The following is a 60,919-nucleotide window of genomic DNA, read 5'->3' as shown; positions in this document are numbered from 1 at the left end:
AGTTATTTTGTGTCAAATGTCTGGACATCTTTATTCTTTACTACCACATATTTGCTTGAATTGACTCAAGGAAAAGGGTAATATGATGAATGTGATTAATTGCTGCCTCAAAAATAAATAGTTATTGAAGAGGAAATTGTTGCACTTTTATCATAGAGGTCTGTGAAAGTGTAAGCATGAGCATGTATAAGGAAATGTCTAATTTAAAAAACCTAGTATTGGAACAAAATGTCTTACAAATAATCCATGGTCTGTCCTAAAGATTTCCTGTTTAGTAAATCATTCACAGGCATGGCACTCTCTCTGTGCTTTATGGACAGATTTTCAGATGAGTAACTATAATATATGAGAAGTGAGTGCAAAATTAGGCTACACACTCTGAGAATGTTCAAAGACATAATTTACATATAATCTTAAACAACTGCTGGAAAATATTGCTTCTGATCCAGCTTTAATCACAATGAGGAAGGTATTTCTTTTATTTTCCTGGTTCCTGGTAATGTCGGGTGTGGTTTCAGCTCAAACAGGTAAGTGTGCTTTCCTGTAATAAAGTCTTTATCATTTCATTGTCTGTTGACACTCAAAATATGACAATATGTTCCCTTAGATAGGAATTTTCATCAGGTTAAATTAAAATATAGTGTTCCAATTATGTGTTTTTCATGAGCGTATGAAATACTGCCTAACTTGTTTTATTAATATAGTGTTCTGATGTGATATAGTGTTCTGAGGTATATGGGGAATACCTCCTGGAATCTTTGATTAGCTACATGAATTTCCAAAAAAAAGTAACACACATTTCCCAACACAAAGATAACATGATTAAACATTTTCATATTATTCTCCATATTGGCTTGAAATTGGTGATGCATTTACATCACCAACATTTTGGAAAAAGCATGGATGCATACAATTCTCTTAGAACGTGTATGTGTCATCTCATTTTCAGAGACGACGCAGAGAGCGCTGCCTAACTGGCTGACTGGGATTGTTGCTGTTGTGGTTTTCCTCTTTCTGGTCTTTGTTGCTTTTCTTGTTAACAAAGCCTGGTGCAGTGAGAGCAGGTATGATGATTCTTCAACAGTTTGCTTATAGAACTAGTATTCAATCAAGCTGTCATTGGTCGGAAAAAAGCAATCTCCTCAGAGCACAGAACCAAACATTACTGTTTAAGGTTTCCTCAACGATGGCGCTGTGAACAAGGCAGCAGAAAAGGGGGAGCTCGGGTACAACTGGTTAATCAGCAGGGACTGAAAACAGCATGATTTTCATTTCCGTTAGTTATTAATTCTTTTCAAAATATCGACATTTCTGTATTATAATACTGATTTTTGGTTTTCATGAGCTGCCGTAATCATCAAGATTAAAACAAAAAATGTCTTTTCCACAATATTCAAATTTTTTGAGACACACCTGTATGTGCATATGTGCAAATGTGCAATTTGAGTTGTAATGTTTTGAATTCTGATATGCCATGTCAAGCATTGTTCAGTCTTTGTTTTGGATCATTTTCTAGGCTGGAAAGTAAGGTGGATGCTGGAACATCAAATGAGTATGGAATAACTAATGGATCCACTTGGTAAGATCACGATCTATGATCTAAAATATTCATGTCCACCATTGAAATAGCAATAACACAGAAGCTTGTAATGCTTAATTGTCTAGTTATAATCAAAGCAGTATGTTAATGAAGAACGCTTTTTCTTAATGAAGAGAGGTTTTCAGCTAGGCCTACACAATCAGTTAAAGTAAATACTGTCACTACCGAGGAGGGCATTGGCTTCCTAACTTGAATTTGATTTAAAAAAAAAAAAAAAAAAACATTGGTAACACTGTTCAGGGATTAGAAACGGTAACTCAAAATATTAGAATAAAAAGGTTATATTTTGGATGAATGTAACCGAAAACGGGAACAAAACCAATTTAACTTATTCCAGAGTGAAAACACTATTTTAAATTTTAGATAACCAGTTAATAAGTAGCCTAAGGGATAATAAAGGGTCTGCTTTCACTTTTGTAGCCTAAGGGATAATAAAGGCACAAAACCCGTTGCCATTGACAGCGGTAATTATATGTTTGCAGCGGTAATTTTTTTTAATTTTACCGTAGAACGTTGGGAAATCCCATTCAAGTCAATGGAGCGTTCTACTAGCATTGTGAAGAGCCGTATAATAAGTAAGGGATAATGTATAGAACGCCGGTCATTACTGGGAAAATAAGTCCCGACAGGGCGAACCGGACCCTGACGCGCAGCGGAGGGGTCTTGTTCCACCCTGAAGGGACTTATTTTCACAGTAATGACCGGCGTTCTATACATTATCCCGCTTATTACACGGCTACTTGCCAAAACAAAATAATAAACCCACGATATGACTTTAGCCTACATAGCCTAGCCTATTTGTTACCATTCATTGTGGCATTTGCTGAGAAACAAATAGTTCAACACACGCTAAATTTGAATCAAACATTCTTTAGAACACAGCTGATCAACCGTCTGCTTTCACTTTTGAATGAAGTTCCAGTCCTTGCGTAGTGATATGAAAGACATATCAGAAGCACAAAACCCGTTGCCATTGACGGCGGTAATTATATGTTTGCAGCGGTAATTACATGAATATGTTTTACCGTAGAACTTTGGGAAATCCCATTCAAGCCAATGGAGCGTTCTACTTGTCTTGTGAAGAGCCGTGTAATAAACATATTTATCGTTCCGATTAACTTTCTTTGAATATTATTCAAAAGTCCATAGGCTTGGAAAGTCACTTGCCCACACAGTGTTCCCCAGACCCCTTATAGGATGAATTTAGTCAGATTTTATGAATCTGTGTCTCTCCTGTAAAATAGACTACGCCTACTGTAACCAACACTGTCTAACTGCCTTTTCCAAGTATTTAGCCTAAATTATTGAAACATTGTGTGAAATAACATGGGGTACCAGAGACACTAGGAAAATATCTAGGCCTAGAGGCAGGCAGTTGGTAGCACCACATGTTAGGCTACAGGGCTTAAAGCAAGGACATTTTCCTGAGGTTTTGAACATTTTTGAAGATCTAATATTAGCTAAATGCCTACTATCAAATCTCGCTGAAAAAAAATTGGAAAAATTAGCTAAAAAGATTAGCTAAAACTTTCAACTGTTCTACACAACAAATGGCTAACTAACAACAAATTCTATCAACAGCATTAACTAGCCCACCAGAAGCATCCCGTTAGGCTAAACTGACATTTACCCCTGTGACATCAGGTTCTTGCAGACCAGTTGCCAGACACCAAAGAAGAGTCAGAGGGGAAAGCTTACTCAGTTACAGTTTTATTGAAGCAACCGTTATTAGAAACACAGGAGTTGAGGGTAGCTGCTCACTTTCAGGTAGGGCTGCAGCTATCGATTCTTTTTGGAATCGAGTATTCTAGCAATTATTTCAACGATTAATTGAGAAATCGGATCAAAATTATTTTGCGTTATTAAGTGCAATTTATTAATATGCACAACAAATGGCCTATCATGCTGTAAACTATCCCTAGTCACTTCAAAGTAAATTAATTTATGTTTTATGAGATTTGTGCATCTGCAGCAATTACCATTACTACCACATTACCTCGCCCTTACAAAAAATACTGTAACTGCAGTTATACTGTGCAGTTATACTACAGTACAGTGCAGTAGTATTTTCACGTCCAAAATACTTAATTTCTGCAGTAAAGTACAGTAGGCTACTATGCAGTACAATGCAGTTTTTTGTGACCATAATACTGCATTTCCTGCATAAGAACTGCAAATATTTCCTCCAATACGGCAGTTTTTTCATAAGGGCTACAATAATTATGTCTGTGGTAAAGTCTGTGAGTCTTGACTTTGGGATTGGGCCAGTGAATACACCACAATGACACTAGGCCTACCAGCATTCAAAGACTCAGGGGCCGGTTGCACCAACAGGGCTAAGCCTGGTCTTAAGCTACGCTGGTCTTAACTCAGCGTTCTAAGTCCGACCTGATAGTAATGGCCCTTTCCATTAGACTCATAAATCATCGTACACCCACCTGACGAATGAGTTGCTAGAGGAACGCTGGGGTTTGCAGTCTTTTTGGGAAGAACATGGGTGCCACCAGGGCAGCAGCTGTCTCGTTGGTGTTGGACATTGGTCTAGAACATGAGAACACATCCCTCATTCTCCCTTACTTTTTTTAGTAACTCAATTCCGCCTATTTCAATTTCAACAGTGTTGTCGCGTTTCTCTCGAGCCACGAGGGGCATTAGCAGGAGGCTAGTCATTGTTATTGTTTTGTGCTACATGTAGCCTCTAGCTAAACGGCTGGAAAACAAATTGTTACATTGTATTGCACGCACAGCAAGACCGTGCAATGCATGAATTGGTGACCGGATTGAAGCAGCAATGTAATCTAGTGTGTAAGAGCATTGCATCGACATTAAAATGACCAACACAGTACAAATGCAAAGAAAATACAGTACATGTCATCTCATCTCAACTATGGGCGCAACCATGTTTGTCGTAAGGTCGTACCTCCACCTCGGGGTACCCTATAGGGGTACCCTCAAGTACTCCGAGGTAAAGGGGATGTGCCTCGTGAAATGCTGCGAGAAAGCTGGGTAATTTACAGTTTCCAACTCAGGCGACGGAAGTCTAATGGAAAGGGCCATTATGCAGTTGCACCATCTAGGCCTTCCTCTTGCTAAGATCAGGCCTATTCAGAAACAGGTGTAAGGTCAAAATTTAAGCACTTCTCACAGACTTTTCTAGAGTGCAAACTACACTGCTAACATTCTCATGCTTGTTTATTAACTCGTTTTAGTTATACACTTGACTATCCCAGCCAGGCAATAATTTATAGTGGCTTTGTCGGTATCATTCTGCCATAGCCTAACTTAGGTAGCCTACATGTTTCCATTGTGGTCTTATCTGTGGTCATATTGCGTTTCCTTTGTTTATTGTAAATCGTAAATCAGGTTTCTAGGCTAAGTATACTTGCATATACAAGGAATTTGGTCTCTGCATTTATCCCATCCGTGAATTAGTGAACACACAGAGCACACAGTGAGGTGAAGCACACACTAAAGGGGCTATCACATTGTACACGGTATATGCGCTGCGCTCGCCGCTAGGTTGCTCTTGGTTGAGGTAACGTCCCAAAGATTTTTGTTGTGCTTGCCGCTGGGCTCAGTGCAATATACCAACGACTTATAGTGCACCGCGGTCAAAGTTCAATCAGGTTGCGCGCAAAAGCGGCAAAATGCTGTGCTGAGCGCAGTGGCAGACCAGTTCTTGCACACAAGCCATTGACTATAATGCATTTCATAGCGCATGCTGCGTGTAATGTGACAGGCCCTTAGCCCAGAGCTGTGAGCTGCCTAGCTACAGCGGCGCTCGGGGAACATTGAGGGGTTAGGTGCCTTGCTCAAGGGCACTTCAGCCGTTCCCACTGGTCTGGAATCAAACCGGCAACCCTTCGGTTCCAAGCCCGAAGCCCTAACCAGTAGGCCACGACTGCCCCAATTATTCCATAACAAGTTGATTCCAAGAAGGCACGAATATATGTTAACTTTATTTATTATCGAGTGTGCAACTTCTAAGCATTAACAGCATCTCACATTCGCCTCCAGTCACTTTTACCGCTGTTTCCTGCGAAGAGGGGCGTGGTCGCCTTAACAGATGGCAAAGAATCTTTGCAACAGGCATTGTTATAGGCATTCACATGAACGCGCATCGCTAAGACAGGGCATATTTAAGCCTAGGCATACGTTCAGTTGGTGCAACCAACGTAAGTTCAATTCTTAAAGGAGAAGTTCGGTGTGATATTGACCTAAAGTGTGTTGAAACATGATACCGAGTGTGAACTTTTGTCTCATAGATTTTGTCTCATCTCGGCTTGTCCCCTGCACTCCGAAATCTGGCGCTAGTTAGCCGATGCTACCAACAGGTTTTCAAAGGGGGTGCCTCGGGCATCGGCCTAGCCATGCAAATAAATCACTGTTTTACATAATTTACGAGGCTCAAAGTAGCTCCACACTTCATTGGTAGACTTCCGAGGGCCCTGACATTTAAAACGAGACATTGAGAAAGCACTGGTAGTTTATTTACAAGATGATTTACACAGACAGTCATAGGTGCCAACTCTCACGCATTGGCCGTGAGACACACGCATTTGATTAGTTTCACACACTCACACGCCACAACCCCGATTTCTCACGCTGAAGTGTCAACCCGGTCGGTCAGATGCCTGAAAAATTTGTTTAGCCTATCTATAGATCTACCTGTTGAGCCACGGTTATGCTTTCAGAGACGGTGAGAGGGTTCAAGAGCACCCCCTGTCTGTGGAATTTTCAAAATTTTCTCTAATTTGCGATGCTACTTCAGAAGCCGTCCCAGGCGCATTCCCCCCGCATTTCCCCGGCTTCAGGTATGCTTTGAGTATTACTGAGTATTTTTCACGCTGAAGTGTCAACCTGGTAGGTCAAATACCTGGCAGATGAGGTTCAACTAAACTAAACCTATACATATGATCAGGTGAACGTGCGGAATCTATTAGCGCCAAGTTGCTGTGATAAATGGTTCGCGAGAAAATTAACATTGAACCGACGTGCAATTTAGGCTAATCATATTTGCATTTTGCACACAGTGCACACCCATTACTCTCACACACAACACGTGGCAAATCCAATATCACAATAAACAGCAAACCGTACCGAATACGAGGATATAAAGCATGCCTCTGTGCAATAAGTGGTTCTTAATCTGGTTTTGAAATTGCAACACATTTCTACATAGCCTCATTGGGGCGAAATAATAATGTATTCTAACTATTTGTCAGTAGGCCTACATACATTTTTGTAAATTGCTCAGCCATAGATTATCCCACTATCATGGTTCTTATATTGTCAGGTTCCAGCCAATCCCATTACAGATAAATGAATATATTTATATTGGCATGCTTCCTAGTGACATTAATGCAAAAATATAAAGAAAATCAAATAACGAGATACAAATATTGATATAAAGCCTGACATAAGCCATATGCAAACATTCACATCATGCAGATATGGGTACATCCTGAAAAAGGAATAGCATGTAGGCTATAGGCTATGGCCATTACAATGACCAATATATTATCTTAAATAAACTAGCTGAATAACACAGGTGACCACTTCTGCATAATTTCATGGAGTGCTGAAATGTACACACATTTTTGAACATTTCTGAACTGTGAAATGTAGCATATGTTTTTGTGGTTGTGAACTTATTGCAATATCACCATAACTATTCCACCTGGGTGTGCATGGTTATAATTCTGAAGTGCAAAATAGCTTAGGCTACAGCACAAATATTTCCATAAAAATAAGCAAGTCTGACCTCTGAATTTATTTTGAAAGTGCACCTGATTGATGCATTTAAAAGTTAAAATAAACATTTCTTAAATTCTTACAAAACACCCACCCACTTTTTAAAATTGTTAGTTTGGACCCCCCCACTTTTGCCGTGCGAAATACCAGTGCTGTTTTCAGCATCTGTTTAGTGCTTCATTGTCATTTTCATTGGATTCTCCCATTTGCGCGTAAATCGCTCATAAACTTTTTTTTTTTTGTTACACGCATTCTCCCATTCCTCTTCTGTCACACACACAGTGACAAGCGCCAAATCCCCCGCAGTGTTGAAGAGATCAGTCATCCCCCTCACTTTTGATAAGGTAAAAAGCCTTATAGGTACGCCAAATAAATAATAACCTATAGGTTTACGCTAGGCTATGTAAAACTCCCCATTAACAGCATCACGTCACTAACCACAGCTAAGACTGCACAATCTCTATTCACTCTGTTGGATATCTGAAGCCAGTTTGTCTACTTAGATACTGTAAATCCTCAAATTATGGCCGGGGTCTTAAGACAAAGTACAGGCCTTTAGGGGCAGGATTGTATTTGAGACAGCCCTTTATTTCTTATGCGAGTTTTATTTTGAGACATGCGTTTTTTGGAGCGGCATACTGGTAGGCCTTCAAAAGCATGACATTTTCGGTTTAGTTTGATATTTAATTTACTTTTGGACTGTTTGATTATATTGGTAAATGTTGGGACTGATGGGCACTGAACTCTGGGGAGGTATTTGATGATCACTATTACGTTCCATGTAGTTGAAAGAGTGTCGGGATTTCAAACAAACCATCCGCTTTCATGCGTTCATTGAATGTTTGCGGTGCTGTAATGGAAACCTTATTGTGTAGCCAAGTAGCCTATTGAGTTATTTTTAAATTATGCATGATTTACTTTTTATTTTCGTAGGCTGGCTTTATTTTGTTATATAGAAGTATCTAAATAACCTGTTCAAATGTACCAGAATTCAGGAAATTGCATCTAGTCCAAAAAAAATTTTCTGGGGGAGGACACCCATACCCCCCCTCTGAAATGTCCCACACACTTTCACAATGCCTCCGACGCCCATGGTCCTAGTAGTAGGCTAGATCCCTTTGATACCAATGTTCATTTAACTTTGGGACCCTGGTCCCAGGGATGGATTACTGCACGGGCCTTCCGGGCCCAGACCCAGGGGCCCAAGGTGTCAGGGGGCCCTGAAGCCCAAGCCTTTGCATGGAATCATTGCCTCAATATCAACACATCAGGATGTAGGCTATGAATCTGATTGAATTTAGTATTGGCCTTCCCCAAAATGCTAGCCTGACGAGCCAGACCCACATTAAAATGTAGGGTCTGGGCACTCACCGTTTGCAGTGCTCAATCCGAGGGGCGGGATAATCGGTTGTCTTTCAAATTCCCTCTGCACGCAATAGGACAGCACTGAGTCCCATCTGAGCGGAGCTAGTTGGCTAGTTCAAACTTTTGCCATCTCAAAACAAGCTTAACTCGTGTCATACTGTTGGCCAACAGCAATATCCATCTTCTTTGTTTTCAAGTAGCAGGGAATTCAAGCCAAACCGTTGCAACTCTGCCATCAATCATTATGTTATGCCCCCCTAACGACTCTATAGACGATTTGATTGGCCTGATAGAAGTTTAATTTTTCGAGCTCACAAGCCAACGGAAAGTTGCTAGACTAGCCCTGGAAGCAAATGTAATTTGCTGCCGCTAGGGTGTGTCTAGATTTCTAAGCTACCAAAATGCACCAGAATACAGGAAATCACATCAAACAAATGAAAAAAATTCTGGGGGAGGACCCCCAAACCCCGCTTCCACATATGCGACAATTAGTGGGGAGCCCTTAATACATGTGGGCCCAGGGGCCCCAAAGTTCATAATCCGTCCATGCCTGGTCCCTACACCTGAGAACCACTGATGTACGTTTTTTTTTACTGTACGGTATAATGCTGAATGAGCCAAACAAAAAATTCTGCAGCAAAATTTTGGTTGGCCCCACCAAATCTCAGCTTCTTGCAGCCCTGAGACAGTACCTTCAGGAAGTTTACCATTCGCCGCCATCTTGAATTTACCGTTCGCCGCCATCTTGAATTTAGTCGCGATAAGTCGAGCGACGAGTACAAATGAACAGGTATGATAAGGGATCAGATTCCAAAAATAATTCCATGGAAATCCATGGATTCCAGTTGCTTTCAGTAGCAGCAACTGGAATCCATGCATTTCCACTGAATTATTATCTTTAAAATGTTTGTTAATAACCCAGTAATAACCGCTTGTTGTATTATCATACCTTTTACTTACACTATACTTATTATTTAATTTAAAGAGATATGGATGCATACAGAAAATACTCAATATTGTTAATACACAGTATGCTCATTTATGATGGTTGAGACATTTTCAAACATATTTTTAGTTTTTACTTTAAAATGTTACTTTTAATGCTATAATGTTTATTCAGTGTTGTTCTTTGGATAAAAGCATCTGCCAAGCATCTTTGACCATAACATAATAAGAATATAATTTGCACAAATTTAATAAATCAACCAACATAAATGAAAAGAGTATTACAGTCAAAATCAGATCAGGCAAAAAGTCCACCAGAAAACATGCAGAAATGAAACTCAGCAACACAAGGTTACAAGAGTTCAGGTGGCAGGCTGTAGACATTATAGGCAAAGGCAAAACACACCTTTCAATATGCCCAACCAAACACTTTAGGAAAATACCTAAAGACATACCCAGAACATAAACACAATGAGCACAACTAGTATAGGCCTACTAGTGAAAAATAGTCATTGCAAAGGAATCAAAAATAGTGTGCAATTATGTAAGCTATTTTACTGAACACTGAAAGAGTGAAAAACAAGATGATTGTAGATAATTGAGAAAAAGATAAATGGGTAAAATCAGGGCCGTCGGAAGGCAATCCTATATAAATACTAAATAGAAATATGTCGCTACTGTGTGCCACTTTCAACTGTGCTACCTTCGCATGAAGCCCCTGGCTGCGGCGTTAGGGTTACCACACATTCTGGTTTTCCCGGGATTGTTCTCTTTTTTTAATGTCTGTCCCGGATAATCTTTCCCGGGACACCAAATGTCCCGTTTTTTGGTGCAAAGGCACTTCTATTTTTTTAAGTATTCCCTAGTTTCACTTTCAATAAAACCTACGTTCCGCTCCTGCAATCCTACTGTTTTTCTTAAGTTATCTTGATTGTATCCTGCTGTCGGAGGCAGGCATGCGCTTATTTGATTGGCTGTAATGCAGCTGTCGGAGGCAGGCATGCGCTTATTTGATTGGCTGTAATGCAGCTGTCGGAGGCAGGGATGCGCTTATTTGATTGGTTGTAATGCAAACCTGCGAAACGAAAGTTTACCTTATCAGCATCACAGCAAGCATGTCCAAGAGAGTGAGTGCGGGTAGGCAACAGATTGGAGAGGGTATAGCCTAGTAAAAAAAAAAGAAATTTCGATTCGATTTGGTTGGATAAAATGGGGCGCGAGACGGAGGAGGATATAGGCCTACAATCAAAGTCATGGCCAGCAGCGAAAAAAAAGAGATACACAGTAGGCCTACACAACGCCGACAGGGTGAAAATGGGTAGGCTAGGAGTGGGTAGGCTAACACCTTAATATTATGCATAGTATTGTTAATGTTTTATAGCCTGATATCTTAAAGGGATATCGGTCTGAAGCTCTTTTCTTTTTCTTTGTGTCTTCCGTCAAGGGTTTTCGCTGCTTTTTCGCCGTACACACGTTTGCAACAATCTCTAGCATTTCGTTAGCCTGCCTCTGTGCTGTAAACTGATCCTGCTTCGGTCAGCGGGTAGGATACACCGAACTTGCAAGTGGGATATTCTTCCTACAGGCAGTAGGGGCGGGCGAGAGAGCCATCATTCGCCCCGTAATGAGTCATTTAACCATATACCGACTTACGAAGATGATTAATTAACAGGAAAACGTTGCCTGGTGTCCCTTTAAAAGAGCTGGTGAAAGGGCATTATAAGAACCGTTAGTAAATTATTATTTAAAACCAGTAATAGGCCTAGTATAATTAAGGCATTTAACATTAATCAAATTTTTTTTGGGGGAGGGGGGGTGTCGCCGGATTTTCACAAATTAAATGTGGCAACCCTATGCGGCGTGCAGATCGGGGCTGGTCTCAATGTATGGGTGAGCTCAACGTTGCTACTTTCCAGCGCTACTGGACCGCATGGAAAAATAAAGAAATTTTGCGGGACAATTGCGACCGGGACTCACGGAAAAACGGTAGCCTACAATTAAGCAATTAGGCTTTCTAGTAACATAAACATATTATTATACAGAAATCGGACTACCTGAATATGATGCCACCTGTTAGGTGTGCATTTAAACGTGACATTAGGAACACACTTTGCGTGTAGGCCCATGATAGGACCATCTTATTGCGGGGAAACAAGCTCATTGCTCCCCTGATTCGGTGACATGGTGAGATTCAGATTTTAGGCTACCTTATTACATTGTCCACCTCTGCTACGTTACACTGCTAGCAACCTGGCGATTCAGGCTGAAGATCAGCACCCTCATCATATGCGGGAGAAAAGTTTTTCAATCTGTGCACTTTTCTGTATTCTGCAGGACTAGGCTTAACGTCTCATTCATCACTGTTATTTAAAGAAGCCCTATGCAGGTCTGGTTATTCCTTTGCTGTTTTTGGGTTTTCGCTGGATTTGGGCTCGCATTTTTCACAACATAGCTCCCCCTGCAGCTTCGGTACCAAGTGACTGCTATGCTAAACCCCCACTAGCTGGCAAGCTAGCCATCAAGAAACCAAACTTAACACATACAGGGCTCACAATAAAACGGTCGAGCAAACACATTGTTCAAGAGACTATCAAACCACATTACAAAAACGAAGTTCACCCAAAGGTAGGCTACTTACAATTTCAACAGCAACAAAGCCAAGTCAGCGTCCGTTTTGCAGTCTTCTTAGAAACTACAATCTGACTACATTTTCGAGGCGCGATTGGATACTTCCGCTGAGTCACATCCGGATTTACCCGGTCCGGGATCAGAAAGTTGCATATTCGGTTTTTCCGCGTTGAAGCGATAGAGGGAGACGAAGCACCCACCAAACAACCCAGAAATGTTGTAAAACCATCAGAACGACTCTCAACCTGCATAATTAAGGTCATTTTTGCATAGGGCTTCTTTAATATCACTGAAAGTTTGGCTGGTAGTTTGGCGCCCTGGGCAATTGCCCAGATTGCCCATGCCTTCCGCCGGCCCTGGGTAAAATGTTGAAAAGACATGAATGAAGAAAGAAGGGTCAAGGGGGAAGTTTATTTCTTTATCTAATTCAATGAACATAACATCAACCCAATTTTCAGTTTCTCCTTTTGAAGAATTGAAAGTCATTCTTCATTAGATTTAAACAGTAGCCTAACTATAGCTGACATATGGGCAGAAGTGATTCTCTATGGATAAACAAATATGTTTCATGTATTTGTGTCTGGATATCTATTAAATATCTTCTGTTGTCTTACAGGAGTGCTGAGAATGCATGTATGAACAATGCAAGTGATGGCACTGAAGACAAAGTCACAGTCATGTGACATGATCCATCTCTGAGTACCTCCATCTGTGTCATTTCTTTAATCTCACTGAAGCATAATAACTTAGGCTGTAGGCTAACTGTTACTTTATGTTTTTAAACTATTATTTAAAAAGAAATGTTGCTAATGTCATGCTGTTTAACATGATGATGTATAAAATGGTGCATATCACTTGTAATTGACCTTTTACCAAGATAATACATTTGGCTGTGGAGACAGTGGAAGTGATGTGAGCCGGCTACTACAAAAGAATGTCCTTTTAATAATGTAATAAATGACATGGAGGTGTTTCTTAAGTTTAAGAGTGCTATACTTTGATAATGCTATGCTTTGAGAAATGGGGGGGTTGGGGGAATCAGGACATCTGCGAGTTTATACACCAAATGTGAAACGAATCTGATTAAACTTAGGAGTGGTAGAGGTAAGACCAGTGAAATAGCCATTCTATCGGTTGCCAGATAGTGGCGCTATGCCAGACATGGATTTTGGGCATGTGAATAATAATAATAATTATAATAATAATCTTTATTTATAGAGCACTTTTCTAAACAAAGTTACAAAGTGCTTTACATATAAGAATAAACAGAACAAAAATGAAATATCTACAAACAATACAAATAAGAGCATATCAACAGATTAAGGATTTTTTTTTGGTTTTGTTTTTAACAAAAAACTACAGGAGTTAGACAGTATACAAGGCAAAAATAAAACAAGACAGTTTTAAGGAGAGATTTAAAAGATGTCACAAAATCAACTAACCTAGGCAGTGCATTCCAGAGCTTAACACAGAAAAAAATCTGTCCCCTTTAGGAGCAAGTCGGGACTCAGGAATAGTTAATAAACCTTTGCCTGCAGACCTTAATGTGTGTGTAGAACTATAGGGCACTAGAATATCAGAAATGTAACCAGGGGAAAGGCCATGAGGAGCTTTAAATGTGATGAGTAACATTCTAAAATCAACTTTCCAGCATATTGCTTATGTATATAATACAGAAGCTACAATGTCGGCACAGGATATATGTTATATGAAATTATGGTATTTAAAAAAAATCCTAAAATGAATGGGCTTCTATGCGTAGATGGGCCCTCCCGCCTCCATTGATGTTTCTACTTCCAGGAATTCGCCTGCCCCCTTGGGTTCAGGCCAGATCTTATGATTCTTCCAGGCACGATCCTGACACTAATACAACTTTAAAAGGTCAACATCACAATTTGTGTTTTCTGATAGGGAGTGTAAAACCAGGTCAGTTTTGTATTCCAAAGTCCATGTCATTTTGAAACTGGTCATATGTCTTGGAAATCGGTATTTCGATTGTGTTTGCACAGTTATACTGACTTGAAGCGAGACGTCCAATGAAACACCAGTTTGGGTCGTGGCTGAATTCCAGAGGGAGGCAGTGTGGTTAATCCTGTGGCAAACATCAGGAGGTCCTGGAGGGAGACTCCTATTTGGTTATCTGAAAGAAGTATAGATTTTGGTTTTAAAATCATACACTGTCTGGCCAACAAAAAAGGTCACCACCTGGATTTAACTAAGCAAATAGGTAAGAGCCTCCCTGTTGGGGCAGTGCTATGATCTAGGGTTGCTGTAGTTGGTCAGGTCTAGGTTCAGCAACGTTATGTGCCTAAAGAATGAGGTCAGCTGACAACTGTGCCGGTTATTCCATCAATGGATTTTTTCTTCCCTGATGGCACAGGCCAAGATGACAATGGATTCATCGGGCTCAAATTGTGAACGATTGGTTCAGGAAGCATGAGACATCATTTTCACACATGGATTGGCCAAAACTGTCCAGACCTTAACCCCATTGAGAATCTTTGGGATGTGCTGGAGAAGACTTTGCGCAATGGTCCGAATCTCCCGTCCCGTCATCAATACAAGATCTTGGCAAAAAATGAATGCAACGCTGGACAGAAATAAATGTCATATAGAATGTGTGACCTTTTTTTTTTTTGGTCATTTCAATGCAACTGCAAACAATATTTCACCTGGTTGTCGTTGAAAAATCGAAGATTTGATTGTGGTTTCTGCAAGCTCAATATGGATTATAGGTCAAAAGTTGAATGAACGAGTACTTACGTCCTTTCTTACAGGTTGGGTCGTTGTTGCCCACAACACACTAGCTTTCTGCTAATGAATGACGTCATTGACGCATTTGAAAGGCTTTTTAAATCAAATAAGTGACTCAAAAAATATAATACTCAGCGGTCTGTATTTTCTCTGCCCCCTCTTTCGCATGCAACATTCAAATTTCTGGGCAAAAAATGATATCCGGAGAAAAGTGGATTTGAGAGGGAACAGCTCCATAGACCTCCATTCATTCTGCACTTATTCGTGAGCGCCCTCATGTGGAACCAGAAAAGGAACTGCAACCAGTTCAGAAACCGGAAGTTTCCCGAGAGTGGCGGTTCTCCCCTATGGTTCTCCCCTTATTAGACATTCTCTGGTCAGGCCTCTGTGATTCAAGTTAGTATGGCCTGGTACCTACAAAGGTGGATTTGGTATAAATATCTATATATATATATTCTTAAAGTAGCCTACATGTTATAAGGTTTCCATTTCACCCCCCTTTTAAATATGCACAACTTGTTTTTATCAACCACATAATTTCAATTCAACACTAGGCAATGCAGTAGGCTACAAATATAGCATTTTATGGTGTATTTTTGATTTAAATTACTTATTTAATTATTTTCAAACTTTACTTTACCTTTGGTAAAGAACAAGGAACGTTTACAAGGAATAATTGTCCTCTTTATGAATTGAAAAACTAATATATATGCTTTGACTTTTATTTTGAAGTATTAGCGAATGGCGGCCATCATTTTTTCGTTGCTGTCGCTAGTTTCACGCTGCTAAGATGACGACAATGTGGGAGTCTACTTTAATTGGTCAATATTTTTACCCCGCCATTAGAACCTGAAAACAGCGCCACAAATGAATTTATATTCGCTTTTTGTGGCGGTGAGGAAGAAACAAATCTTTCAAATTTCCTCTACTGGCTGAATGGTTTTGCTGAATGTGGAAGAGGGACATATTTTGATGTTACGATTCTGTGTCTAACATTAGACGAAGTGGTTACATTAGCCGAAGGAGAAGAGGTTGGTACAACTTTTAAAAGGAACATCAATGTTATCGCTAGAAGCTAACTTAACTGTAACGTTAACGTTAGACATGAAGAACACTGGGTCAGCATTTACTGTGCATTACAGCGTTACTGTTAAATGATAACACCAACAACCATTGTATCACTCATTTTAGTGTTGCAATAACGGTATCGTTACATTTAAGAGATTATTTTGGTAAAGTTAGAAAGAAATTGGCAGATTCGCGGTTTGCGGCTCAATAGGTGAAATGTGTTACAGACAGCTCTATCTAACCGTAGTCAGGTAGACAACTAGGTTGTAGTTTGTTTTCATCCAAACGAGCCGTCTACAGACACTGATAAATAACATGTGTTTTTGGGCATTCTGCTTTCAGCGGGCGTCTAGGGACCGTTTACAAAGTGCAATACACATCTAGGGTCTCCCTATGCTCACACTACAGCTGATATTTTGGTATAATATGCCATATTTATTTATTATGATTTATCATTGGGAAGAATTTTCAATAGCTTCACTCTTATTCACTCCAGGGCCACAAAAATCACTCCACACATCCAAAATCTCATTTTTGCTCAGACTACACCAATTACTATAGGGAAATCTTCCTTGGCCTAATTTCAATATATTTTTACTAGGAGAAAATGTCAATAACTTAACTTGTTTTGGGTCTACTGCTGCCAAAATCACTCCACACATTTAGGGTCTCCTATGTATATACCGTATTTTCTGGACTATAAGTCGCTCCTGAGTATAAGTCGCATCAGTCAAAAAATGTGTCATGAACAGGAAAAAAACATACTTATATATATATATATATATATAAAGTCACACCGGACTATGAGTCGCATTTATTTAGAAATGTATTTCACAAAACCCAAAACAGACAGAGACCATGTAACTGGAGACATAGAGGCCAAAAAGATTAATGTTAATGAAGACGAAGGAGTGAAGGCAGCCAAGAGGAGGGCCGGAAGGTAATTGTAAAGCAAGCCTGTTCATTGCGCCCCACCAGTCATGTCTCTATTCCCCACTAGTGGGGCCCGCCCCACACTTTGACAACACTGATCTAGCCTTTACAACTGACTCTAAAAATACTGAAAGGATGTTTTCTCTCCATATAATAATACCTTGTAGGAAAAAATTTGACTGTCTCATTAGGGCTGGGATAAACGATTATTTTTTAAACGATTAATCTAGCGATTTATTTTTTCGATGCATCGATTAATCTAACGATTCATTTTTTTCAGTCCGATTCAATTATCGATTATCTCCCCATTAATTCACTAATAGCAACTTTATACATGTTTATTTACACATCTGAATGAAAAAAACATGAATTCTTTAACATTGCAATATATGTTTGTTGCTCTTAAGATTCCAAAATAAAAGACTATACAAGTGCAAAGTAATGCATTCTTAGTCAGAGGTAGCATTCAATAAAGTTCAGTAGTGTAGGCCTATGTCTAATTGAGTGGCTGTCATTTTAAGACGTTCGTGTGGGAATCCTTGCAATTAACATTAACACAGTTGCTGCTGATGTGTGGATGCAATTCATAATGTAGTTAGTTCAAATAACGGTTCATACTTCTCCTTTGGACAAGCACTATTGAGTCTTGGAAAACACTTTTCCATTTACATTGGGATTTTGCAAACATTCAGAGTCAATAAAATGAGCCCTGCAACGAATAAGCAGCTGCAAGTAAGCATGCTAAACTTGACACCCAAACAGTATTCTAACGTTAGCTTTGAGATACTGCTTGATTGCATACTGTAACTTAACTTAGTTTAGTCTCCTCAATGTAGTATGTTGTGATGAGACCTTAGCAGAGTTTACTTTAACTTTAATTCAGCAGTTTTAATGCTGCAAATTTGCGCAGCATGGTCACGATGCTAAGCGGATGCTAAGCGGATTTAATAGCAATTTAGCCCACTGTGTTCTATGCAGTGCTTCTATGTGGCAACAACAATCCTTCAACAATCTTGAATATTTTGTTAAATGCACATGCAGAGGAGGAGCAGCGGGCTCGTTACGAGAGAGAGAGAGCGGGCGGGGCGAGGAAAGGCAGTGTGAGTAAAAAGTGCAGCTCAATGAAATTATTTTATCTTATCTTTAATTTAAATAGTATGCCTACAACATAGAACATCAATGTGTGGTGGCCGGTTTTGATTTTGTGGTGCCCAGCCACAGATTAGTCAACATATGGAAAACACTGAAGGTGTAAAATTAAAAATATTTAGCAGCACACTTGACGAATCGACGCTCATATTTTGTGTCGACGTATTTTTTGCGTCGACGTCATCGATTACGTCGACGCGTTGTCCCAGCCCTATGTCTCATCAATGCTACTTGAACAGAAGTAGCCTCACAAAATCCCAAATACCTGTAGCTACACAAAATTAGGCGTGCGTGTGACAACGTGGACCCACTAGCGATCATGTGACGTTTCAGTGTTTCCCGTACAATGTATTCATCAGCGGCGCAGCGCCACTCCTGGAATTCAAGCGCCACTGCAAAAAAAGTTGGCTAATTAAAAAAAAAAAAAAAAACGCAAGTGAACTTCAGGAACAGCTGCCGTTCGTGTAAATGAACTAAAACAAACAATAAAGGACTTAATCACACACAAACTACTATTTTACTGATTATAAAAATAATAATTATGTAGGAGGTTTAGAAGTTTAGAACCCAGAATTGACCTGCACACTACAAAAGTGCACCAAATTCAACACAAATGACTCAATACACTTGGAGGAGGTCTGCGTCCTTTCTTTTCCAGATATTTTAGGATTTCACCGTGGTATCATTTCAGTATCGAGTATCGAGATATTTATGGCAGGTATTGTATCGAAGTCATAATTTTGGTATCGTGACAACACTAGTAGAAGCAATAAACAACGTTATTTAAAACAACGAACAAAGCGGATCCTTGCTGTCCATGAAAACAGCAGAGACTGGCTAATCTAATCCAAAAATGGAAATAACAGGTCATTGAATTGACACGTGAAATTACACTGTTGTAGGCCTATAGTAGCAAATATGGTGATGACACAGCTTTTAAAACATTTATTTCACACTCGCTGGAGAACGGGCTGTTACGCAAACAAATAAATTGGGGTGGTCTCCGTTTAGAGGGAGAGCAGATAGCTAACAAACGTTCAGAAAAAGTCCTTGGCAAATTTGAGGATTTTTTTTTTTTTACTGTAAAGGCGACTGTGCTCTTTCCCATCATTCAAATTCCAGCCATGCAGAAAAATGGAAGAGTATGCATGTTTGAGGACTGCTGAAGAGTGCTATGGAGATTGCATTATTTGCAAAAAATTTAGACAAGATATCCTTTATAGTGCAACAAAAAGAAACATTCTCCAGTGCATCATTACTGCATATGATGCTGAAAGGGAAGTGGACCTAGGACAAATCCTCAGCTATGAACTGATTAATGTCCCTGTACTGTAGCTATTGCAGATAGCAATTGTTATTTGTGAAGTGGAAATAAGTCTATCCTCACTCAAGTACTGTCTAGCAATGTGGAATGTCCAGTAGTGATCACTGCAAAAACTGCTCATTCAACACTGGTAATAGATGCTCAAGATCTAGTTATGTCTTTAGGACACCCATCTGACTGCAGCACATTTAAGAAGTATGCAAGAAAGTTTGTAAGAAACTTTTGTATTGTTATTTAGTATTTGTTATGTGGTAGCAAATGATGTTAACTATCAAAGAAATAGACCTAATGTAGAAATGCACACAGATATTGCAACAGATAATGGTGTAGGCCTATCTGATTAAGACCTGAGTGGTTGAAACATACTTATTAAATTACACTGGGAGCAAAGAAGACTGTCTTCACTTTTTTTCCCTTTGCAACTGTCAAAGAAATCCCATAAACACGGGAAGGCCTAGGGTAGTCTGGCTTTAAGATTAGGCTCTTCTGCATAGCATTAAGTGATTTGCATGCAGTAATTTGAACACTGACCTTGATCTAGCCTACTTTAGCTATTTAATGGTAATTTATTGCCAAAACACCACACAATATAAATGAGCAATAACAAACAATAAAGGACTTAATCACACACAAACTACTATTTTAATGACTACAAAAAAATAATTAAGTAGGAAGTTTAGAAGTTTAAAACCCAGAATTGACCAAAAGTGCACCAAATTCAACACAAATGACTCAATACACTTGCAGGAGGCCTGCATCCTTTCTTTTCCAGATATTTTAGGATTTGGATATCGTTTCAGTATCGAGTATCAAGATATTTATGGCAGGTATTGTATCGAAGTCATAATTTTGGTATCGTGACAACACTATGCCAGTTTTCTAGATGTCGAGGATCGGAGGCACTACCCCCAACAAGTGATGCAGCTCAATGGCATATTAGAAGAGCACATTATCAAGCTCTAGTGTGGAGGCAAGCACACATACCAAATCCAGTGTTACTAGAAGTAAAATGTTTTTTACTTGTCGGTTGTTGCTAACGGTAGATGCAGTTCTGCATTGGGCTTATTCCCGCTATCTAAATTCATATGTACTGTAGGAGATATTCTGAGTTGAAGGTTATCTGTGCAACTTGTTATTGTGATGAAATGCATTAAACACCACGGGCCCTATCATGACATTCTAAAGTGCATCGTCACTCATCAAAAGTCTATTCAAATTTAGTAGGATGTCCAGTTCACATTGGGAGGGGTTTCGTTATCTAAGTGGAGCGCATGGCGCAACAAGGTGTTCCTAGGTTTTTTAATCAGCCATATGGGTGTGTTTGGGGCGTAACATCATTTCAAACCAATGAGAATGACATCTGTCATTCCCTTTAACGGCGCAAAGTGCGATATGTCAAATAAATGCATTTGGCATTCAACGGCGCATTTGAAGGAGGCTGCTTGCGAGACCGTATGGAATAGTAATTCTTAAACCATGCTTTACTAAAACCTAGCATAGCCTTCACGCATTTGCACTCGTCTATTATTTGAACTCATTGGCAAAGTGAAACTAACTTCACCAAGGAGTCAGTCAACGACAAGACGGTTATATGCAGTTACTTTCACTATTGACTGACAATGGGTTACCACTGAAAACGTAGGCTGGAAAAAGCAACACTTACCAATATTGCTTAAATGACTGAATAAAACAACATTTATCCTGCAGAGGAGTTGCTTATATCTCGTGACAGTGCGTCTTCAGCTGTGCTCCATACGTGTCTCTCGCCTCTCCCCTAATCACTTTTAACCGTCATTACCAATTTGCAAATGATGGTGAATAACTACTCATCATGAGATGTACAGTATTTTGTAATATCTTTATTCTAATTATGTTTCCCATTGTAATCGTGCAATTTGTAATGCTTTGCATGGACGTGCGCTGGTGTGCGTTCATGAATGATAGAAGGATGGTGAGTGCACCTGCCAATACTGTTGACTGTTGACATGCGCTCTTAAAATAGTATATGAACAACTCGCCATTGACTTCTGACCAGGTTTAGGTGGTGTATGATAGCGATTTTTAGACAACGCGCCAGGCCCCTCCCTAGGTTGTTAATTGCCACACCCCTGGGCGCGATGTTTAAAAAATAAACATGCAAAATACCGAATTCAACTTTGCGCGGTTGAAATACGAACTTTACGCCATGCGCAGGTACCCAAAATACAGCCCCACATGAGTGACTCACTATGTTGGCAATAAAAATATGGTTGTGTTTTGATTAGAATTTCCGGGTTTGTTACATGTTAACTGTGATCATGTTCCCATTAAATATGTTAATAAACTATAGTATCGGTTCTTTAATGCTCAAACATGTATTTAGAGAACACTTTTATTTGGTTTTAGTGATTTACTTTTGAAATCAACCCAATTTAGGGAAAAATAAGCAAAACAAATCGCTATGTCATGTTAAAATGCTGATTATGCGGCTTAGAACTCAGAATTGAGCTTGGTAAACAACATATTCAGAATCAGCACCCTCAAATTAGGTAAGAAAGGTGGTTTACCAACTTTTCCTCTAATTTGCCGTCAGAAGTTTTCTTCTGTGAAGCTGCTCTCCCTCTAGTTCACCAAAAGCTATGCTAACCCATTCGCACAATAAATAATTTCTTAAAGGTTCTACAACATTTCTCCATGTGGGATAGTGTCAAGCAGTGAAGTGATGGCCTATTGCAGGTAGGCAATGTTCAGGCAGAAGACCGGCACTGCTTTCTCTGTGGTATTTCTGTCCCTCTGAAGACTGCGTTAAAATTGTGTTTTTAGCAATCAATTTTTTTTTCCTGTGGAGAAACCCCCGCTCATATCAGCCGCACCCCCTCAGATAATACTTCCAACGTCCCTGTCGTGACCTCATGAGCTAAACCATTAATGAAAGCAAAACAAACATTTACAAACAGCCAGATGCCTCTTCATAAAATAACAGTCACCTTCATAAACAATGACAAGTTTTATCATCAGACTGCGTGTCGTTTGGAGCAGCGGATCGGTAGGCTATATTAAAAGCAGAAGATTTTCAGTTTGCTTCGGGATTTAGGCCTAATTCACTTTTGGATTGAAGAGGATGAAATTTTCATGCACAGCCTTCCAGGTGCTGGTGAGGTGCAGTCATCAATTGATAGACAGGAGAGTGAAGGATCACCGCACACACGGTGGGATTTCTTTGCTGATTTTATTTAGTGTATGTCTAAATAAAAGACATACATAACACAATAAACATTATTTAGTCTAAATAAAATCAGCAAAGAAATCCCACCAGTGTGCGGTGATCCTTCACTCTCCTGTCTTTCACTTTTGGATTGTTTGATTATAGTGCTAAATGTTAGGCCTACAGTACGTCTCCTGCGACAGTCCCATCAGCCATCGAAATGAAAGCTCATCGGTGGGGTATACTACGAAGCACGTTAGACATATCTAGGCTATGTAGACATATCGAGGCTTCACAAAGCCTTGACTCAGGGGTATACATTAAGTGATGCTACAATAGCAGTTATGTGATATATTTGTCAAACTAGGCTTTCAGCTCAGATCTGTGCGCGTTCTCGGTGTTGGGATGACATTGGCCAATCGTGAAACGTGGAGACGCACAAGACCGCCTATTTAAAAAACAATTACTTCCGCATTTATGAGCGATAGTGTAATCTACACTGCTATCATTTTTAGTGTCTAGCCTATAACATCAAATAAATCGATTGTCATCAGATGTTGTATGGTATGCACGTACATAGTGGCATATTTGCACGCATAACACTATTAAAGCGCATTCGAAATACAAAATGTTTGTAGAGGCGGAGCACCTGTAAGATATATGACAGAATCCTACACGTGAGAGAACTTCGTTTTTCAAGACAATTGATTGGTCAGTGGGCGGTAGATTACACGATTTGAGCTATAACTTTGCACATAACCTCCTCCCGACCAGGTTTAGTTGCGAGCATAAGATACCATGGTGATATAGCGACGCTAAAACAGATCCACTTTCGTGTCACAGCATACCCTGGCTATGAGAGCAACATACCTCGCTAACCCATTAATCAAGATTCGTAGTATACCCCGCAGGGGGTAATATTGTGGAAACAACTGAAAAAACGTTGGGTGGGCTAAAAAGATGGTCCATACTGTAGTATACTGGCATGCATAGACTCAAAGCGGCAAAAGCCAACATTCCTAACCCTGCTCACAAGTGCCACCTGGTGGTTGTTTGGGTCATTGCAGCTTCACTGGGGAAATATAAATAAAAGATGCGTGATTCACGCGTGAGGTCATGTGAGAATCACGCGTGTAGCCAGACAATTTGAAGTAGTATCCACTGTATATCGGTTATCGTTTTTTGAAAAACTCATATAGAAATCTGTGTGTGGGGGGGGGGATCTCAAGGAATACAGCTCCCATATACATCTCCCAAGTGATAATTGACTTGTCACAGGACTCAACAGCAAAACAATATATCTGAATGGAGTAGTATTATAGCTAGTCATTCTGTTGTTGGTTGTCCTTAAACTTGTAAAGAAATCTAAAGCTTTTCTCACCTGCAGATGAGTGTGGAAGTGAATTTGCAAGGGATGCCTTCCCACATTCTTGATGGTGTCCAGAAACAAGAGACCATTCAGATTGACAGGTTGGTAAACTATTTGAGTAATAGTAAAAACGGTCACAAATGCTTGTCTTTAATGTAAATTCTGTTTCCTATAAGCAATATATAAGCAATACTGTTAACCATGCTCTTCTAGGTCCTTTTCCAAATTCAAAGTGGGTCCTTGGGATCCTACTCCTCTTGGAGAGGCTGTGAATCTCCACCTTTCATATTACAGGTGTGTGCTTTCCGTTTGTTTGTGTAAGTTCCCAAGACAGAAAAAAGTCACCCAGAGACACTTCACTCCTGCCAGAGGGAGTGAACCTGGGCTACCTTCCTCAATATGGAAATGATGGGCTGAAATAGCTGCTAAAGTAACACCTGGAGAAAGGACCCAAACAACATAGCTGCGAAGTCAGTGGGGGAAAAAATGTTTTTAATTAATATCTAAAAAAGTATAAAGTTCTCAAAAACAAAACCAAGTTTGTATGATCAGAGGTTCAAGCTGAATTAGAATGTAGAGATGAAAAGAAGAATAAGAATTTTAAAAAGAAAGAACTAAACTAAACTAAAGAATTTCCTGAGTGAAAAAACAGTGCATGGGTGACATTTATTACTGCAAGCGCCCTTGGCTTGCAACGCATCTAGCATGTTTGCCTTGTGTCGTGTGTTGCCAACTTTTCTGGCTATCCTATCACATTATACATGCTATAACTAATATATGAGCACAGGTAGGAATCAGCGTTTCCGCTAGAAATAAATGGTGGCGGTCAAAGTGACCGGCAGAGGTTTTGTTTTCCGGACATTTTGATGATCTGCTGCTCAAATATCCTATTATCGCTTCTTAATTAGTCAAGTTGAGGAAAACTGGAGGCAGGCTATGTAGCTTAAAGAATGAAATAATCAAGCCGTATAGAATGCAACATGTTTATTAGCATAACTTTCAAATAGACGGGAAAAAACATGAACGTCCGATTCGCATCAATTATGTGAGTAGGCCTAGGACTTATTAATAAGGTGCCTGAATTGTTTTTACTAAAGTCGTGGTTTAACAAACCTTCCCCACATAAAATAAATCTGAATAAACCAATTGTTTTTACTCAAACAAACTTAATTATACACTCTCTGTATGTCTCGTATTTGGCTGGTAACATTTAAATTGCCCACTGCGATGCTGCGGATTAAATGATTCCTTGTCAAATTAAAGTGAAAGTTCAGTGTAAATTGACCCATAGTCCTGTTCAAGCCCATAGGAAAAAGAATGAGACAATTTGGGACAACATGGGCCAAGTTATGGACTAGCAGCTTAAAGCAGACCCATGGGGCAGTGGGGAGTTACTTTCAGTTTCCGTTTTGATGCCCCATTGGGTCTGCTTTAAGCTGCCTGTCCATAACTTGGACAACTTCTTTAGCAACTTCTTTTAATCTTTAGCAGTGGTAAAAACCTTGAAGGAGCTAGCTTGTTTTGCATATCTGGACACAGCAAGTTTAATTGACTCTACTTTGTCTGCTTGATCTTTGAAGGTATCGTGCTTCGTCTCAAAATTATGCTTAACACTTGACGTTCTGTACACAACATTCTCACAGCATAAAGTGCACACAGCACGGTCCTTCACAAATACAAAACCAAACTCTTGTGTCAGGACTGGAATGGCCTAGTGTTAGCCTTTTAAGCAGCCGGCGTTGCCATTGTCACAATATCATGCTCAGTCATCCATTCATATGTCAGCACGAACACGGCGGACAGTGCGCTTGGTCACGTCACATACTTTGATCTGAAATTAGCGCGCTTGCAACTTAACTGACGCAAATCGACGCAGTCAAACGGCAGTCAAACGCTCACAGACACAGAGGCAGGTGCTTTTATTTTTAAAACGGGACAGATAAAGTGAGTCGTAATAATACTGAGGTGCCAGCGTGTCAGTGTTTATTCTGCGGCGTGCCACAGGTTGCCGACCCCTGCTTTACAGCCTGTCTGACGTTAATCTATTAATGAAGTGGCGTGAATGCGGAGCTATTGACCAGATGGATCAACTACCGATGAATTGAACATGCAGACACACACACACACACACACACACACACAGAGAACCACTTTGCGCTTACGCAAATGGGCTATGCAACCATGACAACCGTGACAGGCACTCAATTACACTTACACATCACCAATGTGCACTCAATTAGACCTAGGCCTACACACTAGGGCTGGGACAACGCGTCGACGTAATCGATGACGTCGACACAAAAAATACGTTGACGCAAAATATGAGCGTTGATTCGTCAAGCATAACGTGTGCTGCTAAATATTTTTTATTTTACACCTTCAGTGTTTTCCATACGTTGACTAATCTGTGGCTGGCCACCACGAAATCAAAACCGGCCACCACACATTGATGTTCAATGTTGTAGGCCTACAATTTAAATTAAAGATTTATTATAATAATTTATTATAAATAATTTATTATAATAATTTCATTGAGCTTCACTTTTTACTCACACAGACTTTCCTCGCCCCGCCCGCTCTCTCTCGTAACGAGCCCGCTGCTCCTCCTCTGCATGTGCATTTAACAAAATGTTCACGATTGTTGAAGGATTGTTGTTGCCACATAGAAGCACTGCATAGAACACAGTGGGCTAAATTGCTATTAAATCTGCTTAGCATCTTGACCATGCTGCACAAATTTGTTCAAAACTGCTGCATTAAAGTTAAAGTAAACTCTGCTAAGTTCTTATCACAACATAGTACATTGAGGAGACTAAACTAAGTTAAGTTACAGTATGCAACCAAGCAGTATCTCAAAGCTAACGTTAGAAAATTGTTTGGATGTCAAGTTTAGCATGCTTACTTGCAGCTGCTTGTATTCGTTACTCATGCAGGGCTCATTTTATTGACTCTGAATGTTTGCAAAATCCCGATGTAATTGGAAAAGTGCTTGTCCAAAGGAGAAGTACAAACCGTTATTTGAACTAACTACGTTATGAATTGCATCCACACATCAGCAGCCTTTTAACTGTGTTAATGTTAATTGCAAGGATTCCCACACAAACGTCTTAAAATGACAGCCACTCAATTAGACATACACTACTGAACTTTATTGAATGCTACCTCTGACTAAGAATGCATTACTTTGCACTTGTATAGTCTTTTATTTTGGAATCTTAAGAGCAATAAACATACAGTATATTGCAATGTTAAAGAATTCATGTTTTTTCATTCAAATAAACATGTATAAGTTGCTATTAGTGAATTAATGGGGAGATAATCGATAATCAAATCGAAATCGAATCGGACTGAAAAAATGAATCGTTAGATTAATCGATGCATTGAAAAAATAATCGCTAGATTAATCGTTTAAAAAATAATCGTTTATCCCAGCCCTACTACACACCACATTAAGATATGCCTAAAGGTAATAGTTTAAAAATCAATATGAAGTATTCAAATTACTAAATATGTTTAGCTACTAGTAATTATGCAGATTATAAAATAATATACATTATTAACTAAATACACTTTATATGAATTTCAAAATATATGAAATAGAAACATGACGCAAGCCATCATTTTCCGTGTGTGTTTGTGTGTGTGGAGTAGTGTTGCACGGTGTATCGATACTAAAAAGGTATCACGATGCCTTCACGCAAAAAACGATACGATTTCCGACGTTTTTAGAATCGATACTTTATTAAAATAACATTCTGCGTCTGTGTGAACTGCTGCTCTCATTGCTCCTTGCACGCATCTAGGCAAGTGGGCGTGTCAAGCAGGCATCTCTAAGTGAGTGAGTGCGCAGCTAACGTCAACAGTTCTTTGCCGACAGTACTCTGCCTTGTGGATAAAACAAAAGGTGAAGTGAAATCTGGAACTATATGGGATACATCGGGAATAGTGAAGGCAAGCCATCAGGGGGAATAGTGAAGGCAAGCCATCAGGTACACAGAGGCCCGTTTGTAAAATATGTTTCAAAGTCATTTATAAGCAGTAGCCTAGGCTACGCATGGCTAAACACCTCGCAGACATATCCCAGCATTTTTAAAGAGTTCAAAGAACGACAGGTTAACGAATATGCTATAGAAAACACGACTACATGGTTAGTGCCAAGTTCTTCTCTTCTGCTTTAGTCTAGCCTAAGTGAAACAAGTATGGTTCTCTGGGATGAAGCGAACCTTCATCAATGAATTTTGACGAGACTATAACGAACTGTAGCCTAATCATAGGGTGCTAACGTGATGTAAGCGCAATGTTCACGTCAGAATATCATTACCATAACTTGTAAACAAAAAGTTTGGTCAGTACTACTGGTAATATTTGTCATGGCATGTAGACTGCAAATTGTTCAATAATTATTGCCCAGATGTTGGATAGGCTACCCGAAATGCGCTAATTAAAGCCCACAGCATATTACCACCAAAGCGTGTTGAGTCCTGATAACAATAGCGGCTTATTGTTACGTGGTAGCAAATCATGTTATCAAAGGAATAGATGTAATGTAGGAATGCACACAGATATATTGCAACAGGTAATGGTGTAGGCCTATCTGACGAAGACCTGAGTGGTTGGAACGTCGTACTTGTACACTGGGCGCAAAGAAGACTATCCTCACATTTTTCCCTTTGCAACTGTCAAAGAAATCCCATGAACACGGGAAGGCCTAGGGTAGCCTATACTGTACATCAGATGGCCTAAAGATTAGGCCCCTCTGCATAGCATTCAGTGATTTGCATGCAGTAATTTCAACACTGACCTTGATCTAGCCTATTTTGGCTATTTAAAGCTACTTTATTGCCAAAACACAATGTAAATGAACTATAACGAACAATAAAGGACTTAATCACACAAAGTAGGCCTACTATTTTACTGACTATAAAAAAATAATTATTATGTAGGAAGTTTAGAATTTTAGAACCCAGAATTGACCTGCACACTACAAAAGTGCACTGAATTCAACACAAATGACCCAATACACTTGGAGGAGGTACGAGTCCTTTCTTTTCCAGATATCTTTAGGATTTCACCGTAGTATCGTTTCAGTATCGAGCATCGTGATATTTATGGCAGGTATCGTATCGAAGTCATAATTTTGGTATCGTGACCACACTAGTGTGGAGAGAGTCAAGCAGAATCTAGGATGGCCACTGGTATGAATGATCACACTACAGTATATTACTGATGACGATGACGTCACTGAATGCCGCCTTATAGGAGAAATCTGGCCGATTTTTACATGGATCGCTAGACGTTACAGAGTACTGTCAATAGGAGAAAAAAACGTCCAAAATCGGTGCTACCGAACTGGAGTAGCTGCAGCTAATGGCCAGTGCTCCCAGTGAGCTACAATGCTGGGTCTGGGAGCATCATATAAACAACCTTTTTGCCTCTCAAAATGTCATTAAAAGTTACAGCGGGGAACTAAGGGGAAATGGGTATTGAACACATCAACATTTTTTTCAGTAAGTATACTTCCAGTGAGGCTATTCACATGTATTTTTCACTAGACGTTAGTATTAACTTAGGTAATCCACACATATTACAGTTTTTTTTTTTTTTTCAACGGCTTACACACTAAATCTTTGCTTGTCACACAATTTTCTAAACATGTCTTCCAAACATCATAACCCCACACCAAATCTGCAAAACCATACACTAATTTACAGTGTTTGTCTCGGTTTTCAATTTACTAAAACACATTTTGCAAAACACCACACACAATTTTCTACTTAACACACAAAAATCTAACAGGAAGTAACTTGATTTCGTTTTTCACAACCCATCAAAATGCCACACTAACCAGTGTTCACCAGTGCTTCACTCCCTCTCTTCACATTTGTAAACACTCATTACTTTACTGAACACCATCCAATCATTGCCTTAGTATAGGCCTATGAATAGATATATTCTTTAGGTAGAGGATAGAGGAGGAGAGGTAGAGGATTTCCGGTTGATATGTTCAGAACCAATGCAGATACTTTGAAAGGAAAATTACAGTAATCAAACTTTAGCTTCCAGTAATGTTCTACAAAAAGTCGACTTTATGTAAAACTCTATTTTTGTTTCTCCCCAGGTTACCATTAGCTCAATACATTTGTCTAAAGACCTATGAATACATACACAACCCAATGATGCTAACCAGATTTAAGCACAATTTAGTACAACCTGGAAAATCATTGTGTGGTGGTCAATGTTGATCTTGTGGTGGGCTTCCCCAAATAAGTCAATGTATGGGAAACACTGCTTATGGACTTTAATGTTTGGATTTTTTTATATGGGTGGATTATCTGAGTTAATACTAATGTCTGGTGAAAGTTTCATGCAAATAACCTCATTGGAAGTATATTTACTGAAAAAGTTGTTGATGTGTTCAATACTTATTTTCCCCTGCTGTATGTGCAACATGAACAAGGCCCTTACGTCACAAAACAATGCGTTTTCAACTCATTTACTGTGAACAAACTGTTTGAATTCAAAGTTTTCCTTTCCTTGGCATAGCAGGTGGTAACACCATGTGGCAATCATTATGTACAATGTGCACACTTTTATGTTAACCCCATGTTAATCATGTAAAAATGTCTATATTCATGTAACAGAAACCCCAGACTTCTCCTATCAGAGAAAGCATTACGCTTAACTTACCGTCATGCAAGACAGAACAATAATCCCCAGTTCACCTGCTTCTTGCTTGGTACATTCATTGTGGACAGAGGTGAGTATGTTTTGTTAGCTTCAGAGTTCAGATGTTGGAAAAGGCACTGTAGAGATATTTTGTAATGTTTGTCTGAAAATACAGAATCCTGTCTGATTTGCTGTTGCACCCACAAACTTAACTCCCCAGAAACGCAATCAACATTCTCATTACAAAATACCTTGTTCATCTGAACAGATGTATAGTAGTATAGTATATATATACTTTTTTGATCCTGTGAGGGAAATTTGGTCTCTGCATTTAACCCAATCGGTGAATTGGTGAAACACAAACAGCACACAGTGAACACACAGTGAGGTGAAGCACACACTAATCCCGGCGCAGTGAGATGCCTGCTACAACGGCAGCGCTCCGGGAGCAGTGAGGGGTTAGGTGCCTTGCTCAAGGGCACTTCAGCCGCGGCCCACTGGTCGGAATGTATAGATAAATAGCTGTCATATCAGATGTATAGATAAACAGCTTGCAAGGCTTATGTTATTTGCTGATCCCCTTACACCAATCCACTTGAAGAATGGCATGCAATGTGTCAGGGTTTCTGTTAACTGATATTCACAGTGTTTTGTTTAGTTTTTAAAAAAAAAAAAAAAATTTAACCGATAACATTTAAGATGTTTGGTAGTAATTCTCATACAAAACCTAATCATAATGGGATTTGTGTTAACAGCGAAACAGCCTAGGCTGTACCTTTTTTCACCAAAAGACAATGGTTTCCATGCACACCATATTCCAGTGAATGACCATATTCAGAACTAGATATACTACAGAACGGTACAATGTACCTGGTCAATTTGTCTCCATCTCCTACTCCAGTGGTTCTCAAACTGGGGCGCATGCCCCCCTGGCCGGGGGGACATTTCGCAAGGGGAGGGGAGTGAAATAATATTTCTGTGGGGCCACATGGACCTTGCAGTGGCAAAATGCAAGGGGCATGAATGAGTCTATATTTAGCTTGGCCAAAAACTAAAATGTATCATTTGAATTCTCAAAGACTGCATTGTCAACAACTAAAGCAGACATCCACAAACTGGACATTTAGGCTATTAGATTTGCGTCATAGGCTGCAGATAGTTTCTATTGCAGATGCATTCTTTACGGTTAATAGCAGCCTCTTGAAGAGGCCCTCTTCACACTCCTCCTTATTTTAGATTTAAAATGTGCAAGAGTGCATTAGACAACTAATTTAAACAGCCAATTTAATCACTATTTTCCTTCCTCGTTTTTGTCTCGCAAACTCCACTACAGTAAAGGCGCATTATCGTTAGTTGTATCTTGTTTGCCTACTGCGCAAAATATTGTTATATTCATTTCACATTCTTACAACGTTGCCAAGGCTATATTGGTGTTGTGTTGTGGCTCAGACACATGGGCACCTGCAGGAATAAATGTTACTTTGCGTGCATTCAGGGGCTATCATAATGATCCTATATTTCAAATTTCGTGCAGTCTTGAACCTGTCAGCCAAAGATGCCTGCGATTACAACGCCTTGTTTTTGCTTTTTCATTTTCAACTGGGTGGCACTATACCTCAAATGAGTTTATATGGGATGGGTTGACATGGCCCCTTGAGACCAACATACGAAAAGAAAGTTGCTCATCCTAGGCCCTATGGTTCTCAAGATATTCACAGAAAACTGTATCCAGCCTACCCTCCTTTCGGGGGGCCTGCTGCAGCGGAAAATCAATGGTTCCATGCAGCGTTTCCCCTAGAAACTTTTCCAGCAGTGGTGGAAAAAGCTTCCTTTTAGTCGCCGGAGTGAGAGTATAGTTCCATGTCAAATCAGCCTAGAAAATCGCCACGTTTCATTTTCTGTTAGTCTTATTACACTTTCTAACTTCAGAAGACACAAGTTTTCACAATAGGAAAATTACTGGAAATCTTAGTCACTTTTAAGATTGATGCTAGCAGGCGTGATGCTAATGGTCTAATCCCATTCAATGATCTATGCTAGGCTGGAGCCAAAAGTGGTATCGCCAAACTCACAGAACAGCTGTATGAACTGGAAAAAGGTAAAAGTCAATTGTTTAACTCGGGGGTGGGCAAACTTTGGCTCAAGGGCCTCATTGGGTTTTGAAAATTGGCCGGCGGGCCGCACAACCCGACACACGCATAAAAAAATAAATTTTTTATAGCCTATAATTTAGTATGAAAAGTATTTGTTTTAAAATACTGCTAATTTGTTTTAAAAATACTGCTAATTTTATGCTGTTTAACAAATGTATAAATTCTGCACTGTCGCTTTAAGACAGTCGCTTTAATTCACGTTTATTTCTCAATGATCTTCTGCCTGCTCCGCTATGGCTAGTGCTGTACCTACGGCTGGGCCCTCTCACAGTTTTTAAATGGTCAGTAGTGGGAACTACTGTTGCCTTCATGATTTTCCTTTTAAAACTTTCTTATAAGAAGGAGATATAAATTATCAACAATCACAAGCCAGCTGGAACCTGCGGCTCTCTCCCTCTCGTGAGTGCAGGCGCGTTCCCAATTAAATGGATTGCATAATGTTCACGTTAGTTATCTCAGATCTAAGAGTTAACTTAGAGATAACATCATGTTAAACTATTTAACATGATGTTTTGACATTGACATTGTAAACGTTATCTAAGGAGAGTGAAAAGCAGTTTGCAGTAAAGCTAACCAACGTCGTCTCTATTGCAGGAAAAAAATAGCGAGCAGCCTGATAACTAAATTAAATGCTCGGCGGGCCGGATGAAAGTGCTTGGCGGGCCGGATCCGGGCCGCAGTTTGCCCACCCCTGGTTTAACTGGAAAATCAGCGTAATTCCCCAAATGGTGGAATATCCCTTTAAACTTAAATTCTAGAAGTGCCCCGCTTTTCACTATGTTTGCCGAGTGTCAGAGCATCAAAAAGCTACCAAAATTCCTTGCATGAACATGCGAATTTAATATTCCATAAGGGGCATTTTCCGACTAATGTGTATACATGCCACAATATTCCAGTTAAAAGAGGCATATGCTAGGGGTGTTATTCCAGTTTTTAGTTAACTCATTGAATGCCAAGCTGTTTTCGGAAGCTTTGTCCTAGAGTGCCAGCAATCTAGACCATTGTTGATGATTTTTGTACAGCCACAGCATATTCTGTGTTATAGCTATGAACACATACAATGGCTCGTTTAAAAGGTCAGACTTTAAGCTTTCAGTGGGTGCAAACCGTGTATTTCTACACGCCTCTGTTCCTGAGAAATCCCAAGCTAAACAGTGGCTAGTTTTCATCAAAATCGCTGTTTTTTTTTCTAGAAATGGAGATAAAACATCTTTCATGAAATATGAAGTGTTGCCTGTAAACTTTCCGGGAAGTGATCAGCGAAACCTGGCGAGACTGCCACCTAGTGATAGACCCACGAAAATGGCCTGGTTTTGAGCTGACGTGCAAGCGTCACTGATTCGACCCAAAGCGGCAACCGAGTTATGATAAAATGTTCTCAATGTTTTCATCGTCATATATTTCATTTCCATTCATCACAGAGTTCCCAAAATCACATAAGGTGTGTTAGAGTGTCTAGTTTCGTAATTAAAAAAAAAGCTAACAACGTAATATTACTCACTCAATGAGTTAAGATCGCCATCTCTCAAAGTTAAGATCCCCTGCTGCCTGCCGCTCACATTGCAATTTAACAATAGTAGCCTAAAACTAGTCAGAGGTTATTATGGCACGTCCAGTTTCACTTCACATTTTATATATTGTATTGATGTAGCCTATTTAAAACATTAACTTCTCAGTGTTTCCTCTTCATTTAGCGGCTGCTTCAGAATTAGGGGAGAGACACAATATTGTCCGGACGCATAGTAGGCTAAATGCCCTCCGCTAGCTACAGAAAATTGCAGTTTAACAATAAACAGCAATGCTAATCCGAGGTACCCGTCTTTTATTCCATAAATATATTGTTTTTATAGACGTTAGTGGCATGCGCTATCAAGAGCTTCCATGTACTACGCATGTTTGTCAACATTGCAAAAACTACAATTTTCGCACAACTTGGTGGAAAGGTGTAGCACAGGCTAAACCCATTCATTTCTGACAAGTAAAAGTACAACAGTCAGATGTCTACTTAAGTAAAAGTACTGAAGTACTTGTTTTTAAAAGTACTTGAGTATCAAAAGCAGGCTTGGAATTTCACCATTCTGGGGGCAAGGCCACTTGGCCTTCAGTTGGGCATATTTGGTGGGGGGCACAAAGGCCACATGTCAGGGCACCAAGGCCAAAGTTAACTATACAGTAGTGATGGGCAAATGAAGCTTTGGTGAACCACTAAACCACAGCAGTGTGAAGCTAGCAACACTAATGAAAAAATCCAATATGGCTGCCACATGTAGATTTTTCAACATAAAAGTCCTTACCCAAACTAAAAGTATATGTAACCAAAAATATTGGTTTGCTAGGGACTTTTATGTTGAAAAATGTATGTGTGGCGGCCATCTTTTTGCTTTTCAGCTAGTGTCGCTAGGTTCACACTGCTGTGGTTCAGTGGTTCACCAAAGCTTCATTTGCCCATCACTACTACACAGTAGTAGCATATAAAAATGATCAAAGTTGTATTTAGCCTATTCACTGCAGTAGACCTGCATCACTGTATGAAACATTACAAAAACATGAAACATGACATATTACATAGAACTGTAAATCATCTGATCATCTAATAATTACAGATATCTAGGCTATATATAACATTTATTTTATATGTGGCCTGCTATGAAATCATGTATTGAACAATTTAAGCACAGCTCAGCTTTAAGAAACTCAAATAGCCTATGCATGCTTAGCATTTTGTGATCATTAAGGCTACTTTCACAGACTCTTAGTCAGCTGTCCTCTGATTTACCAATATCTAGGCGATATTTGTAATATTTATTTTGTATTTGGCCCGTTATGAAATCATGTGGAACAATTTAACCACATTGTAAAACTTAAAGCCCAAATTTGGAGACATCCATGCATGTCGAAATTTACTGCAAATTCAAAACTGGATTACTCTGGAACGGCTAACTGTACAGGGGACTGCTTTACACCTTTGTGTTCTGTAAGGTCTGCTGTTTATTCTGATATATGGTTTGTCATGTGTTAAAAGAAGGGTTTGTGAAGTATAAGAGATGAATGGGTAGAGAGATCATGGACGCAAAACCTTCAGTAGAATGTATGATTAATTTGAATTACATTATTTACTTTTCTCGCGAACCGTTCAACACAGCAATTATCGGCTAACATCGTTTAAAAGCTGAGAAAAATCTCTTTCATGTGATACTTGTTATGTCTGTGCGATGATGAGTAGGCTACTTCGCAAGTAGTTCAACTGAGAAGAATGGGTGAATTTGGACGCACTTTCTTTCTTGCGCTGTCACTTTCTCCACTGCGTAAAAGACTAAATTCATTTGCGCTGTGAATGCTAAGATTATTTTGACATGCCACAGGCTAAATAAAAATCGCTATTAGTAGGACGCAAAGCAGAATATTGAAAGAAGGGGGCACCATGTCCGCCGTGGCCTGTAAACCTCTGATTTTCAAAGGGGCATCATGACCAACGCAAGGGGCTACGACGGCCATGGCCATCGTGGCCGCCGTGAAATTCCTACCCTGATCAAGAGTACAGGAGTAGCCTACATTTTCTAAATATTGCATTACTACTGCCAGTCTGCCACAGTGCTTACATTTATGTACATAAACGTCCTACATGGAGTTATGAAAAATGTTAATGTTAATACCTTGGAGAATGATAAAGGAATTGAAAGTAAAATCTAGTCATTTTCATCTTTTTACCATGTTGCCAGGGATGGGCAGTATTTCTAATACTATTTTGTATTTGAAACACTTGAAGCGAAAACTATCATTAACTTGTTCAGAAAATTGAAATCGTCTGGCTAGGTGGGGCCACAGGTTGGCACATTCCCGGGATGGACCTGTTGCGTCTTCAACCATTGTTTCATTGACAGGGAAACCAAAATGCTCCCAAACAGGGGATTTAAATGACGCGGGGCGTTCAAGCTCCTCCATTCCGCTCGCCATGACCACGCTGTGTGTGGACTGAACATGCGCACAATTGTTTTTTCATAAATCAATCCGCAGATCAGGTGTGTGCCGAACCGAAATAATTGATCTGAACGGATCACGGATCAATGATGATCCGTTGCACCACTACCCGGGAGTGACCCCCGACTCCCAGTTTTTTCATACTGTAGCCTTATAACCTTTTTTGGTTCTGCCGCCACTGTTAAGAAAAAAATCTAGGGGATTTGGGTAGACATTCATTTGGGCGATTTGGGAAAATAAAAGCCTGGGCTATTATTTGGAGTTTTAGATAGATAGATACTTTATTGATCCCCAAGGGGAAATTCAAGGGTCTCGGTAGCATACAGACATCACACACAACATGCACTTACAGCAGAAATGGTAAACATAAGTATAAGTGTAAACATATAACTAAACTCCACTGTACAATAAAGACAGTAGAAGATAAGAAAGATAAGAAAACTAACAAAACTAAATACTAAATATACATGACAAATATACTTGAGGGTGATCAAGCATAAGACACTTGTAGTGACAGGGCCGGGACTGGTAAGGTGCTCAAGGGAGTGAGTGTCATGGTGAAGGTGCAAAAAGTAGTCCAACCATAGTCCTTTAGTTATGTGTGCATGGCAAGGTGCTCAAGAAAGTGAGTGTCATGGTGAAGGTGCAAAAAGTAGTGCAACAGTGCAAGAATAAGGTCTAGAGACCAGCATAAAGAATATGGACAAATAGGAGAGTAAAGTATAATGTAGACAAGGTAATATATCTTAAAAAAAACGATGTCAGTGCAAAAACAGGTTGAGGTAATAGGGTTATAGCCATTCATTCATTCAGTATTGTAGCAGAAGCCTGACCGCAGCCATTGATCATGTGTGCTAAAATAGCATGAAAAACAGTGTAGCAGTAAAACAGTAGTGAAAACATTAGGCTGTGGACATTAGTAAAACAGTATTAAAGCAGTAGTGGGCAGTCAGTACTCAAACATGGAGAGGGTGGAGAGGCAGACAGACTAAGCAGAGAAAATCTCTCCTCTTCCCTTTAGTGAGGCATTGAACAATTCAGTTCAATGGCCCTGGGGACAAATGACTTCCTCAGCCTTTCAGTTGTGCATGGCAGTGAGCGAAGTCTCCAGCTGATCAAGCTCTTTTGCTTTTTAATAGTGCTGTAGAGTGGATGACATTAATTGTCCAAGATGTTGATCAGTTTGTTCAGGGTCCTTTTGTCAGATATTGAAGTGATTCACTCCAGTTCAGCTCCCACTACAGAGCCAGCCTTCCTTACCAGCCTGTCAAGTCGCCCAGCATCCTTCTTTGTGCTTCCTCCCCAGCATACCACTGCATAGAAGAGGGCGCTGGCCACAACAGACTGGTAGAACATCCTGAGGAGCTTGCTGCACACATTGAAGGACCGCAGCCTCCTCAGGAAGTACAGCCTGCTCTGTCCTTTCTTGTAGAGTGCATCCGTGTTTGCTGACCAGTCCAGTTTATTGTCCAGGTGGAGACCCAGATACTTGTAGGTGCTTACCACCTCCACATTGACCCCATCAATGGAGACTGGTAGCAGAGCGGGCTTAGACCTGCGGAAATCCACCACCATCTCCTTGGTCTTTGAAGTGTTGAGTTGAAGGTGATTGAGTTTGCACCAATGCACAAAGTCCTCCACCAGGCTCCTGTACTCCTCCTCTTGCTCGTCCCTGATACACCCCACAATTGCAGTATCATCAGAAAACTTCTGCATGTGGCGTGTCGGACGTGTACAGGGTGAACAGGACTGGAGAGAGCACAGTTCCCTGTGGCGCTCCGGTGTTTACGGGTAGTTACAAACTGGTATTGCTATATCTGGTAACAATTGCTAACAGACAATTTCTAACAAATGGTAGCATTTTGTTCTTACCACTTGTTAGCAACTGGAACACATCATACTTGGTTTTTACTAGGGCTGTAACGATACACCAACCTCAGGATTCGGTTTGTATCACAATTTTTGACCCACGGTTCGATACAAACTTCGAATCTTTTTTTTTTTTTTGGGGGGGGGGGGTTAGACATTTTGGTAGCACTTTACTTGACGGGTGAGTTCATAACACATTCATAGCAGCTGTCATAAACTGCATAAAGCATTCATGGCTGTTTCATGAGACATGACCCAACATTCATACCAAACCTTTCATGAATGTGGAAGATGGAACAAGGACAACTTGTCAAAACTTGGTAAAATAAATGATATCCTGATATCTGACCAGCAAGAAATCTGACAGTCAGCGAAATTTGATTGCATGAACATTTCTCTAAAAGCTGTCTGTGACTACGTTTTTGTTGTCTAGATGAAGAGTGCGTGACCCTTACTTTGGATCGCTTGGACCCTGGCAGGGAGAAGCCAGACTCAGGAAGAAAGGTGCCCAATTCCTTTCTGCCAGGGGATGTGGTGGTGCCCTGTTTATTTGAAGTCCAGCAGGTCGGCCTTCTCACCAACAATGTTCCTGCACACTATGCAGATGACCTCAGTGGATCTCTTAAGGTATAATGCAAGTAGTAATTGACTTTAGTAGCACATTTGGGTTTGGTGATATAATGTTCAATATGAATCAATGAATATGAATTATTAAATATTTTATACTGGTTAAAAGTTGAGTAATATGTGTATTAGGGTGGTCCTTATATGGGGTAAAAAAAAATGTTTTGGAAATGTTCAACTCTCACCCCCTAAATGTGTTCGGATATCAATAAAAACACACTGCAAAATTTTGAATTGTTCCTACAATATCTAGAGGTAGCTCAAGGCCTTTGAATATTTCTGGAATCGCTCACTTTTGCAGACATTGTACCATTTAAGAATGCACAACAAAATAAAATGCAACATTATTTGTTGGTCAGACTATAATAAGGAGAATAGCAATAATAAACAATGTCAATTAAATCAATAGCCTAATAAAATAAATAATGAAAATGAGGGGAAGCAATAACAAACAATAATGTCCATTCAATCAATAATATAAAAACAATAACATGGCTACATTAAAGAGAATATCAATAGTAAACAACAATGTCAAATTAATCAACAGCCTAATGGAAATAAAACAATATTTTACAAACCATAACGCATAAGAAGCGCTTAATGAACTAAGTGCATGTTGAACAGATATGCCTTTAGACCCCTCTTAAATGACCCAAAACTATCACAGGAATGGAGAGCACTGGGCAACTCATTCCACCAACATGGAACCACTGAGGAAAAGTCTTGAATTTGACCTAGCCTTTATGACTAGTCGACACAACAGGCGCTCATCAGAAGACCGCAGTGGGCGGTTGGGGATGTATATCTTGATGATTGAATTAAAATAACAAGGAGCAGATCCAGTCAGTGTCCAAGGCCAAAGGCCAAAGTGAGGGATTTAAATTGTATCATCATATTGTAGAGTTGTACACCCGGGACGTCCTTTTTCTCTTTGGGCCAGAAGAAAGTCTCTATATTCTGGATTCTTAAGAAGAATGGGTGCATCTTGATGTGCGATATCAAACAGGTCTCCCAACTGGTCTATGAAGGCCTCTAAATTGCACTGCTGAGTCTCAGAAGTTCTCTTGGCATTTTTCCTCAGCTTCTGCCACTTGTCGTAAAGTGTTTCCAGTTGTTTTATGGCATGTTGGGGATGAATGGGAATCCTAGCCTTGTCCTAGAATACCAAGACTTCTTTGATCACCGCTGTTGCACTTTCATGAAGTTTTTTTTTCAATGTTTTATGGTGATATTACAACAAACATAAAACCTGCTTCTTGAAGGGTAACTTTGTTCCAGTTATTTCAGTCTCTTCTGATCCAAGTAACCATATAGCGGATTTGCTTCATGTTGCTTCAGCCATTGTCTCAGTGTATATTGTCTATTGTGCTTCATTCACATTGATGCCTTGATAGACATATCACAACTAAAACAGGAGTTGCTATGAATTGCTCACAACAGCATATTATTGGGAAATACCGGAATCAGCAGATGAGATCAGCAAATCAGCATTGCAAATTTGCATGGACAATATGGAATTCCCATTTTAATGTGGTCACTAATAATCAATACACATGCCATAAGCATATATTATTAAACAATTATGCATGCTAGCACAATGTATCACATAATACGCAAATAATCCTGAATATGCACACAGCACAGTATGTGTTAAACTTCAAAGGTCTTGAGCGACCTCTAAATATTGATTAATATTGATAAAATTTTGCCCAATTATTTTTTTTATTTATTCAAACATATTTGTGGGGTGAGAGCATGAACTTTCAAAAGTTGAAAAATAAGGACCACCCTAATGTGTATTCACCCAAATCAGTGGCAGTGATTGAATTTATACAGGGGTCTGTTGACATGATATTCAATTTCACACAATCTTGTTCATTCCCACACATATACACAGTTACAGTAAGAACAAAATGATTCATACCCCTGGCAAATATTGATTTAATGTTGATTTTCTCTTGACCAACATGTTTGTTATGACTGAAAATGAATTGTGCTGAATTGTTGAATAGTCCCTGTCCCCTTTAGCCCAGAGGAGTCCATTATTTCCAAAAAGAATTGCAAATGTTGATTGGTCTAACCACATTACCTTTTTCTACTTTACATCAGTCCATTTTGAATGAGTTCATGCTCAGATAAGATGGTAACATTTCTCTATTATGTCTAAATAAAATGTATTATTTGCATGGTAGAGTAAACACTCGTGAATAGAGCATTAAACTGTGCTCATAGAGAATGGTATGGGTCCTGAGCCATTCAATGATATTCTTTACAAAAAGGTTTCTTTACAGCTTTACTTCCGAGAGACTCTCTGGGATGCTCTTTTTTGATCCCCAATCATGGTTCCAGTTCACCTAATTAGTTGTGAAACTTTTCCAGCCTTTTGTTGCCCCTGTCCCAACTCTTTTTGAGACATGTTGTTGGCATCAAATTCAACATGTGCATATTTTCCATGAAATAGTCAAATTTGTCATTTTGACCATTTGACATGTCCTTTTTGCAGCTAAATATGGGTTTACGAGACGTGTAAATGAAAACCGAATGTGATCATCTGCATTTTACACAACATCCCAAACCTTTTAGAATTGGGGTTATACTCTGTACCTCTGTATATCACCACAATGCATCTGTAATGAATCAATTTTGATGTCCTTGAAGTGTAGACTTTCATCTTTAATTCAATGGGTTGAACAAAATTATCAAATTATATTTTTTGTTTGTTTGTTTTTGACTTACTTCGATAAAGAGGAGATTAACACAAAATAATTCATTTTAGGCTGTAAATACATTCTCTTCACAATATTGTAGATATTAATAATACTAATACTTCATGAACAACACAATTTACCCTTTTTACAACAATCACCCTCTTGTCCATGCTGATCAGCAAAATGGTGCAAATTAAATTACTAAAAATATTTTTTATGTAACACCAAATCTAAATGGTCACAGCCAAACAAAAACAAGTTAGAAAATCATTCACTAATTTGTGAAGCAATTTTTGACATCTCCAGCAGCATATATAAAAATGAGAAAAGAGAGAACATGATTTTAGGTTTGCTTCCTTCATTTTCATGATATAAGTTTTGATTCACTTTTGGTAACACTCCATAATAAGGTGCCATAATAAATAGCAAACTAGCAATTACCTAACCCTTTGTTAATATTTGTTAATTGTTACTAACATATTCATTTGGCAAAAGTTAATATTTTTTTCATCATTAATTAAATATTAGTTGTTTGCATAACATCTGTATGTTAATAAAATATTAGTTAATAGATTTGCTAAAACATTAATATGTGTTAGTAGTTAACTAAATGTCTTTTTGGCACTAATTGACAGTGGTTTCTTACATCATTTAAATGTTAAATGTTTATTTACAAACTATATGTTATTAGAAAAGTTAATGACTTATTATTTAACTAATTGTTATTAAACTGTGCTTCTGCCTATCCCAATATGAACCACTCTCCATAGGACCCTTACAATAGATAGATAGATACATAGATACTTTATTGATCCCCAAGAGGAAATTCAAGAAAAAAACACGGAGCTACCTTGACATGCTGCCACTCTTATCGGCGCCGGAACCGCTTGCAATAAAGTTGGTTAAGCTTAATTAATATATTAGTAGTATATAGCTATAAGCGTGGGGCCCCTTATAATAAAGTTGGTTAAGCTTCATTAATATATTAGTAATATACAACTATCAGTATGGGGGACCCTTATAATAAAGTTGGTTAAGCTTTATTAATATATTAGTAATATATAACTATTAGTCAGACGGTGAAGGGACTGAGACCAAAACTGGCTTATCACATTTATTCCTTTAGGAAAAGTTAAAACAAAACATGCCTTCAGGCACTGGCATACATAAAACCGCATCTGCACAAGCAAAATAATAAGTAGTTGAATGGGCTATATTACTGTACATGCATCATTATACTGTACCATCAATGTCAGCCCTACTAGCAAGGGAGACATGCGACATGGAATGTTCAGGTGCACAGAACAAGTTTATTAATATTCTGAGACTCACTAAACACTCACAGACGTAGACCATACGGAGGTAATGCATAAACATAATGCTAAACTAAATGTACATTCATTTCCTGCTAGACTGAATTGCACTTTCCATGCACACTAAGCTAAACTACACTGAATGCATGGAAAGTTGCTAGCGGAGTTTACAGCTAGTCACGTTAGACTCGGTGTGTATGAACTCTTGGTCATAATGAAAACATTAATAAACGTTCTCTAAGTTACTAGAATTGCACCCAAAGCCTAACAATACATGTAAAGTAATATAATAAAGGTGGTATATCGAAGTTTTTAACTTAAACAACATTTTACAGTTACAAAATTAAAACAAAGTGGGGAGTGCTTTATACAGTCAACCTACCCAATGGAAAGCATACCGCTTCTGATCGGCTATGGCAACAATACAAGGACAAAACGCAGCAGAGCTGCAGTATACCGTTTCTCCAAAGGGGGGTCCAAAACACCAATCTCAATAAAGCTGCTTAATTCCGGCGAAAATCACATACAAACGCTAAACTACATTTCTAACTCTGTTACACCCCCTTCCCCTGAATTTTACCAAATTCAAGCAGCAACCAACTAGTACTTCCAAAGGCAAAGACTACACTACTTTCAAACACTAGACAGAGGGTCACCAATTACAGGACAGCCAACCACAAAGGTATTCAATGAGGAGGAAGTGGAAGAAGAGGTGTGCAAACTCCCACACAACCAACCACTGGCAGTAGGGTGCCTTATAGCTACACCCCACAAGACCATAAAGCCATAAACCATAAATTATCCACAAAGCTAATCAGAAAAGCAAGATAAATAATAATATGTCATTAACTTTTATATTAGTATATAGTTTGTAAATAAACATTTAACATTCAAATGATGTAAGAAATAACTGTTAATTAGTGCCAAAAAGACATTTAGTTAACTATTAACAAATATTAATACAATATTAGTTCATAGATTTGTTGAAACATTAACATACAGATTTTATGCAAACAACTAATATTTAATTAATGATGAAAAAAACTATTAACTTGTACCAAATAGATATTTTAGTAACAATTAACAAATATTAACAAAGCGTTAGGTAATTACTAGTTTGCTATTATGGCACCTTTTTATGGAGTGTTACCAACTTTTTTTTATCAGCAATAAAAACTAGAATGAAAAAAAAAAAAACTAGAATGGCACTATGCAGGTTAGAAAGCAACCAACAAAACAAAACTGCAGAAATCAATGTGGAATTTTCTATTAGTTTGACTGTAACTTATGGACTGTTACGTATGTCAATTTCCCTACTCCCCCCTTGTATAGATACTTCAGCAAAGCTGCACCAGCAAAAAGGCTATGGAGCTTTCTCAGCTACTCATGCTGCGAGGCTGGCTTAGCTGCATAGAGAACACCGACAGCCTTAACTTCAATCTGTACTGGGCAGGCTTCACCCTTGCAACCATGCTAAAGGCCACTCCTATCAAAGGCATACCAATCATTCCCACTGCTCTGGCCCGGAACCTCAGCTCCCCGATCAACCTGGCACAGCCCCTCAACACAGTTAGCCAGAAGCGAGGGTAAGGGAGGCGCACAAGCCAACCAATGTCTATGATTTATTCTTTGGATTTCGGTGTATTGTTAATGGCTGTGTTAGTGAGTGGATGGTATAGTTTGTCAAAATGTCCATATACCATACTGCCACCATACTATACCACCATACTAATGTCATACCATCTTTTCTATTGTGGCCCGTGTGTTTGTGTGATATATCCCTATACACTGTCACTCTCACACTCATGCCTGTTTAGATTTTTAAGCATGGACCAGACCTGCAAGCTACTGTTAGTGCTAGAATCCGATCCCAAGGTCTACACCCTCCCACTAGTTGGAGTGTAAGTTGTTCCACACATCTTTCCATTTTATCAATATTGTGTTGACTTCGTAAAATCTCTTAACATTTGTATTGTTGTTATTATTGTTTTATTGTTGTTTATTGTGGCAGATGGTTGTGTGGAGTCACACACATCCATAGTCCTCAGGTGTGGGCATGGTGCCTTAGGTACCTCTACAGCGCCTCTATTCAGGAAAGGTGGGTCTTTGTGCATATGTATTTACTTTGGGTTTAACAGCTACGCTGTTAGTGCTTGTGGCCATGCCTTTGATGTATTGACATGAAACTTCCATGACAAATGTGTTCTGCTGGGTACTTGCCCCCCTCATAGCTGTTTGTAGATATTGCATTGTAGCTTAAAATAAATATATATATACTAATATATACACGTGTGTGTAATGTCATCCAAATTTGCCATGGTCTCTTAATTTTGAATATGACTTAACTCTTTCGAATGTCATTCAGCAATAGTGTTAATTTCGTCAGACGAGACGAGAGGAAATATGTTCGTCAACAACCTTTTTTTTCATGACTAAGACGAGACGATGATGAGACGGCAGTAATGTCCTGAAACACTGACTAAGACTATCTTAAGATGCATTATTGTTGATGAAAAAAGACGAGACTAAAATGTTTTGCATGAAATAAAAACTAGGATAAAATCTCTCTTCATTTTCGTCTACAAAATGAGAAGACAGAATATCTAGCTGTTACGTTTTCAAAATATTCCGAATGAGTTCATACGCAACAGCTTTCCTGTAGGCTAGTCTACCCTAGTCAACCCTGTGGCTGCAACACGAAACTACATGGAACAAGAACACTGGCGATTTTTGCCAGAGTTAGCAAGCTAACTACCTAAGCTTTATGCCACAATGCTACATACCCAGAAGTTGAAGCTTCGGTCATACAAATTAACATCCCCCCGAATGTCCATATGAAAATGTTCATCATGTAATGTCAACTATTTAACTAGTTAGACTGATGATGCAAAGTTTGCTAGCAAGTAAGCTAATATGGAAAGTTCGCTAGTAAGTTAGCTATGGCTAAGATGGAGAGTCTGTTTGGGGAATGTGTTGTGTTTGGGCATATATCGCCATCTAGCGAGGCGGAGTAAAACATTAATACTTTGGTCTACGACAGTGTTTCTCAAACTTTTTCAGTTTCAGGACCACTTAACTAACCCTAGCTAAAAAAAAAAAAGATTAGACCTACTTCAACAGTAGCCTATAATTAGTCTACACTATAGGCCTACTCACTGAACCACCTTGCTTATTGTCTTTGCACTTTGCTTATTGTGTGGATTCATACTGTATGATTTAAACTGGCATATCTTACATAGACAGTGTTGCAGAACTGTTTTTACATACAAGTTGGTTCAATATTGCAAACAACTCATCTATATTATATTTTACCACGTCTGCTCGCGGACCACTTGGGATAGCTTGCGGACACCAGTGATTCCCGGACCACACTGGTCTACGAATATGACAGTGGTCCAGTTGAATCTTTTACTGTCTATGGTCAAATCCCAGCCGAGCTATAACTGTAGCTCGACTTACCTGTGCATGTAAACATACTGACTGACAAAAAATCAGAATGAGTAATTATAACAGACGAGTAGCCCTGTGGACACACAATATTGTTGGAAAATTGAGATGTGTGAAACACTATTTGACTCAGAAATCAAATGGTAATCAGAAATAATTTGTTATAAAAAAAAAAAGACTAAAATGTGTTGACTAAAACTGACTAAAATGACTAAAAAAGACTAAGATATCTTTAGTTTTCTTTTGACTAAAACTAGACTAAAATGACGAGACTTTTAGTCGACTAAAACTTGACTAACAAAAATTATATTTGAATGACAAAGACTAAAAAGGACATTTCGTCACAAGACTAAGACTAAATTAAAAATAGGTGACAAAATTAACACTAGGCCAACCATAGGATGACATTAGAAAAATGTGCAGTGGTCTTTTAATTTTTTCCAGAGCTGTGTATGTGTGTGTATGCACTGTATATAATTAAAAAATAAAAACTCATTAATGAAGGCTTAGCAGTAGGAAAGTCCTTTCCTCAGGAGTCTGCACTACTACACTGCTGTTTTTCTTATAGATTGTTTATCTCCGCAGGGTTTTATCTGAAGGAAGAGCCTTTCTGGTGGTGCTGTATTCCTTAACCCACAGAGAGCCAGAATTCTACCAATGCCAACCAACCAGCAGAGAGAACCACAATATGGACTTGCTTCTGCTAACAAGTACAGAGTCCCTCACACTCTACAAGGTCAGTTCCAGTGCAAGGGCACATGTATGTATCCGTAAAATATGTATTTTACCACAGCTGGAAAAGCTTGAAAATTGACCTTTGAAAGTGCTTGAATAGGCTTGAGAGGCTAGCAAAGTCATGGAATATCAGAGAATTGTATTGTAGCAGTTTAAAATTGACTTGCCAAAATACATTAATGTTAATATAGTTCCACACAGAATCGGTGTATGTCTGGTTATTAGCTTTACTGCTTGCTTGAGTAGTTGTGGTTAATCCAATGTTTATTCAATGCCCATTTCATCTCCCGCTCTGAAAAAGTAAAAGATTCTTGAAAATTATGTGGCTGCTCTGAAATATTTGGTTGGTATATTGTACCATTCATTATATAGTAAGTCATGGACATTCTTTTTTTTTTTAGAGTGGGAACCCTGTGTATGAACTTTTAGGACTTACAGAGTTGTTAACACAGATGTTAAGAACAATATGAATAACAGTAGATTATATGAAAGATTATCACAATCATGATTATTATAACAATGTGTGGGTGAGTGTGACCAAACCCTTTACAAGCTATTGATATGGTGATTTTTCTCAAAATATTTGAAATTATAGTTTAGTATTCGTTCAGATTATTCTGAAACTGAGTCACTTTATATGGTGCCTTCTCGTGTTGCTGCATCAAATATGGCATCTCCACAGCACTTACTCCCAATACCATAAACTGACTGTCACAGAAAAAGGCTTAGATTTAAAATGTCTCAGATGTGGATTTGATGTCTTCCTGCTGAGTAGAATTTGGAGCCCAAAGAGAGAAAACCCTTGTCATTTGAACTCAGCTCTGGGAGTGAAAACCAGGCCACTGAGTTCTATAAGGAAGTGATGTCTCGCGCTGCGTCTAGCAGGTACAACATTTTTGATGATTCTGGAAAAAATAATGTGGTGTTGGTTTTTTGTGTTTTATTTTTCTGTGTCCTTATCTCTTCAGGCATGTCACTGGAGATAAAGTAGCAACCTCTCCTCAAAATAGGATATCCATTAATGACCATGACTCAGGAGTGGAGGATGAGGATCTTTCGCCCAGACCATCCCCAAACCCCCACCCAGCTGGAGACCAGGTCAGTATGTCTCTTAACAGGGTTCAACATTAATACTTATTTAATTGTCTGGGTAGAAGAAGATACAACTACATCCTAGAAGCTGACAGTCCATTCTGATAACCTTAGGCATCTGTATTTCACTAGTGAATCCAAAGTTAAAAAGATGTATATCTCCATCCCACACGGTAAACTGGACCAATCATTTAATAAACTTTTATTCCTTTTAGATGAGACAGGTGCAGCCCACAGTACCAGAGCTGTCTTTGGTAATGGATGTCAGCTTTGTGGCTGGGATAACAAAGTCTCCCGATGCAACTCCACAACACCTTCCCCTTCCCACCCTACAGCAAAGGGAGATTTGTGCATTCCCCAAAACCCATAAAGAACTTTATGTCAGTGGACAGAACAAGCTCAATGCCTGCCCCCCAATGAACAGAACTGTTACTCAAACCATGTCTAAAGAGGGTTGTGAAGGGTCAACTGGATTTTCACATCGTTCATCGTTGCCTTTGTTGTCCTCCCCACCTAAGATGGCTACTTTACCTGATGGGTCTTCTGAGCTTGGCTATGCCCAGGAATCCAAACCTTACACCCCAGATCAGTCTATACACTCACAATCACCCCATTGTAGATTCTCTGGTACCACTCCAGCTCAGCCTCTGCCACAATTGTGCATGTTTCCCAGCACCTCCTTAAAGTGTGTCAATAAGCCATGTAGCTGCTGCCACCACCACTACACTGCTCTGTCCTATCAGTCTCAACATTGGCCAGAGACACCCCTACCCTCAGATCTGTTGAATCAGATGACTCCCACTAACCCTGCCACAGTTTCTTGTATTCCCAAATCAACTCCTCACAGAGGTTGTTGCCTGTCACCACCTCACCGGACTTCCCATCAGGGCCCAGTGTATGTCTCAAAGACTTCACCACATTTGGATTGTTTGCAGCATAGTTCCCACAGCAAACGCCGCCAGAGCCATCCAGTGCCATCTGTGAGCCAGGGTTGCCAGAGCCAGGATGCCTGCATGGATGTGTATGATGCTTGTTTTAACATGCTATCAGTAGATGCTTATAGAATTCTTATGGACCAGGACCGGCAGCTGAAACTTCTGCAGTCACAGGTGACTAATATTTAACTTGTCCCAAGTGCCCTCACCTTGAAACCTTGATTGTTTAACATAACACACCCCTATCAATACGTTGCCATATGTAGGATTTTTTTTTTTTTACTTAACTACCTTCTTATTCTTAGTTGGCCTTATGTGGCATTGTGGTATATGCTGCTAGTGATAATCTGAACCTGTGTGATTTCTCAGATTCACAAGCTTCTGGAGGCTCAAAGCCAGGGAACGTCATCTCACCATTCTGACTCCTCGCATCAGTCAGGGGAGAAGCCTGCTGGACTAACCCTTGGTCAAAAACCGATGACCCCCGATCCCAAGAAGAGGAACAGTGTCAGCATTGCCATAGGAACAGGTACACTTTGTCACTGACTCCCCCAGATCATTCACGAGAGGATTTTGTGATGCACAGATTCAACGCAGATTCACAGATCTTGTTAGAGTGGTGAAATACATTCACACCACTGACATTATATTGAGGAAGTAGTATAGCCAACCAAGCTCAAGTAGCTCAGTGTAGCCAGACGGACCTACGCCTAGTCGGGAAATTAGGGATTAAAAAAATATCGGGGCATATTATCGGCCAGAATTCTGTTATCGGACCGATAATAATATTTTCATTTTTTCACTTATCTGCCAATAATATATTGGCCGCCAAAATATATTGTGCATCCCTAGGTTGAATATTTGACAATGTGTATTCTCAATCTGAACACTGACAGCTGGTTTCCACAAAGTGAAACACCTCACACCTCTGTAACACGAAATTTTGGCATTGGCACTTGTATCAACACGAATTGCGGTTTATATGCCACACTAAATAGACCACTATATATGTTCATTTAAACACTCAAACTTTTTAGCTAGCTGACAGGCGAACTGCTAGTATTTTCGGACATTGGATTGCATTGTAAACCTAGCTAGACAGCTAGGCTACATGCTGCAACATAGGTATGAAATATATTATGTCTTATTGACCTTGTTGTTTTTTATGAACATGAATGTTGTTTGTAGGCAACATCAACTTAGTCGACGCATAAAGACCCCTGGATATCTTCATTAAGTACTTCGTTTGAACTAGCTGATTAGCCTAATTATCTCGCCTGCCACCACTGGCTAGACACTGCAGTCAAAAGGTTAGCGGTTTGGCCTAGGGTTCAAGTGTCATGACACTGTCATGTGTTCATGACGGTGTGATGTCACTCTTATGTCTACTGTCAAGTAAAGTGTTACCAATCATAGTGTTTTCATGCAGCTTCACATAGCATTTATTTCCTGTGAGATATATGACTTTTTCACTTGATAAGAAGGCCTACTTCCATTAATTGACCTTAGTAGGTCCCGCCCAAGGGGTTAGGCGAACATTCCAGACATTGGGGACTCGAGTCACATGACTTGACTCGAGTCATATTTTTTAGGACTTGAGACTTGCTTGATCAACATGTATAAAAGACTTGACTTGACTTGCTATTCATGACTTGAGACTTGACTTAGACTTGAGACAAATGACTTGAAATGACTTGACTTTTTATTTTTTCATAGATATTAAGGAGTTAACTTTACAATTTTAGAAAATCTGCTTAGGTGCTGTTGCATGTGTCACGCAAGAGAACCTGTCATTATTACCAAGTGACACGACAGACCAACAGCAAGTGCCAGGTCAAATGAGACAGACTGAGGTAGGCTAACTTGCAAATATGGAAGGCTCTACGCTCTACAAAACATAATAATGCTTGGCTACACATATGATTTATCTGACAACTCAAAGGAGAAATGAACAGCAGTCTACAAGTGCGCAAATTAGCGACGTAACCACCTCCACGTCGATTTTCATCCGTCAGAAGTTAGTCGTGTTAGAAACCTAATGTCAAATTTAAGGCACGTTGTTTAAGGCGAGTTGGCTCTGAATCTATTATGCTTTTTAGTTAACACGATATTAAGTTTTGTGTGAAATGGCAAAGTGAAACATTTTCTTGTCTAAGTTTAATCTTGATATGCTAGCGAAAATGTTGCCAATATAACCTATAGTAAGCGCCTCTCTTTCTCCCTCCCCCTTAACCCTTAAAGGAGTACGTGACGGGAATGTTGAGAAATGAACGTTCTAAAGAATATCTGGGTTCATTGAATTCAACATAGAATTTTAGAACCTTCAATTGTTGCGTAACTTAGAATGTTCAAAAACCTACACCTTTAAGCAGAGAGGGTTAAAGCGGAGCGAGAGGCGCAAACGTTCGACAATTTCCGCGTTCGATTATTGCAAGGGGGAGGGGGGGAAATCCCCCTTTATGCAGACCAGAGTAAACCCTCGCTGCACTAATGTCAATGGAGACTTGTGGAATTTTACCAATAAATTGGTCATTATGTCTTTCTGGATTTGTTGAGGTTTTTTTGGAAAATTTTGTCATAATCTGTAAGTGTTTGGGATCATTTCAAGCCTAAAAGTGTGTTCGGATTTGTAATAAAATAACTTAATATCAGACCATGCTGCTGCCAGTTACTGTCCGGTTGTTAGCATGCTAGCTAGCCTCTTAGCTAAGGTAACATTTTAAACGGAGAAGTGTAATTTCTTTGAAATGACAACTAGCTGAATAACATTACTTACATTAGTTAAAGTGGATAGTTTATACTCAAGTGAATTTGCAACAGTATATTAAGTTTAAGCGAAGTCCTTCAACTACTAGTCACTTGTTAGCGCATAGCTGTATTGCCATAGCTACTCCCATCCACTTGTATAGCATTTTAAGCTAGCGTTAGCTAGCTAGCTAGCTCGGTTCACATGACTAATTAAATTATTCATATCATGTCGTAAAGAATGATTCATTGGTATCATACATGATTATAGACAATAATACTGTGAACACAATTATGTTTATCTGTTCTTACTGCTTATTAAGAGAAAGTTTATTTAGTGACGTAAGGTGACACTCCCACTTATGCAGACCGGAACTGTCCCATTTTGCTCCCATAGTAACGAATTACGTTGCTCTATCTTGCTAGTAATCAAGGATCTTTGCTTTAAGGGTTAAACACGTCCCCGTTTCATACGTTACAGCCTAGTAGTAACAACAGTCAGTAGGCCTAGCTAACTGCCAGCAGTCAGCATAGAAAAGTTCCTTACTTCACATGTTAGGCTTATGTAGCCTATAATATGATACAGCATTGACAGTCCTAAACCCTACTAAAACCCATTGCGCAGTCGCACTTGTCAAAGTTTGGCAGTGACGTCGGCAGCAGCGTTTGATTCATCAATTAGTTCACTTTTTCAACATTATTGGGTCCCTGGAGATGACTGGTATAACTTGAACTGTTTGAATATATTTTCATGATTTGATATAGCTTACCTAATATTTGAGGCACATTGAAACAATAATAGGTCTACTTGAAATACGTTTATTTTTATTCGTATACATTTCATCTTATTCTAAAAACCGTTCAGATGTATGTGGCTTGAATGAATGCAATGTCTATTTGTTTGTTACAAAAAAACTCCAGCAGTTCATAACTTGCCTACTGTAGCTTATTTAAAAATGAAAACGTGGGTAAATCATCATGAATTTGTATGATTTGGTTATGACTTGACTTGCTTGACCCAAGCTATGACTTGACTTGACTTGACTTGACTTGACTTGCTTGATCGTCACAAAAAATGACTTGGACTTGCAACAGCTTAAATGCGGGGAATGGCAAGCTGATCCTTGTCAGAGGATTGCAGGGACCGTGATTGACTGGGTGGAGGAGATCAAAAAGCTGTGCGTGTGCAAGTGCGTGGAGGGACTTGTAGGTGAGAAAGAGGATTTTAAAAGTGATTTGTGACTTGACTGGCAGCCAGTGAAGGGTGGGGGTAATATGCTGGCAGGGTTTTGTGCGTGTTAAGACCCTGGCAGCTGAGTTCTGGACATATTGTAGCCTGTCAAGGGCCTTGCTTGGCAGACACCATTGCAATAGTCCAGATAGTTCCCAGACCTGGTCAGCATCCAGCGGTGAGAAGGTGGAGGCCAAGTCAACACCTTGAACTCGTTGTGTTTTGAGGCGCAAACGTTCGACAACTTCCGCGTTCTATTATTGCAAGGGGGAGGGGGGAAAATCCCCCTTTATGCAGACCAGAGTAAGCCCTCACTGCACTAATGTCATTGGAGACTTGTGGAATTTTACCAATAAATTGGTCATTACGTCTTTCTGGATTTGTTGAGGGTTATTTGGAAAATGTTGTCATAATCTGTAAGTGTTTGTGATCATTTCAAGCCTAATAATGTAATTTACTTTACCACTTATGCAGACCGGAACTGTCCCGTTTTGCTCCCACAGTAACGAATTACGTTGCTCCATCTTGCTAGTAATCAAGGATTTTTGGCTCCGTGGTCCAGTTCTGATGCTCATGTGCCCATTGTTGGTGCTTTCCGCAGTGGACGGGATTGGGCACCCTGACTGGGCTGCGGTTTTCACAGCACCGTTTATTTTTCCTGCTTCCAACATATCATCTTTGGGGAAAAAAATTTCACTTGGTGCCTAATATATCCCACCAACTTACAGTTGAGATAATCAGCGTTATTCACTTCACCTGTCAGTAGTCATAAACATGCTGATACATGCAGTCCCATACAGTCTGTGATTCTGTCTTCCAGGTGCTAGTCTGTTTTGTGGCAAGAGTGAGGATGAGTGGTGGAGAGGTGGTACTCCAGGAACTCTCAGCAGCGGCTCGGCCCATTCAAGACAGTCCAGTCCCACAGCCATAAGTCAAACGCACACAAACAGGATAAAGGACCCTGAGGACGAGACTAGGAGCAGTGATCAGAACCACAAGGAATCACAACAAATGTACTTCAGTCTTGCTGTTTCATTTTAAATTGAGCAATGGATGCAGTATATTGATTAGTGTTGCACAATGTCTTGATACTAGAAAGCTATCACGATGCTCTCCCACAAAAAAAAACGATACGATTTCCAACGTTTTTAGAATCGATACTTTATTAAAATAGTAGCATGTCTGTGTGGAGTACACTGCTCCCACTCTCCTTCATGATGCGTATACGCATAGTGGGCGTGTCCGGCAGGCAGCCCTGGGTGAGTGAGCGAACGGGACACAAGATCAGAAATCTTGAGATTCATGAGACATAAATAAATAAATAAGGAAATAAATGCTGTGATCATAGTGTGTTTTAACGTGATGAAAGCGCAATGTTCACGCTAGTAATGTTAACACCAACTTGCAAACAATCTATTTAATATTCATCATGGCATGTAGCCTGCAGTTATTTATATAATCATTTTGTAGATGTAAGATGGGCTACCTGAAATGCGCTCAGTAAAGCCCATAGCCAACAGTTGTAATGCTGGTGTAATGTGTTAATTGGTGATGTTTCTTTTGTGTTCATTTTAACACCTCGTAGGAGCCCAGGTGTATCTCACTCTTTTCAGAGCCTCATGCTTGGAGAGAGTGCCAGCACGTGTTACCAGTTCCAGTCAGCTAATACAGAGGAGTCACACGGCAAAAGTGTAGCCGCCGATCAAAGGTTTTTTCAAGATTTACTGGTAAGATTGTATACTGCAACCAACAGATAATTAAGTTCATTTGTTGCGTTTCTGTTTCGATGTCATCTGACGGGCTGTTCGTTGGGGGTTTGCAATCGTACGTGGATTTTAGAGTTGAGAGAAGGGAGCTATATCAATAGAATTTTTGGTAACACTTTATTTTAAGGTTTACATGTTAGCCACCAATACATACCTAATTAATACCTGTATTAGTGACTTGTAAGGCATGTGTTAGGCAACATTAACCATTTGTTAGGTGTGTATTCACAAATTTCTTGTTCATGACGAATTAGGCCTTTATTATTGATATAATCTTAATAATGACTTACTTAATAGTAAGTACCAAAATAGAATATGCATAACCTACTTGTTTGCTGTCTGAATAAATCCCAAATAGTAGGAGAACAGTTGTAGAATAAGCAAGTGTATGGCTCAACCTCATTGCTGGGAGGGTGTTAACAATAGAAAAGAAGATGAGAAAAGTGACCGTTTCAAAGAAGACCACCACAGATGTGTTGAATGACAATTCTTTTGCCCTTTTTATTTGTTTAAAAGACGTGTTTTTATTTGTTTAAAATACGTGTTTTTAGTTAAAACTAGCTTTTGCTAGTCTTTTTGTGCTTTGTGAGCTCATTGAGAGTACAATGTAACATGTTTACAGAACTTGTTAAATGAACATTGTCAGTGCTGTCACTTTTCTCATATTTTTTTCTATTGTTAACACCCTCCCAGCCTCTACTTTAGAACAGGGACCATATTTTGAATGAACAATGTATGCACTAGCAATGTATTAAGGGTAAAGAATGTATTGACCAGGAGTTATAGTCTAGACTGTTCCCATCATATAATTCTTAATAATAATAATGCCTGACTTTAGAATATGGAACCAATTCATGATTAATAAGTACATACTGCAGATGTATTACTGATGATGATGTGCTTGCTGCCAAGGAACCAGTTTCCACTTTAGAAAGGGAGCAACCTGGGCAGTGAAATGCAGCAATGAGGTTGAGCCATACACTTGCTTATTCTACAACTGTTCTCCTACTATTTGGGATTTATTCTGACAGTATACAAGTAGGTTATGCATATTCTATTTTGGTACTTACTACGAATTAGTATGTAGAGATCAAGGCTTACAAGGTCATTATTAAGATTATATCAATAATAAAGGCCTAATTCGTCATGAACAAGAAATTTGTGAATACACACCTAACAAATGGTTAATGTTGTTAAACACATGCCTTACAAGTCACTAATACAGGTATTAATTAGGTATGTATTGGTGGCTAACATGTGAACCTTAAAATAAAGTGTTACCGAATTTTTATATAGTAGGTGGGAGCATGAAGTATTTCTGTCTACTCCATGTTCACGGCGACCGGAAGTCCCTTAATCCCTTGATCAATGTGCTTGGTTTGGCTGGACCAATGATTTCAAAGTTAACACTATGTCTATGCCCTTCACCATGCTAGGTTTGGAAAGGTTTCCCAATCGTGAGTCCCCAGACTGGTTTGGTTTGGTTTTAAACAGGCTAAGGAAGAACAATAATAATCCTGATAATTACAAGTCCATTACTCTTGATGCAGCACCTTGAACTTATTGACCTAAATAAGTAGTGTCACGATAATCCAAATCCTCAATTTAATTTTTAATTTTAAAGTCACGATTCGATTTTCGATCTTTTTTTAACTCATGAGTGCCAAAAACGTAATATTACGTTTTTAGCTTTTTTTTTAATTACGAAACTAGACACTCTAACACACCTTATATGTGATTTTGGGAACTCTGTGATGAATGGAAATGAAATATATGACGATTGTGAAACTCATGAAAACGCACAATCTGGACATTTTTTCATAACTCGGTTGCCGCTTTGGGTCGAATTAGTGACGCATGCACGTCAGGTCAAAACCAGGCCATTTTCGTTAGTCTATCACTAGGTGGCAGTCTCGCCAGGTCTCGCTGATCACTTCCCAGAAAGTTTACACAAGTACTGTAAGTAACAGGCAACACTTCATATTTTTGGATGAAAACTAGCCACTGTTTAGCTTGGGATTTCTCAGGAACAGAGGCGTGTAGAAATACACAGTTTGCACCCACCGAGAGCTTAAAGTCTCACCTTTTAATCGAGCTATTGTATGTGTTCATAGCTATAACACAGAATATGCTGTGGCTGTACAAAAATCATCAACAATGGTCTAGATTGCTGCCACTCTACTGTAGGACAAAGCTCCCAAAAACAGCTTGGCATTCAATGAGTTAATATTACTATTAATGCATTCCTTATGTTGTTTACTTTTTTTGGCCTTTCCTATTCTGTTTCGGGGGGCTTTCATTTTGAAACCGCTTTTTATTTTGAAACCATTACAACCACGAGGTTGTAAACAGAACAAACATTAAACATAGACGTGAACATAGTGAAATGAAACAACACAGAATGATAATTTGATTGTTTCAGCACACTCTGAAGAGACCCAAGGTTAGTGTTTATGGAATATGACCTACTGTACTTATCAATGTGCATTTTATGCCTTAAAGTAATTTTGGACTATAACTAGGCCTAGATCATCTTTTCACTTGCTAAGTTGAGTAAGTTAGTGTTAATTGATGTGAATGAACGACAAAATACTTCCACACCGATGATTTCAGAGTAGCAAGAGAGGCTTCGATTTCGGTCGGTTGATGTGTATTTTTTAACTGGCTGCAGCCTAAAGAGTGTTGACGCCACAGTTCAACACGTGTGTGTTTTTGCGTCTTGGCATACATGCTGGACGTGACATTGGGGGTGTGGCTACATCGTCGAGTCTACTTCTGAGTTCGAAGTTCGAGATTGAAATGTAATTTTGATCGATTTCGACTTGAAATCAAAATCGTGATCGTACCCTTATAAATAACAAATAATGCCTGTGACACTCTCTATAGGACAGTTGTCACAGGTTTCTCAAAATTGTTTCTATTTTCTTCTATAAACTCAGAATGCCATGTAAACCATTGCGGAATAATGAATTAATTTAAAGCCATTGGACATCATATATATAGTTGTAAATGTACTGTACTGTACTGTGCCTCAAAGGTGGTTTAAAATGTGTTAAGAAATAATCATGTGTATGTACATTTTTACCCCCGTGTGATCTTATTTAGGGACAAGTAAATGATCGTCTTCAGGACACCTTGAAAGGAGAGGCAAGAAGTTCCAGAAGTGAATACAGGACTGTACTAGCTGCAGAGACAGCCCTATCTCCTGTTTTAGTCCAAGCCAGAGAGGCTTCTTCTCCCAACTGTCGGTCACCAGTACCCTCTTTGAAAGCTTTGTCTCAATCTGAGTCCTCTCACAAGGGGGACCAGGTGTACAATGCGACTGTGAAACATCTAGAGAAGTTGGGTGTCAATGTTGACTCCAAAGGCAAAGGCATGTCTACTAATGCCACAGTGGAGAGTGCCAGGTATGTTTATGCAATTACATAAGCTTTTGTAAGGTTTTTTTTTTTTTTTAATAATCTAAAATGGTATACTTATCTAAGTTTTCTCCCTATAAGCAGCACCCTGGCATCCATCAATCCTGAGGCAGTGATCCCCAGGCTAGCTGTGTGTGACTTTGTAGGTGCGAGCATGTTGATACCTGGATGCAGTGCTGACCTTAGTTTGGAGGCTAACTCGATTGCCCTCAAGTATCTGAGTGATGCCCAGCTATCTCACCTCTCTTTTAAAAGGGAAGCCAAGCAGACCTCTAATGCAATTCCACCAAGAGTGGATTTTCTGAGCAAGACAGAGAGGACTGCAGCAGGCCTTAGCATCCTGTCGCCTACGAATATGTCCTTAGCCACACAGAAATACATGAAGCGGTATGGACTCATTGAGGGTGGTGACAGTGAGGAGGAGGACCTGCAGGAGCAACAAAATGGCATGCATCATGACACTGTGTTGGATTGCTCAGCACAAATGGACAGCTCCAGGAACAGTGATGATTTTCAGAAAGGCATTAATGTGCCATCTTCCCCACCAGGACCTCACAGCTCCCCCCACCTTGAGAATGAAGGCCTGGTTTTTGGTGACAAACACATGCTTTTGCACAGTCATAACCACACAGAGAAAACTGGCACAAGAGAGATCACTCAAAAGAGACATTCCGCTTCAGAGAACCAGTCTCCTCTGGGTACCATGGACACGCAGGGCTCTGTTGGAAATTTCCTTGACCTTAGCCGATTGAGGCAGCTCCCCAAACTATTTTAAAGCAAAGCAAGTAATTTCTTGTAATTGTCACATGAAATAAAATAAAAATGGATTTTAGAATGCAGGCACAGCTCGTTCACCTTACAATGTCTGCTGTTCAGAACAATGCAACTTTGTAATTTGGACTCCTGAGCAGTTTGTATTTAATGTTGAAATGTAGAGATGTTTCTATTGGTATTGTTTAATCTCTGTGTGCTCTTATTTGGGTATTTTAACCATGGTAGTTTTATTACTCAACTTCTCCAAGACATTAAATGTGTGTTGTGTGCTGTTGAACTGCTTGTTTTTGTTTTAATGAAATGCCTCACTTTACGTCTTCATTTTGCACAGTTGGTATTCATCAAGTTATTTGTAAATAAAAAAATTTTTAATACTGTTCTCCAACATGTATTTGTGACACTCATAGAAAATCTGTGCAATGATTGGAGTCAGGACCCTGTCGCTTACTTAGACTTGTTCCAAAAAATGTAGATCAAGGGTCTCTAACCTTTTTGGGAATGAGGGCTACCTGAAGGACCAGAAATCATATGGACAGTTACTCATTTGAAACAAGCAGATCCTCACCCCTCTAAACAAGGGTGAGCAAAACAATTTCTCCTCTAAATTAGGCTATTAATGTCCGAAGACGTTGCTGGCAGGAATCCAACATTATAAACATCAACATTGATTTCAAATCGTTCAGTGGCTACTCACCAGCTAACTAGCAGAAAATATAATATAACAATTGTTATTTTGTGCCATTCAACAGAGATGGTTCTATCAGCTTTTAAAAAAGATAAATTGCAGAAAGTCAGCTGGATCTGATGGTCTTGATCCGTCACTCCTGAAACTTTCTGCCGATATTATCGCTGAGCCCTTAACTTGTATTTTTAATTTGTCCTTGGAGCAAAATATTTTTCCTGACTCTTGGAAAACGGCACATGTAACACCCCTATTAAAAGGTGGGGATCCAACTATGTTGGACCATTATCTCTAAACTTTCTACAATGCGATGCCTTTTTGAGAAATGTTTTTTTTGGAACCCCCCATATTCAGCTTTAAACGTTCACCTACGTTGAGTGATAAACTTGTTCACAGCTACTTGCCAGAACCTTCAAGGAACACCTGGCTGTCAGCTGGACCCTGTGATAGTTTCAAGTGTGGTCAGTGTAATCACTGCTCTAATGTGGTCAAATGCAAAAAGTTTCATGATATACATGGAGACAATATATATGAAATACAACATTTTATTTAACTGTAAAACGACTTTTGTTATTTATAAGTTAGAATGTCCACTCTGTAATGTGTTTTACGTTGGAAGGACTAAGCGCCGATTACAGGATAGAGTCTCAGAGCATAAGTATGCCATAAAAAACAAAAATGGCAATTACCCAATGGCTTGTCATTTTAA

At 39.3% G+C, this 60,919-nt stretch overlaps 2 protein-coding genes across 4 annotated transcripts; both read left to right on the top strand.

Moving 5' to 3' along the window:
• Window positions 1-307: 307 nt before the first annotated feature.
• pdzk1ip1 (PDZK1 interacting protein 1) lies at window positions 308-13,271 on the top strand. Its single transcript, XM_042056240.1, has 4 exons — window positions 308-527; window positions 950-1,064; window positions 1,517-1,579; window positions 12,909-13,271. Exons 1-4 carry the CDS (start codon window positions 461-463, stop codon window positions 12,973-12,975), a joined length of 312 nt encoding a protein of 103 aa, XP_041912174.1. The 5' UTR covers window positions 308-460; the 3' UTR covers window positions 12,976-13,271.
• A 2,598-nt stretch (window positions 13,272-15,869) lies between these two features.
• Window positions 15,870-59,890, top strand: stil (STIL centriolar assembly protein). Of its 3 annotated transcripts, none has more exons than XM_042056147.1 (17): window positions 15,870-16,077; window positions 24,092-24,174; window positions 24,287-24,367; window positions 30,715-30,830; window positions 39,173-39,366; window positions 44,717-44,970; window positions 45,202-45,285; window positions 45,396-45,482; window positions 47,417-47,567; window positions 48,342-48,451; window positions 48,535-48,664; window positions 48,874-49,767; window positions 49,963-50,122; window positions 54,390-54,582; window positions 55,155-55,296; window positions 58,441-58,742; window positions 58,836-59,890. In XM_042056147.1, the coding sequence occupies exons 2-17, from the start codon at window positions 24,092-24,094 to the stop codon at window positions 59,527-59,529; spliced, it is 3,675 nt and encodes a 1,224-aa protein (XP_041912081.1). In that variant the 5' UTR covers window positions 15,870-16,077; the 3' UTR covers window positions 59,530-59,890. The 3 variants fall into 3 exon arrangements, with proteins under 3 accessions (XP_041912081.1, XP_041912079.1, XP_041912080.1); XM_042056145.1 differs by having other exon boundaries at window positions 55,152-55,296; XM_042056146.1 differs by having other exon boundaries at window positions 15,871-16,077; window positions 55,152-55,296; window positions 58,839-59,890.
• The last annotated feature ends 1,029 nt before the right edge of the window (window positions 59,891-60,919 follow it).

The sequence above is a fragment of the Alosa sapidissima genome, chromosome 12, assembly GCF_018492685.1.
Source record: "Alosa sapidissima isolate fAloSap1 chromosome 12, fAloSap1.pri, whole genome shotgun sequence".
NCBI classification, from domain to species: domain Eukaryota; kingdom Metazoa; phylum Chordata; class Actinopteri; order Clupeiformes; family Clupeidae; genus Alosa; species Alosa sapidissima.
Note: the sequence above shows the minus strand (reverse complement) of the source record. Positions and strands in the feature narration are given on the sequence as shown.

Coding starts and splice junctions, on each gene's coding strand:
- stil (XM_042056145.1), top strand. CDS start 24,092: ATGAGTGTGGAAGTGAATTTGCAAGGGATGCCTTCCCACATTCTTGAT. Junction 48,665..48,873: donor CCCACCCAGCTGGAGACCAG/GTCAGTATGTCT, acceptor TATTCCTTTTAG/ATGAGACAGGTGCAGCCCAC. Junction 58,743..58,835: donor GCCACAGTGGAGAGTGCCAG/GTATGTTTATGC, acceptor TCTCCCTATAAG/CAGCACCCTGGCATCCATCA.
- pdzk1ip1 (XM_042056240.1), top strand. CDS start 461: ATGAGGAAGGTATTTCTTTTATTTTCCTGGTTCCTGGTAATGTCGGGT. Junction 1,065..1,516: donor GCCTGGTGCAGTGAGAGCAG/GTATGATGATTC, acceptor ATCATTTTCTAG/GCTGGAAAGTAAGGTGGATG. Junction 1,580..12,908: donor ATAACTAATGGATCCACTTG/GTAAGATCACGA, acceptor GTTGTCTTACAG/GAGTGCTGAGAATGCATGTA.